The sequence below is a fragment of the Numida meleagris genome, chromosome 1, assembly GCF_002078875.1.
Source record: "Numida meleagris isolate 19003 breed g44 Domestic line chromosome 1, NumMel1.0, whole genome shotgun sequence".
NCBI classification, from domain to species: Eukaryota; Metazoa; Chordata; class Aves; order Galliformes; family Numididae; genus Numida; species Numida meleagris.
Window position 1 is genome coordinate 56,010,621 of NC_034409.1, and position 60,948 is coordinate 56,071,568.

The 60,948-nt window shown below is 35.8% G+C and overlaps 1 protein-coding gene across 2 annotated transcripts; it reads left to right on the forward strand.

The window, feature by feature from the left end:
• Positions 8,241 to 60,621, forward strand: IGF1 (insulin like growth factor 1). 2 transcript variants are annotated; one of them, XM_021387400.1, is made up of 4 exons: positions 8,241 to 8,499; positions 12,791 to 12,947; positions 48,076 to 48,257; positions 58,403 to 60,621. In XM_021387400.1, exons 1-4 carry the CDS (start codon positions 8,437 to 8,439, stop codon positions 58,460 to 58,462), a joined length of 462 nt encoding a protein of 153 aa, XP_021243075.1. In that variant the 5' UTR covers positions 8,241 to 8,436; the 3' UTR covers positions 58,463 to 60,621. The 2 variants fall into 2 exon arrangements, with proteins under 2 accessions (XP_021243075.1, XP_021243084.1); XM_021387409.1 differs by lacking the exon at positions 8,241 to 8,499 and adding an exon at positions 10,902 to 10,979.

Below are 60,948 nucleotides of genomic sequence, written 5' to 3' on the forward strand. Positions count from 1 at the left end.
CCCAGCAAAGGGTGTACCTGTCCAAGCCAAAGGCTGCCAGTTACTCCAGGAGAATTCTGTGGGAGACAGTGTCAAAGGCTTTGCTGAAGTCTAGGTAGACCACATCAACAGCCTTTCCCTCATCCACCAGACAGGTCACTCGATCATAGAAGGAGATCAGGTTGGTCAAGCAGGACCTGCCCTTCACAAACCCATGCTGGCTGGGCCTGATCCCCTGGTTGTCCTGCAAATGCCGTGTGATCTCCCTCAGGACAATCTGTTCCATAACCTTCCCCGGCACCGAGGTCAGGCTGACAGGCCTGTAGTTCCCCGGATCCTCCTTACGACCCTTCTTGTAGATGGGAGTCACACTGGCAAGTCTCCAGTCTTCTGGGACCTCTCCAGTTGACCAGGAACGCCGACAGATGATGGAAAGCGGCTTGGCTATCTCTTCCGCCAGCTCCCTCAGTACTCTCGGGTGGATCTCATCCGGCCCCATGGACTTGTGGCAGTCCAGGTGGAGTAGTAGGTCTCTGATTATTTCCTCCTGAATCATGGGGGGTTTGTTTCGCTCCCCATCCAAGACTTCCAGGTCAGAGAGTAGAGCGCTCTGAGGACAACTGGTCTGGCTTTTAAAGACAGACGTAAAAAAGGCATTGAGAACTTCAGCCATTTCATTATCCTCAGTGGCCACATTCCCAGCCACGTCCAGTAAAGAATGGATATTCTCCTCGGTCCTCCTCTTACTGTTAATATATTTGTAAAAGAGTTTCTTGTTCTCTTTAATCCCAGCAGCCAAGCTTAATTTGAGCTGGGCCTTTGCCTTTCTAATTTTCTCCCTGCATATCCTGGCAACCTCTTTGTACTCTCCCCAAGTTGCCCATCCCTTCTTCCACAGGAGGTAGACTTTCTTTTTCTCCTGGAGCCTCAGGAAAAGCTCCCTGTTCATCCACGCCGGTCTCCTTCCCCGCCGGCTCATCTTGCAGCTCAGGGGGACAGCCTGTTCCTGCGCCTTCAGGACTTCCTTCTTGAGGAGCAACCAGCATTCGTGGACCCCTTTACCCTCCAGGACCAAATCCCAAGGGACCCTCCCTACCAGCCTAGATGGAGGTTGGATCTTAAATGACACTGGTTAGCTCTTTATTACAGTGAAGCACACATCAGTAAGAATCAATCTAGCCTTTATTTGTGTAAATTTTGTTATTATGTGGGTTCTTTCTGTATAGTCATTAGAATTATGGCAATTTTAGTAGCTCAGTAGCTAAATAAATGATTCAGTAGTTTCTTAATGAATGCACAGTTGATCAAAATCTCAAAGTTATAGTTAGTTGAGGTTATTTATGGATTTCTGTTAATTTTTCATTAGCTCTTAATGATTCGATCAAAATAAACCTGAGGATTGCTGTAGCTAATAGGTCAGATTAGAGGTGACTGATGTATCTATATCTTCTATGTGAAGAAAGAAATCAAATGAAAAATGTCGATAAGGGGGCTTAGTCTTTGAAGATGCAGAACATACTGGCTTCAGTCTAAAAAGCAACGTATAAATTTTATGAGATAAGCCACTTGGGTGTAGTAAATCATGGGAATGAAGAGATCTGAACCCAGAAGAAAGAGTCCTAAGCAATGTTGTGGAAGCTGGAATTAGTAGTAAATTAAATAAACTAAAAATAGAGTAAGTGGCTGTTTCTTTTTCCTTAAAGACAACTCATTTAATCTCCAATTGATGTTTGTTTATAGAGTAGGTATAAGTATTCTTTATTGTTGCTCATGCAATTGATCTTCAGGTCAATATGAAATAAATATTTTTGCCATGTTCTGATACTGTCTGATTTGCATGGAAATATGCGACCTGCATATGACAGAATTTACAATATTCAGTTTGTTCTCTTTTACAGTCCTTCCCAAGGCAGCAAAAAAGAAAAAGAAATCATACATAGGTCTCAGAATTCATATGCATAATTAATGGAAAAGGAAAAACACTATTAACAACGTAAATCGTTCTGAAAGTAATGCCTCCTATTTATTTCCATAGAGACTACAACAAAGAGAAAATAACACTGATAGAAAAAAATTCTCAGCTACAAAACACTGTTTTTGAACACAGACACCACCATTGGCTGTGCGCTTTTGCCAGCAATGAAAAAGAGCCTGCATGTCGTGCTCATAAACATCTGCACCAATGGAAGTGACCCACTGCCACCACTGTTGAAATGCACAATTCATCGCCTCACTGTGCTCACATTCACTGTTTGGTACCCCTCTGTTGCTATCTGTTGCAGGGCAACAAAATGTAATTTTGGCAGGAAGGTTCAGCCTCTAATGCCATACCACCAACATCCAACCTCTGACGTTGTGGGCCAGCAATATAGGAGGCATTACTTTTGGAACAGTCTTCATTTATCTGGTAGACTAGATTGTACAAAAATGTATGATCAACAGATGCATCCTTAAGATAATTCAGGAAAAACAAATGTCTCCACAATTCATCGACTTGTGGAAGTAAAAGTTCAGGAAATGAGAGAAGTACCTAACGCCATGCATGTATCTCTGGGTGACACAGACATTTAAGCAGCAGTGGAAGTTACAAACACATACATATACCCCTGGCTATTGCAGTTCCCATTTGTTTTTCCTTCCTTTCTCCATAAGCAGGCATTGCACTTATGCAGTCATATTTTTCAATTTTCTTTCTTTGTTAATTCTGACTTTTTGTTTCATTTAGAAATAAGAAAAAAAAAAGGCAACTTTTTGGAGCAAAGATGATCTATTCAGATGATCTTAACATTGAGAAAGGGAGAACAAGACTACAGACGGCTGAAACCAGGAATTTCCAGTTTAATGGAAAATTCTGGTATTCTGATTATTCAGAATCAGAATAAACTATTTCAAAATTTCCCACAAAACAGAAATTGAAAAAATACCCCAAAAACTATGCTTTCAAAAAAATGTTGAAACACATTTTTGTTTGCACATTTTAGTTTTCTTAATTTTACAGAACTTTTTATATTTTGTAGTTTTTATTTTGTCAGACATAAGTACACATTATCTCATGTCACTTAATAATGATCAGTAAGTAATTTCCATAATGCATGTTATTTTTTTAATCCAATTAAGTATTTAAATTGTGAAAATAATATATATATAAATCGATGTATATTCCATTTGGATAGGAAAGTAAGATCAATATTTAGCTTTGTACTATTTTTAGCAGAAACTTTCTAAATCATAGAGATCATAACATAAGGATATTCAAAATGGTAGCCACCCTAATTTCTATGCAAAAGTAGAATTATAAAATTACTCAGTACATTCAGTTCACAAAACCATGGGTTAATTTCGACTGCTATTAATACCAGTTGTTTCTATCACTTCTACCCATAAAAGAAACTCTGAACTGAGGTCATCACACACCCATCCTCCTCTTGAAACATGTTTTTCTTGATCTGTGAACATAAAAAGTTTCAATTTCCTTGATTTTCATTTAATTGTGAAACTTGCACTTTCCCTGTTTTGCCCTAAAGAGAAACTGCTTTTCGTGGCACTGCTCTTCTCCTTTGTCTTTCTTCAATACTACCATTGTAATGACAGCTCAAATTTAACATCCTTATTCTCCCCATCAAATTTGTACCTTGTTTTTCATGTAGTGATGATACTACTTAGGTCACCATGGGAAAAAGTGGGGTAGTTCATTTTTTAGTTAGTTCATTTTTTTAAAAAAGTTGGTTAGCTCAAATGAATTATTTATTTCTTTATTTCCTATTTTCTTTTAAATTGATTAAAGGAATTTTCTACCTGACTTACTACTAACTTCAATGCAACATTCTATATTCATAAAATACTCACCTTTACCTATTTCTCCAAAGTTGTTTCCAAGAAAAGAAAGCTAAACTTCTCCAAAAGCAAACAAGTAATATTTTAGAAATAATTCACTTGAGACTGTAAGAGCTAAACAATCATTTCTGTCTTTCAGGAAATAATGCTACATTGCAAATAACATTTTATCTTATCCAAAAGCAAGCAAGTTGATTTATGAAGTAAATAAAAAGAGAATGCTCCAAACCAAAAGACCTTGAGCTGGAGGCTAATCAAAGAACAAGGAAAATATACATTCAGATTGTGCTGGAATGAAAATGTTGAGTTATCCACTTTAAAACCTTTTCAGAAATGGATTGCAAAAATAGTAAGTGACAGAAGATATAGTATCTCTATTTATGAAGAAGCCAAAGGTAATACTCAGGTCAAAGGCTGCACTTACAAGAATCCTAGATCAGCATGCCAAAATAAGGCCTTATGGTGGGGTTCAGTTACCTAAACAGAGGTGCTGAAGGCCATTTGAGATGCCCCAAACTATCTGAGAAATCTATATAGGGTCAGCAGATACGAAACAGAGACCTAGAGGAATTACGTATCTTTCAGTAGTGGAAGCTGGAAGACATACAGGATATCCCACAGCCCTAAAAATGACACTGGATGCCCAGATTTAGGCAAACACATACTGCCTTTAATGCCTAGCTTTGTGATTGCTACCTCAAAAAAAGGAAAAGAAAGGAAAGGAAAGGAGAGGGGAGGGGAGGGGAGAGGAGGAAAGAGAAAGAAAAGGAGAAAGAGAAAAAGAAAAAAGAGAAAGAGAAAAAGAAAGAGAAAGAAAGAGAAAGAGAAAAAAAAGAAAAAGAAAAAAGAAAAAAGAAAAAGAAAAAGAAAAAGAAAAAGAAAAAGAAAAAGAAAAAGAAAAAGAAAAAGAAAAAGAAAAAGAAAAAGAAAAAAAGAAAAAGAAAAAGAAAAAAGAAAAGGAAAAGGAAAAGTAAAAAGAAAAGGAAAAAGAAAGAAAAGGAAAAAGAAAAGGAAAAANAGGAAAAGGAAAAGGAAAAGGAAAAGGAAAAGGAAAAGGAAAAGGAAAAGGAAAAGGAAAAGGAAAAGGAAAAGGAAAAGGAAAAGGAAAAGGAAAAGAAGACTATAGTACGGTTTCCATTAGCCAAACGAATTCAGTAACCAGTCAATACAGCCAGTACGCTAAGTAGGCTAAGGTGTCCTATTGAAGGGCTGAGGGAAGACTGATAAGGCATTGTTCTTCTAAATGTTCTTCTGCCTTTTGGTGGGAACAGGGGACATATTACCACAACATTCAATACCATTCAATCAGCTCGTATCTCACTATATTTGTGTATGTTCTGTGCAGGATTACTGTTTGTAAAACAATATAATAGAAGACAATCTTGTCATGACTACTTTCATGTAATGAAGAACAGCTGTTTGCCAACAGTTTATTGTCCTATTTCATCTAGACTTCTACCATGCTCTCAGTCCTACAAAGGTGGTATCTATTCTACTGGTTCTATCTTGGTTCCAGAAGACTTATAATTCTAATATAAGAAAAGAAACAGCAGTTCCATATAATAAATAACTGGATATAGGTAACGGTGCTCCAGTACAGGAGAAGGCAAGAGGACAGTATACGCCTTGCCCTTCTGTAGTTAAGATCTTCTGGCATTGTCCCAGTGGCCCTACCTTTTAAGGAATAATTTTAAAAGGAATAATGTATTAACTAGGATATTTTATTAATTGTAGCTTTGCTAGCTTTTTTTGTATAAAACAGAGCTCTCACTGGGAAAGCTAACAAATAAGCATTACATCATTATAGTATTTTAATGATACAATAGGAGTGTTAAAGTGCAAAATATGAGAATCAGAACATGTAAACTCCTAAATTTCTGATTATCTCACAAATTTCATATGTCTTTGTGGATGTTACAGTGCTCCAGGTTACAGTTAAGAAGCCAAAGATATTCAAGCTATTGTCTTTTGATTTAGAGTAATTCTGCCTAGTCCAACTGATTATTTTTTTTTTGTGAGCTTATTATTGTTTGTGAGTATTTTTATGACTACCAAACATTATGTAGTTTACAGGTGCATTTTATTCAAAAGTGTATACATAACTGCAATTAGTCATTAAGAAGTAAATCATGCAGAAATTTATTCTAAATGGTTTATAAACTAAAAGCTATTGTATTTAACAGGAAGAAATGAAAAAATCTCTAATAGTAAGCAGATTGCTATACTGACTAGAATACGATGATCAGAAGAGAAGCTGTATTTTAGGAGAGTAGTGATCCCCAGAAAAATATGTCCTGAGGAATGTTTTATTTCCTAGAAAAAAAAATGGAATGGATTGTAAGAAAAGAACTGCACTGTTTAACAGTCAGTCTAAAAAATTATTACCAAAAATCTCTCTTTGTTTTCTTGCCTTTTCACAAAATCACTTGAAAACAACTAATAGACAGAAATGAAGTGCTTCAGAAAGTTAAACTGTATGGCTGGAATGAACGTACAGAGTTCAGAATGGCTCCATTCTGAACTTCTACAAAGAAGTAGGATCAATGCTATGGAGAGACACTGCAATTCTTTGGCTACCATGAAAGACAAAAGTTCCACCTTCTGCTGTGCGTTGCTGTCATGGCCAAGAGAGGCCTGGTAAAAAGCCAAGAGAGCCATGAGGAGTGAAATGAGGGTTTGAACCTTGGCAGTGGGGATGTGATAAATGTACTGATTCCTTTTGTTCTTTAGGAAGATAAAGGACCCATGCACCCATCTGTAGTACTGCTCTTCCCACATTCTCCTATTAGGCTGGTGAAATAAGTGATATATGTGCTGCGAGTATCCCTTGGGGTATCCTCAAGGCGAGTTTAGAATCATGCCACTGTTCAATGAACTCTGAAACGCAGAGGAAATAATAGAATATACCAGCATAATAAAACACAGTGCCTTCAGCATAAATGTGTATTGGTACACTTGAAATTGTAGTTGGTATTGCCTCAACTAAACAAACTTACCTATGATTCTGTCATTATGCAACATTAGAGGAAACCCCTTCCAAAGAGACAGCTTAGCTAACCATACCCAGCTTAAAATTACAGAGCAAACTATTAGCCATTTATAGAGAATACTAATAACCAAGTATGTTCTTTCTGCCTGGCTAGTAGGATATAGTTCAAGGTGGATCTGAAAACTGAGAATGGACCTGTAACAATATGATCTCAATTGCTATTTTCAATAATAGAGTACAGCCAGCACCTCAACTGCAATGTTTTGTGATACATATTTGTTTGCAGTCTTGATTAGTCCTCTACTTTTAAATGCCATCTTCCAAAATCAAAGGCTAACAAGTACAAACTGTATCCATAAAACAGCATCACAATTTTATTCTCAATAGCTAAGTACTGAAATGCAAGCATACATTATAAATAGAAAAACAGCTGGCTTGGAGCACATTGCAAGCCACTAACACAGTTGAGGGATTTGAATGACATCATAACCCGTGAGAGCATGCTGCTGGCCAGCTGGTGTTATTTATAATATACTCATAATTGAGGAAAAATAAAAAGGCAAAAGTTAGGTATTACAGAACTAACAAAGTTATATTCTCTCTTTCCCAGCATCACTTATATTATCAAGAGTAACTATGAAGATTGCCACTAAAAAGGGGAAAATCACCTTATAATTACAAGAGAGCATTTAAGATAAAAGTCTGAGAAGCCCTTCAAACTGGGCTACTTGTGTTACTGCGTTCATAGTACTGTAAATTCTAGGAAATTGTATGACTTCTGTGTGGTTGCTAAAGGATCGCAGAGCTGTTTTACCCTATCTACAAGCAGTGCTTAACAATTCTTTTAGCAAACAACAGACTGCTATTTTAGGGTTAACAGCACAGAGAGTCGGAGGTTTTAATTGTTAGTCAGCATGTAGGCGTGCCAAGTTTAATAACGTAAAGATGCATTTTAAAAAAAGTAGATAAATGCCTGCCTGTCTCTCTAGGTTAAATAAACGAAATAAATAAAATACCTGTGTCTCTATGCATGAATGAAATGTGCACAAATGTACACAAGAATACAAAGGTATACAGACTATGCCTTTACCTATAGAAGTTTTTGTCTGTTTGAACAGCAGACACATACACACAAAAATGCAAATATACACATAGCCACCCGAAAGTTAACCAGAATACATTCTCTTATTTTCCGTGGCAGCGTAAGCTTTTTTGTCTGCTAACCCCTCAGTCACTAACTCACATTCTTTTAAAGGGGAAAAAATATGCTTCTGTGCTCTAGTTTTAAAATGCAAAGGTATGATGTTATTTGTCACCATGCCCAAAAAAGTCCTTACTCGGTAACTTTGCCAGAAGAGGGAGAGAGAGAGAAGGCAAATGCTCCCCCAGCTGTTTCCTGTCTACAGTGTCTGTGTAATGTAGATAAATGTGAGGATTTTCTCTAAATCCCTCTTCTGTTTGCTAAATCTCACTGTCACTGCTAAAATCAGAGCAGATAGAGCCTGCGCAATGGAATAAAGTCCTCAATATTGAAATGTGACATTGCTCTCAACATCTCACATCTCTCTGGATTTCTTTTTTCTCATCATTACTGCTAACAAATTCATTTCCAGACTTTGCACTTTTAAGAAGCAATGGAAAAAATCAACAGTCTTTCAACACAATTAGTTAAGTGCTGCTTTTGTGATTTCTTGAAGGTAAATCTTTATTACTATTTCAAATAATTTTTTAGTTTTATTTTATTGTGTATTGTCTGCTTCTGTTTTGAAGAGTATTGTGCACTTTTCAATAACATTATTTTAGTATTGAGAATTATTTCTAAATTGCTGAACATGCAATTTTATGTGATCTGGAAAATGGCTGTATGTAATAGTTGCAATTACATAGATAAGTGTAAGGGTAAACTATTGCAGATACATGTCTTAAATATCACTTCTGTTCAGAGAGCTTCACAATATTTCAGTTATGTCATTATTAAAAGAGTCCAACTACATCATTGTCTATATTGTTAATTAATGTTTCTGTACAAGAACTTCTAGCTGTTTTCTGCAGGTGCAGATTTTTATAGGAAAATGGGCATTGTACACATGTTAAGTTTCTGTACTTTTGTTACACACAGAGATAAAATCTTCATGCTTTCACACAGAAACTTTTAAGAGATGTTGTCACTGCAGCAATTTTCTGGCAGCATTGTTGCATTTGCTTGCTTTTTTGCTTTCATATGTTAAAAGTAAATGTGAAGTTCTGTTTGTTTTCTACATTAGAACCCAGCTGCAACTCTTGCTGACCTTGCATATTTGTATAGCTCAAGCAATTGTATATAAAGAAAATGGAAATTCTCCTACATGTTCTTCTCCAAGTTTTCTCTTGAATGGAGGGCTGATTCATGAAAGTTTGCATATGAAGTTTCATGTTATGAGCCTAGAATTTCTAGTCATTAATATAAGCTGTCGTTAGGTAAATTTGGCTTCAGTACATGCACTGACCTCTGTTTCTGTCAACTGGCTCTTGTTCAACTTTCCATTACCAACAAATTTATATCCTTCAAGAACTTTTTCTCTTTAGTGGACTGAAGCACACTTATGCAGTTGACAGAATTCTCCTGTTTTAATTGTTTAGGGCCTAATTATTTTTTTAGAGAGACACTTAAGGACACTTACTCCCTTCCTTAATGTGATTCAAAAGAGCAAGTTTGTAAATTCAATGGATGAAACCATTCTCTTAATGTAAAAATGGGCATCCTTTCCAGTCTACTTGAAAGGTGAAGATGTTTGTTTGTTTTTTTTTTCAAGTGTTGAGCAAAGCATTAAGAGACATAAAAGTAATGTGCTAGTTCTTCAGCTGATGCATCCTGCCAAGCTTCCTTAGAATCAATGGAACATATTGATTTTGGTTAAGATGTAGCCCTGATTTTTTTAAAACAAAATTAGCAGTATTTAAACCTTGATCCATTCTGAAGTACATATGCTTTATATATTATAAATGCTAGGGAATAATACTATTAAATGCTAACTCTAAACTTTTACAATGACTTGGTAATTAGATCCAAAAACTATGTAGCAAAATGAATATAACTCTTGATTTTTTTCCTATAGCATATACTATCCATAAGAATTTTGCTCGCATCAATATATTTATTATTATTGTGAATGTCATTATATGTTATTGAAATGACCAAGCATGTGAAGAATTCCTATGCACAACTCATGCCAGCTGATAGCTTGTAAGAAGAAGTGGGTTTATGTAGAAGATTTAGGATGTAAAAGAGATGTAGAGTATTCATGTATGACATTCTTCTGTGGTGCCACTCTTCTGAACTATTAAAAGAGGAATGCAGCAAAAGCTGGTTATTTTACTGAAAAAAGAGGAAATTCCAGCTGTGAAAATATGGTCAGCCATTCTATGCAACCAAAAGAAGTGCTTAACCAGGCTCATCCTGAACCTGTATTCAATTTCCAAATGTAATTAGATGCTTCAATAAGCCCCACCCACATGCCAATGCATTTTCTTTTAAAGTCTCAACTTCCCAGTGAAACTGGGGACATTGTAAGGAGTCTGTTAGTTTGTAAAGGACCTGAAGCAATACTGGATTAAAACTTTGTATTTTCTTAAGACTATTCTCCTCAGACATAATGGGAGCTGTGATTTAACTATGAACATATTGAATCAACTAATGTTGTATTTAATTAAATTGATGAAGTAAAGTTAAAGTCTTAAACTATGTTTTGGAATTTGTTTTGATACAACAGCATTTATTTTAAAAAGTAATTGTTTGAGTCCTAGAAACATGTTGGTCTTTTCTCTCCCCCATAGTTTTTACTTGTTTGCAAGTATTTGAATGCTTTTAAATTTGAGGATAATGTGTAGAAATTCTCTGTGGTTTATACTGTGCAGCCTTTTTGGCCTCCACTAAAGGAAAAAGAGTAGATAATCTGTTTTGTTGTAGTTCAGTGCTGATATTTATCTTAAAAATGCAACCCAGCTGAAAAGTCTTGAAAAATACAAGATTGTTAAATGTCTAAGATTTATGTTTATTTCTGGCTCAAATATTATACAAGAACAAACTGTTAAATACATAATGTTCTTGTATTTATAATGTCTTTCAGCCTTCTGAGCCTGTGTGCTGAACAGACTTCTGCTTTACCTTCTCAGAACTAGGAAGCATCTTAAACCACAGGTGCATACCATTAATCTTTAATTTTAAAAAATATGGCGAGGGAAAAAGAAGTTCATGTTTTTAAGATATGGAATAATTACAGGAAAGAATGCCATGTGTTATCATTCATTTATAGTGTGACCTTCCTCCATCTGCCACTGAACTCATGTCCATGCATTAAAGCTTGTTGGTTTTTCCATGGCAAAGTTGGCTAAAGACTGTTGTGAATGGGAAAATAATTATTCTTTCTTTTTATGATATAACCTGGGATTTAGATTTGCTTGTTATTTTCGCAGTGGAAATATTATCAGGGAAAATAGAGGGGTACATTCTGACTTATTTATAGACTTTTTTTTCTTACTCAGCTTTGACTTAAGCTGAAATAGGGGACTCATCCAGCAAGATGCTAAGATCTCTTGCCAAGAAAAAAAGAATACTTAGAAATTATTGACTTAAACGAGAGAAGGCTCAATACCCCTCTGGATCAGCTCTCATATGACCAGACAATAGACAGTTTCATCAGTTTTTCAGAAGTTCAGTGAAAAAAGAAGAGGAACAAGTCCCTCAAAGAAACCTCAGGGAATATTAATCTTTTTTACTCCAGTTACTAATGTAAGGCAGTTTTAAGCCAAGGTTAACTGTACATTAAAGAAAGATTCATAACTTCTTACCTGACTGCAATACTAAAATTAACCTTGCAAGAGGATGAAATTAAATGCAGATTTACACTCTTTGAAGATAGCATTTTTGTCAAATGTTCTAAATCAGGTCAGAAAATGCATTAAGCACATTCTTCATTGCTCTGATACGAAATAGAAATAGATTTTCCTAGGACTCAAAAAAAAAAAAAAAAAGCTATGTTGACTAAGATCTTCTGTTGATATTAATTGATACAAAAAGGAAGTAGACACTTGAAATTCTGCAAATTTACACCCACTGAGGATCAGCCTTACTTCAATCTTAAGTCTGGAAAAAAATGCTTTGAATCCAAGTGTAAGTGAGGAAATATTCATCACCTGTATTTATACCTCATAGCCAAGCCTAAACTAAGCAGACAAAGTATACCTGCTTCTATATTTGCATCAAAAAAAATTTCCTTCATTATTTCTCCTTTTAATTTCTTGAATGTTTCCAAATGTTAACCTGCTTGTAACAGAAGACTGGAAGAGTCACTGAATGTGGTCCCCTACTACAGAAGATCCCACGCAAACTCTTCAGTAACTTTAGCAACTTCTATCTTAAAATATCTTTTGTTTTGTCCTAATGTTTTCATTTGTAAAGTGTCTGGACAACCACAGAGTTCTAATTTTTTTTTTTCCTCCTGGGCCAAATTTTCTTTCATCTGGTTAACAGCCATTTATTCTTATGCCAGCATTGGGGTTTTTTTAGTTTAAATAGCTCTTATATACCATTTCCACATACCCCAGTACATTGACAGACAGCTGTCATTTTCCTTATTAGCCTATCTGGACACAAACAAAACAACACAAGGTTGTCCAGTTTTCCTTATCCCAATTATTCTAAGCTTCTCATGTTTCTTCATCTGTCTATTGCACTATTTCATATCCTTCTCTAACAAGAGCAACTATAAATCATAATTCCTGCAAGGTTTTCTAACTACATGTGAATGTGAACCAAGAATGCTTGCTAGATTAAATCATCGGTTTACCAAACGTAAAGTCTAGAATATGTAGATTCCAGCCTATCCTGATACTGCATATATTGTCTAACAAATTACAGTGCATATGCACCATCAGTTTATATGTGTGCAGGATTCGTTTTCTTTAAGACTCTGTTGGGAAACTGACACAGTACTTCTGCTTCCTTGGCAGGTGAAGATGCACACTGTGTCCTACATTCATTTCTTCTACCTTGGCCTGTGTTTGCTTACCTTAACCAGTTCGGCTGCTGCTGGCCCAGAAACACTGTGTGGTGCTGAGCTGGTTGATGCTCTTCAGTTTGTATGCGGAGACAGAGGCTTTTACTTCAGTAAGTCAACCCTTTAATTCAACTGCTATGTTTCTCCATGACATCCATTAGAGTTTGTAACTGCTTTAAGCAAGCATAGGAATTATCTAACTAGGCTGCCAGGTACCACTAGTTTCCTCTATCTCAGAGATGCCCAAGCCTTCAATGACCACTCAATCTCAGTTAAGAATAGAGATGATCCTATATTCAGCCTCTCTGAGATTTTGATGAATTTTACTTTTCAGGCATATTATTATTTTTAACTACTTACTAGCTGCTACTATCACACCTGCTATTGCTTCTCCTGACCTGCCACTGAAAGCAAGGGAAGGACACAACAGACCCAAGATATTCACAGGGCAGAACCGCACGTACCTGTTATGTCAGACTATTTGTAAACGGTTTAATACACATTGTATCATATTAAAAACACACAAATCTTCAACATCTGGTTTGAAAAAAAAGGAAAAGCTGGAAGGCAGCAAGCAGAGACACTGCATCCAAGTATCCATGTGCTATATCAGTTAAGTACAGGTGAAGGAAAATGCATTCATGAGGAGATAATAAAGAATCATTCCAGTACAGATAATAGATAAAATTAAGTGTGTAACAGAGTGGATATATTAGTACTCAAGTAACTTTTTGGAGCAAGAGCTATACTTGTAAAGTAAACATCACAGTACTTTTCCTTTGCTGTGTTTTGATTTGTGCAAAGCTCTTAGTGCCTTCTTACAAGTGCCATCAAGATGAAGAATACACAACATGTAAATAATCAAAATCTACTGCCAATTTTCAGCTCTTCCTACTCAAATGCCATAAGGTTAAGGAAAATTTTAGCTAGAGGTATGTTCATTCTGAACCCATTAATGAATATATATATATATATATATTCAAAACAGGCGTGTAATTGTGCTCTTAGAGCCTCTGAAATTAGTGCTTAGTCCTAACAATATCATTTTCCTGACTATTCTTGTCTGAAGTTACCTGTCTTTCAGGGCCTCAGTTCCCTTTCCAAACAAGGATATAACTAAGAAAAGGAAATATGTGGTGGTTAGGCTATAAGAAGAATCTAACTAAAGGTTGTTTTTATTTTCCTACATATTTTTAATATTCTTTACAAAGCCCACAATTTTTTTAGAAACTTTTTCAATCCTTATTTTATCCCAATCCAAGATTTCACTTTCATTTTTCTGATCAGTTTCGTCCTACACCATTCCTATTCATTTCTACTCCTGGTTTTATTGTTTTCCAAATTTGTCTCCTTGCTTGGAATAAAAATAGAATTGGGGAAATGAAGACTTTTGGACCTTGAATTTACAAAAAATCTGGATTTCCTCTACATACGAATTGTTGACATTTTCATTTTCAGACATTCATTAAAGTTTACCCTTTGAATCTGGAAGCCTTAGTTTCATATATGCACAGTAATTCATTAAAGCACTCATAAAGAAATTTTCATTTTTCTACCAGTTCTTTATTTGTTCATTTAAACACCACAATCTCTTAGAATCATCAGCGGATGAGTTACTCTTAATGGACTATTTGAGTAGCATACATATGCTTTCTCTTTGTGATTTGAAGGAATTCAAAGGAAGACTTTCTTATTCTCCTCTTTTTTCTACATCAAAAAACAATGAGGCAATTTACTTTATTGCTAGAACAGCATAGCTTTTATTTCTTTTTTTTTAAATGTGTGTGGATCTTGGGCATTTTTCCAGTCATTTAACTCCTGGCAAAATGTTTGCTGCTTGTTCAGAGAACTATCACACTTGCTTACTGCAAGAATGGCTGCTACTGCCAAACAATCAGAGAACATTTCTGTGCACTTATTGTGTTGCTCAAGGTAAAAATATATGTCAAATGCTAATTATCAGCAAAAAAAAAAAGTCTTCTCTTTCAATCTCAGTTGTTTCAAACCTGTTTCCAATCTCTAAAGTCCCTGAGCTAGATGACCCTTCCTTTAAAATAACAGGATGGGTTTCTGAAGTTTTAAAGGAGTTAATAAACCCTGCAATTTTGAGTTTTGTCTGGCATCAGTAGAGGCTTCCTTTCTAGTTTTCTTTCTTGTGTGCTTACATTCTATGTTTTCACTTGAAATTAGTATAACTGTTGACACCATGAAGTTCTACTTTATCTTGTGTGAAAGACTATGGAAGATTTTATGAATGAATGACCACCGTGTTTTAGCAAAGTCCTGCACTGTTGTAATTAACAGACCAACAACAATTTTATGAAGTTAATACCTGGCCCTTGAGTGCTAAGTAATACGTGTCCCATGCCTGACTCTACTGTTGATTCATGAGGAAGCCATTTGATCTGTTTTAGTGTTCTTCCTCTTATTTATTAAAGTATAATACAAAATATAGAACTATATAAAAGTAAGTTCTGTGGTAAAGCAGCTTCAGAACCTCATATCAACTGTACTACAGAATGCAACATATTATTGGAAGTTTAAATGTTGCTCAATCTAACAGTACTTCTAAGAAGACTACATCATTTGCAGAAGTAAAAATGCAGTGAAATTTTTTCTTTTACAGTGAAGAGGATGTCAATTTAAATTGTATTTAAGCCCTCTATTCTCATCTTCTTGTTCCTGTATATAATGCATAATCAGTGATTATGTTTGTCTTTAAATTGCTCACAAAATAGCTCTGAGGAAAGGTTTTCTTCACTAGAGACTTGAAATATACCTTTTTGCTGAGGTAGAACTCCTGGTTCAGATTCAAGGTCAAAGCTTCTGACTATTCCTTGGAAGTTGTGGGTAGAAATGAAGATAGAATTAATTGTGATACTCTATGTTGAAAGACTGTGCGCCACAACCAAATGAGTATACATCTACTGCAAGGTCTGGAATAACATTTTTTTTCTTCATATACTCTGCTCATGAAGACTGACTTCCTAGCTATAAAAGGAAATTCATTACAGCTTCTAAAGAGATGCCCCAGCTGCTTACCACACACAAAAACAAGTATTGACTTCAAGAGGAAGTCAAAAGGTGTTTCTAACACTCTTGTTCTTCAAGAGGTAGACTAGCAAGGAGTATTATTTTTTGAAGTTATTTAGGGGAGAACACAGCACAAATCCTGAAATAGAGTAACTATTTTTTCCCTTGGTCATATTTAACCCCAGCCGGCGCTGTTTCTTAAACAGATTCTTCCTTACTGTGATTCACCAGTGAAGTCTGTTGCCATCTTGTGTCTAGCAATGTCTCTGTAGTTGAACTTCTGCCACTGAAGTTCCCATGCACTAGCTTATACTAGGAGAAGTCAACAAACAGGGAGCCTGGCCACAGCTTGCTATTCCTTGGAGCTGAACCTCCCAAAGAAAACAAGTGGCTAGATACAACTTAGATAATAGCTCTTTCAGTTAATGTTCCTCTGGTCTAAAACATCTATGTTTAACAGTCATGAAGTAAAATGGGATGCCTGTTGTGTTTATTTGAACATTAATGCCTAGAAAGGTCTACTGTGCCATTACAACATAATGCTGTAGTTAAATATATAGTAAAAACTGAAAGTAAAAATTAGGGGAAATGTACAGAAAAGATAACCCAGGAGGGGGAAAATTCTGTTTGAACTAGTCTAGTGTTATCACAAGAATTTATTCTTACGCTAGTCCAAACAAACAAAAAAATGATAATAAAAGATTCTTTGTTTTCATACAAGTTGAATTCAATTCAAATTGATGGACAAATATTCATTATAGCTCATGTTGTTTCCTGAGGAGAAAAAAAACAAAACAAAACAAAACAGCAAGTGCACTTTGCTCTAAGAAGAAAATGCTATATTCTTTTTTCATCCAGTTTCTTCTCCTTTGAAAATATGCATTTTACTTTCCCATTGAATGGATACTAGTTTGGCTAATGGTGTATGTGAATGCCAGTAAAGAAATAGCTTGCTTATTTCTTTGGATACTTTTGATCATTCCAATCTCTAAAGCCCAGGTTAAATGATAATAGTAATTTGGAGCTATAGCACAGAGTATCAACTTCAGGAATTAAAATCAATCTTCTGAATCTTCTAAAGCATCATTTGCACAGAAAAGGAGGAGCTGAATTTAGAAACCTGACAGCATATAGTTCCCCTTATACTCTTCAGAGAATGGAGAATGACCTAGCACAGGCTTCTATATTACAAGTGTGAATCTCATAGAAGGCACGTAGGCTTTTCTGGTTTCTAGAGCAAGGCTCCTTGTGACAGCTGCTTTATGGAGAACCAGGACAGGTTTTCACTACTTATCTTTTCTACTAAGGCAGTCATAACTGTAGTGTCCTTGGGAACATGCCCAACTCTGAACAGCATAAAAATATTGGGTTATAATCATCAGAAATTAGGAAAAAAACAACATAACTTCAGGTAATCAGAGTTGTTTAGGGATCTCATTGCTTTGCATACATTGAGGAACCGTCGCCTTCAGAGGTGGAAATATGGGACATAGCAACAGGCAACCTTCTTGTTTCTTCAATTTCTCTTTAGCTAACAGCTTCTTGTTTACCTTGGGAACTCTGCTTTTAAGATGATAAAGTACCTAGACCTGTCAAACCTATCAACATAATTAGAAAAGATGGCATGGCACTCAGTTCTTTAACTACTCCATATCTGCAGGAGCTATGAGTCATTAGCTCTTCCAGGTGTCCCTGATTGAAAGGAGCTATAATGTTACCAGAACTGGAATGGAGTGCTGAAAAGTTGTGGTGGACATAGAGCTCACAGTGTCAGTGACAGTCTTAGACTAGCGCAAAGAAATATTAGTTGTCTTGGCTATGTCCACACAGCAAGATGTGAGAATGTTTTTAATTTAAGTTCCTTGGTTTGGCTACATGCCCCATCCATGTCCACATCCTGCATCCATGGAATATTTCAGTCTATTCCTCACTCTTTATCCTCAGGCTCCTTACACCTTACAAGGAAGTTGTAGCCCGGAAAGCAGCTAAGGTGTAATTCAGCCAAGCCCAGAGTGTAAGTGCTCAGGGAACCAGAACTAAAGGTACAGTTACTGACACACCTTTGTAAAACAGAAGACAGCTGGGGCTTCCAGAGTGGTATTACTGTACAGTCAAATAACTGATTGATGTTTGGAGTATGCTATGTTGCCCATTGTAGTAATCATTGAGTAAATTCTCTGAAAATAAGCCAGTCTTTAAAATAATTTAGTTCTTATTTACCATGCTAAGAATGACTAGAAGATGTTCAAAAAAGCTAGCCTTAGTTTAGTGAGGATGATATTCTTAAGCTACCTCTTTAATAACAGAAATAGAGATTTGTCCTTCTCTATCCATAGATCAGAGAGAAAGTCTAGGAGGATTTAGCTTTTAATACAGACTAAAATTACACTCTATGTACAAGTCTCCTTTACAAGTAGTTCTTCTCCTGTCCCCAAGGATTTCATTACCTTTCAGCCTTTTCACCATGAAGGACTGCAGTAGTAATTATAATTTTGAGTGGAGTGGAAGCAAGCCATTAATCAAAAGTTCATGCTGAAACATCTCTGAAATAACTCCTTGTTACTAAAGCCAAATAAGTATAGTTTCTCCAGAAGTTCAATTTATATATGTCCTTATTAGGTGTTAGACATGGGAGATGCTAGTGCATTTTATGTTTGCCCTTATCTATGCACTAGACAAAGTTTGAAATTTGGTCTCAAATAGCAGAAAGCTGTTATTTGACATTTAATTCCTTAACTGCAGTTAGCTATATGTATATTTAATACAGTGTTTAGTCTCATGTTGGATAAAATCACTCAAAGAAGCACTTGGCAAGACCAGCATTTATTCTTGGCATAGCTGCCCCTCTTACTTTTCCACTGAATCTTAAATACCAAGAAAAAACCCTTCACTGACTTCAGTTCTGGCATATATTTTATGCCAAAAGTTTGCATGTGGACATCTTCATTTGTCCTGGTATTAATAATGAATTTTCAATATTTGATCAACAGCAGGAACTGTCACAAAGCAAATTATTCACTTTACAGGAACCACGGTCTCTTAATTAAAACCTCTTCCATTAACTACTTGAGCATCTAGGGTGATGCTCATCCAAAGAAGGAAGTTCATACAGCCATTTCTCTAAAGCTTATTCGGCACTTCAGCTCTTAAACATTTGTTCATAGCTCTCTCACATCACTGAAAATCAAGTAGATACTTAAAGCTATTTTCATGTCAGAGCCTTTCTGAAAAAGAATACCTCTGCAATTATTTATAAAATTATACCCAAATGTCAACATTTGCCTATGATACAAGTTTAACTGATCAAAAATATGACGACAAATGAAAGGGATACCAACAGTTAATTCATTTCACATTCTAAAAGTTAATACAAAATAAAAGGGACACCACAACTGAATATTTTATGTTCATTTTATCCCTGTAATAACTGCAGGATCTTCCATGTCAAAAACAAGAAAAGGCCTTCAATTCATAATTTTTTTTTATGGTATGTTCAATCCAAAGTTACTATTCAAGGTACAGCACAAGTTTGGGGTCTAATTGTTAAGTGACAAGCACATTTCATCTTTGTGTTAGTAAATGAGGTTCTGAAAACAAGAACTTTAAGAGTTGTAGCCTTTCAAGGGGCTCAGCTTATGCTGACCAGTGTATAATTCCAACTGATGGAAAATTTTACATTCTCACTGTAAGTAAAAGTTGCCTATTTCAACCAAAATACTGTACGTTAGACAGTATTTAACCCACAACTCTAAGAATAATAGAATATATCAATTTTCTTACTTTACTAAAATGAGAAATATGAAATACTATCTTCTTTTCAGAATCTTTTAAGTAATAGACAAATTACACAGGTGATCTTATCTTGCCAAATTTACCTGAACAATTTATAGTTTAAACTGCTGATTGCGTCTCCTATGCCAATTCCTGGAAAATTGTTTTGGAATTCCTTGGAAAATTGTTTTGAGTTCCTTATGTTTTGAATTCCTTAAATAAGCTTGAATTTCTTCAAGACACAAGTTTTAGACACTTGTGTTTTCTAACTTAATCCAATGCACTGTCAAATTTAATGTGTTTTCAGGACTCTTAAAACACAGAGTATAATGCGTCCACTTACCTCCTACCAAAGATTTTATTAGTGAAAACTAGAACAGCTCTATATCAAAGAAACAGTATCAAGTTATACCTGATAGGGCTCATCTTTCTCTTTTCTGACTCTACTGGGTATGTATCTATTTTCCATCTTACTTTGAAATTCAGCTGTGATCTCATTTTCTCATCTATGAAATGTAACTGCTACAGAATAAGAGAATGACTGCCAAAGACGACCCTTTCACTTTCTTATGTGCCCATGTAAGCGTAGGAGTAGAGAAAGCATTCTGTTAAAGCACTTCCCTTAGAAAACTATGGCCTACTCCCAAACCTGAAAGTGTATGATTTTTTTTTATATATAGAATTATTTGTTTATAGTGTTGGCACAGTTTCATGATGAGCAGAAATTTACACAAGGCTGTGAGTAAGCAGAAAAAAGAATGGGTTGGCTCAGACCATTCTGACTCAGTCCAGCTCTGTGAACAAAATGGTTTTCTTTCAGAAAATGAATATTCTAACAATACTTAGTAATTATTTTGATCTCCAAACTAATACCCACAGCCACTATAAACAGCAGCTTCTAAGGAAAGTAGATACTACTGAAAATTGTTTTGACTTCAACAGAATGTTCATTAACAGCCATCTATTACTAATGAAATGGACAAAATATTAAATTCCATCCACAAACTCTGTATTTCACACCTTAGTATTTTAAAGAATATTTTTAAATGATAGAAGAAGTGTTGTGGTGAAAATAGTAAAGAGAAGAAGTTGTAACCTGAAAAGATGAGAACATTCCTAATTAGCTCTGATGGTTTTATGGTACTATATAAATGCACCTGAATTACAGTAGAGATTTTTTTTCAGACTTACATTAAATATACCGAAGTTTTCTTTTAACTCAGACCCATCAAAATGACTGGATAAAAGCTTCTGCCATTACAATGAATTTTTAATAGCTTTCTTTTGGTAACTCTTTATTGATTACTTCAGGTTACATGAAAGCTAATAAGGACATCTATTTTGAGGTTAACATAGCAAATTTTAAATGAATGTACTTCATACCTTGAAACTGCTGTAGTCAAGTAAGATGTAATAATTTGTTTCTACTACCCCGAATTCCTGAATTACTAGTCAACAGGTCTTCCATGAAAAAACTTTCCTACGTATTTCAAGTTTTATGTTTCTTTCCATTAAAGTTTCCAGCCTTTCATAGACATATTTAGTTTGGCAGGAAGAATCTGGTGACTCATAGACTGAAGAGATGAGAGCAAGCTACTGAAAATGTATCTAATTTCTTCTTGTGTAATTTGGGAGCAAGCTACTGATAGTATGTCTAATTTTCCTAGCTTAATCAGATGTATTATTGGTAAATACACATTCTGAATAAAAGCCATGTTTATTCCTGAAATATATAGCTAATATTAAACTCAAAAACACCATCCATATTTGCTTTTAGAACACTTATGTTTTTTTCCTAATTGTTTCTGGCATTATACTCTAAATCAATGGGCACTGAATGAAAACAGATCTATTACTAAAATCATTTGCATTATGGCCCTATTTACATTTTCAAAATTCAGAAATGTTTTTTTCTTACTGATTTTTTTCCTATTCTTTAAGGGAGAATAGAGGTGTAGGAAGAATAGATGATGTTATTCCTCTGTGATTCATACAAAGAAGAATAGATGTATTAGAAAGGTTCTCAAATTTATTTTATGTTGATGATTCTATTGATGCTTATTCCTCTTTTCAGTCAAAAGTCTCTGTTAAATTAAGTTCTTTCTAGACAGACAATCTGTGGCAAATTTATCATTTTCATTTATCCACATACAGACTGAACCTTTCTGAAGGATCACAATTTAAAAAAGCACGATCCAATACACAAGGAGATTCTTCTTCACATTCACTCCATCTACTGTCAGTCTCTTAAACGAGATATTGTAGTTAGGAGCTTACTAAGCTCATTTTACAATCATTGAAAGGAGTGAGAAGCTTTCAGAGCTCCCTGTAAGTTATGGGTATGCCATAGCACAAACCTTTTCTTCTTCTCTAAATTAAGTAAGGAAGCTATGGCAACTGCATGCTTAAGTTAGTTAAGTTAGATGAATAAGGACTCTCCATTAAGACCTAAATTTCGATGGAGTTAATCTATTTAAAAATACATGTATAAGTAAACTCCAAAATGGAGATAAAGGTGCACTCATAAGGACCATATAGGGATGCTGTGTCAGGCTTGGGTGGCCTCTTTCCTTTCTCTGCCTCAAGTTTACCCATAAAAGATATGTTTAATACATTCTTCACAGGACAGGTGTCAGGCTTCTACTTAGGAAGCACTCTGGGTACTCTGTAAGAGGTAAATAAGAGTGGTGTTGATAATGAAAATATGCTATTAATACATTTCCTATTAAAAAATAAAACCCTATAAGCAGCATTGTATCTGCAGTCTTTTAGCGGTAATTTTATTGCTGCAGTTATTGAGGTCTAATTAAAAAGCATTTTCCCTTTATTGGGTAAGTGCCAAAACTTTTATCCTTCATGCTCTTTCCATTAACTTTTATTCCATAGCCATTAGCTTTGTTGTGTGTGTAATTATTGAGTAACACTCAAGTAGGAATTTGTATTCAATTTAATCTATTATTTACTGTGAAACTCAAAGAGAATAGCTTCTTATGTCTCTGTTATTTATCCATATCAAATATAATTGTTAACTGCTGATAACCACTTATGTAGGAATTGGATTTTTCTTTCTGTGAGCGATTTTCTGGAAAATGAGTACAACTGTAGTATTCTATGAAAAATAAGTAATACTCCGTATTTTTTTCCTTGTGTAACGAGACAGGCTGCACTTATCCATGCAACAAATAATGAAGCAATTTTTTATACTGCTGTTCACAGTGATTCATTACTAGTCCCATGAATGTGCATGGCCCAATGGTTTTCTAAGACAAAGAAACAATAACAATATTTGAAATCTAAACACAAAAATCAGACCTCATTAAAGAAGGAATTTCTCCATTGAAATATATGAAGTACCATAATGGAGGATGATACCAGAATGATGCTCAAGTACAGTTTTGAGATACTCAGTGATAAATAAGGTAGTTTGTAGATTTAATTTATAACTATTCATGATGTTTTAAGATCAGCTATAAAAGCAAATACACAACTGAAATAAATAAGAACCCTTCCTGAAGTAGTTAGTCATTCACCAAGTTGAATCAACAGCCCAATGTCCCTCTACCTTCCTCACTTCAGTTTCTCCCTTCATTCAAGATGATACAGAAACTGTGTAAGACTACTCCAAAGATAGTTGTATTCCATGACCTTTAAAGTGATGACTTTACTGGAAACAGATAAAATTTCCAAACCAGCTAGTAGAGTAAGAATTAGATTTCAGATTGTTTGGATTTTGAAAGACTGTTATGATTAATTATTTTAAAGCAGTCAGAGAACCACATAAAAAAAAATAGACAAAAAACAGTGAGGTTATACATTGTACCATTTCCAGTTAGATTACTTGAGGGCAAATGGGTAGAAATGAGGGCCATGTTTGTTTCTGTATGTTCTCTCACTTCAAAATTGTATATTGACTTCCACATTTAAAAGTCACGCGGGGTGTTCTTGTATGATATATTCACATGAATGATTTTCAAACACTTGTAAAATTCTGTCTCTGTTTAAGGAATTAGATACAGTAGATAATATAGCTATCAAAAGATAAAAATTATTTCAAAAAGTGGTCTAAATAATGTGCTCATTCAAAAAATAAGAAGATATTTTTGTTTTGCAAACAATGGAACAAAATTCTATAACAGCACCTCTAATGGCTTTAAGTGAACTACTATAATTAGTGCTACAAATTCATGTTTTAGTTTTTGAAAGCAGTAGGACAACTATTTCCTGTTATCGTTAAGAAGAAGACTAACAAAATGAGCAGAAATTATAAGTGGTGATATTCTTATTGTCTGCTGCTCTTTTTAAACATAAATTTATATTCTAATATGAAACAGATGAACCTCAGATCTATGAAATGACCTAAATTTTTTTAATAAATCAGACATTAAGCCCCTATCAAGAATCAAATAACCAAATGAGTTATCTTTAAATTATGAAACAGGTGGGAAGGCCCTAGTTTTTATTTTTGTAGGGATATAATATCAAAAAAAGCATGTATATGCAGTTTCATGTGGCAGAAAAAAGAGAAAGGTTGTCAAGGAAAAGCCGTTATGTAGTATAATAAAGAATGAAGAAATATGTTACCAAAGAGGAGAAAGATGATGAAACAATACTCATGTATTTTTTTCTAAAATTCTGATGCTCAAGTCCAGATGTTGGTTTGGGGAAGCTGATCTTCAAAATAGGAAGAAAAAAAAAAAAAGCTTAAGAAACAAACAAACAACTTTTTTGTTTCATTTTGTATTGTTTTAGTATGTGATGCTAAATAATCCAGGCTGGCCTTGTCCAGGAGTTTCTTCACTTTACAATCCACTATTAGGAATCAATGGATGCTAACTCAAGATTATCTGCTAACTTCAGTTGGCTTTGGCTCAATGCAGTTAGGATAGAGTTAATTTCAGGAATTATCCATGGTCAAGGAACGTTTAGATGTTGTGTTGAGGGACATGGTTTAGTGAGAACTATTGGTGATAGGCAGATGGTTGGACTGGATGACCTTGTAGGTCTTTTCCAACCTTGGTGAGTCTATGATTCTGTGTTCACTAAAGAAAACACTAGTCATTGATTTTCCTAGGCCTTTTGACCATAAGCATCATTGGACCACAGAATTTACCCTTGACTGTATTCCCACTGGTTTCTAACCTGTCATCTCTTTTTTCTAAGAACTACCAGCTGAAATGTTGATATTTTCCCCCTTTATCATAAAAATAGTAAATAGGATTTGTCTTTTGCAATCAATAGCTACTACTTGTGCTTGATTAGAAAAGGGAAAATACAGATCAGGAAACTGCTCATTTTAACATTCAGCAATTACACTACAAGCCAACCTGAGAGATTTGTAGTGTAATTTTGAAGTTCATCTACCACTCATGCATGACATAAACTACTAAGAATACCAATTTTTTCAGGTGTTTGTTGAAATGTCTGAGCTGTTCTAGGTTTTGTGGCATCTAAATGCCTACATCTAAAAGACTGAGACCTAACTTTTTAGAAGCACCGATCTATTTTCAAAATAGGGTATAACTCTCTTGAAAAGTCAGTGAGAATTTGGAAGGCTCCTAAAGGTGTATCTAGCAGATATACAAAGTTTAATAGGCACTGAAGAGGCAGATGGATACTCAAGAGATTTTCAGAAGAAAGCACGCATCTAATTTCCACTGAAATAAGTGATGGTCCTAGACAATTTTTTAGGCAAATACCTGTGGTTTTAGTCACTTCAGTGATTTTGGAAACAGGAGCCAGGTTCCTTAGCTACTTGTCTTAGTTCAGCTATGGAACTTATTGAATGCTGGTGAAAAAGCTATTACTATCAAAAGCCCTTTAAAATATGAGTTGGCATAGTGACTTAGCTTCCACTCTGACGTGAAACATACTAATACGCTTAGGATGAAATCTTCTTATTTCTAGCATAAGTATGTGAGGCATTGGATGAAAGCTAATAATTTCCCAAGTGAGCTAAAAATAATGAAGGCTGAATTTGAATAAGTATTCAAAAGAGGCATTCTGGAAAAGATAGTGTTTAACAAGGACTATAAATGTTACCTTTCTACTAACCTTATTTGCAAGACGCCAAGGCCTGAATGTGGATCACAAACATTATCATAGGATGAAGACTGAACATGAGAAAAGTAATTATCTTTGCAGGAAGTTTGAGACAATTCGTATTTCATTGTTTGGCTTATCTCATGAACTGAAAACAGTAATTAAAAATCTCTCTAAATTCTTTAGGAGCTATGTTCACATGAGGTCTTGTTTTGAAATTCCATGCACTTGTCATTTTCCAGTGAAATGAGAGAATCTGACAGCATCTATATTTATTATAATAATTTTAAATACTCTGTAGTATAAGAAGTAAGATAATCCACAGGGTTTATTTTAAGTATTAGTTTGTGCAACCACAAATAATGTAAGAGCATATCAATTGAATGTATTTTTTAAAATGTGTGGTAACTAAAACAGAAGAGCTTAATGAAAAAACTAGTGACTGAAACTGTGGTTCTTAAATCCCTTAAAATCAGGAAATGTTAGCTTTAATTTTGTCACTTTACATGATCACAGGTCAATCAGTTTTACATTATGTTACAGTTTTTTTAATAAAAATTGTGTTTGTAGTTACATGGGGATGCATGCTTCTTTGGAGAAGGAATAAACCAGACAAATATTTACATTTTCTTCATTATTTAATAGGTGGTCTCATCCCCTATTGATTTCCAAGATCCAAATGCTACAGATAAAAATAATTAATGTTTTTCTGATAAACTCTTCTAGAGTGCTTGTCACAGAAGTATTTGATTGTTCTGCTCAGACAAATGCATTGCACCCTACAACTTCTCAGAAAATTATTTGTTTCTGTGAGGATCTGTAAGGCTTTTTGACCTATTAATTGCATCCCCAAATGGAGATGACAAAGATACATTCTGTAAAGTGATTTTAAAATTGTATATTCAAAAGAGAATACAGACGTCATTGAAATTAACCTAGAGACACAGTCAATTAGTATTGTTCCTTTTTACAGGGGAAATGTGCCCTATTCTACTTGAACTAACAAAGCACTTTTGACAAGAAATTTAGAATCAAAAGCAACCTAAGCTTCCTCTCCCTTTCTTCAAAACTAAGCATCTTTCCAAAGCATCATTACCCCCTTCTGTTGCCATTGCGGCAACAGAAATTACCTCATTCCTGTGAGCTGCACGAATTCCAGAGCAGCTGCTGTGCATCAGCAAAACACTGACCAGGAATAGTTTTCATTGCCAAGTGGCTGGTGATAAACAGAATTCAGTGCAGAATCATCTAAAATTGTAATTGATTGAAATCTCTTGGTCCAGAGATCTCATTTTAGATGAATATATTAAAAATAAAACAGAATATAAAACCTTTGCAGTAAATGTAGAAGCTGAAGCAAGTTGGTACAGAAAAGCACTATGGTTGTTTGCAAAAATTCATAGCGTCCTGTGGTTGTGGAAATACCTCTCAGAGTTACATGCTAAGCCTTTAGCTGGAATAAGTAACTTCCTGTCTCCAGTAATGACAACATAAATTAGGCTTATCCATTCATGGCTAGTATTCTGAAACTAAAAAGCAGGGTGGGAATTCATTCAAGTAATTTTACAGTGTGAATGTCAGCAGAGACCACCATTGCAGTTCTCACCAGCTACTGTGTGAATCAAATGTTTTTCACATATCAAACTTTGGTGCCAATGGACAGTAATCTGGTTTAAAAAAATCCACATTATGTGACTATTTGTTTTTTCTTCCTGCTTCCCACATCACCAGTACTGTAAACAACACTAGGAAAACTGTTCTGAGCAACATATATAGGTAAATATGATTTTGTTGGTTAAGTTCTAACTGTTTTTGACTGAACTTTTTCAGACAAAGGAACTGAGAGTGTGTCATTTCTATATTGCCAATTTTGCTGGTTTCCTATAGTATCAAAATATAGATAGATGGCTAGGAAAACTTAGACATAATTCTGTACCAACAGCAGACTGTTTACTTACTGAAACAACTGCAATCACAGAAAAATTCTGGGTGAAATAGGCAGTTGAAATCTGAAAGTCCCATTGCTCTTATTTTAAGTCAGCACAGAAAATCCACCTTTTCTTTGAACCACTTCTCTCTTCAGTTTCCATTACATATGCATGCCATCTTGGAAGTGGAGTCATAATGCTCTTTTCAACTACTACTTTGAATTCATTTTAGATGCATTTAAACTGTTGTAATTTAGCTGCTAGCCACTTGATTTCAGTGCAGCCAGTGAGAAAGCAAGCAATTCAATGACCCCAAGTTCACTGAGATTACTGGAAAACCAAAACAAGGGTTTAGAAGTCCAGCGCTTTAACACATAAAGAAATACATTAAATACTTCAAAAGATATAAAATTCTTAGAACTGTTGGACAGGATCCTGTGTGTGAACTTTCCTGTCCAAGCAACATTGCTAAATACCGTGACTCCAATCAGAAGGCTGACATCATGTTGTTGTGTAATTCATAACCTCATAACTCAGTGTCACGCTTTAAAATGCTTTATATGTGCATTCAGCAGCTTAAAACCTCAACTGTCAGATGTTAAATAATAGACAGTTCAGGAGGTTTATTTTGAAATATGAGTTCTTCATATTTTTTAGAAGGGAGAAAAAATGCAAAGCTTGTTTAGTTAGTGTTAACACTGGAAGCCGGGAGTAAGACAACAGACAGGAATCACCAACTGGAAGGAGAGCTAATCCCAATCATTTTGATGGACAACAATAAACTTGGACTTTTACAATACAACTGGAGCAAAGTGCACCTAAATGCACATAGCAACAAACACCATTGATATTCTACAGTGCTGAGTAAATGGTATGAGTAAATAGACAAGTTAACATCGTGTAGGTTAGGCCCAACAACAACAAGCAGTGGAGAACAGATGCTTAGAATGTAATATTCATCTCCTTTTCTTCAAAACTAAGCACCTTTCCAAAGCATCATTAGGCTCCTGCTGCCATTGCAGAAATTACCTCATTCCTGAGAGCTGCACAAATTCCAGAGCTGCTGCTGTGCATCAGCAAAGCACTGACCAGGAATAGCTTTCATTGCCAAATGACTGGTGATAAACAGAATTCAGTGCTGCCAGGTATTTGTAAAGGAAGAGAAGTGTATTCTTTGCTTCAAATGACATATGGCAGGACTATCTGGTGTTACCCATAACCCATCCTTCTAGAGTATCGGTATAGCACTTCAGAGGCACTGCGTTGATCTGATTGTACCTGTGAGATCACAGTCATCTGTAAAGGTGTTATGTAGCCATTGATGATCCAGTGAGGAGACCACTAACAATGTCTTTCTCTGTTATACATAAAAATACAAAATAATATAAAATAAAGGCTTACTAAACCCCTTATGCTGCATATTATTCAGTTTGATTTCAGGCTCTGCTTTCACAAGGTAAGGAAAACAAAACCATCATCTGGGACAGATTGAATGATAGATTCTTTGGTATGAACAAAAGCACCTGGATATGTATGGTAACGAAAAAAAAATACCATCTGGTCTTTCAGCACTTAGCAATAACTACTGTTTAAAGGACATAAGATTTCTGGGCACAGATTACTTTCAGCATCAAACCCACATTCACTTGATTTATTTGTATGCTACAAAAGATGATCTTGTTGCTCTCCAGTTTCTCATAAGTACAGTGAATTTATCACCCATAAAAATTTTGCACCCATAAAAAGAAGCAGTGAGATGTTGAAATGCATGAGTCCAGTAGTACACAATTATGGTTTAACACAGTCTCTTTCTGTGTAATCCATGAATGGAATTTTGAATACTAGAAGTCTAGTGTTGGTGTAAACTCTCACCTTCTATATTTCAAAGTACAGATCAAACACCCTTCAGATAGACAGAATAAAGCAACTGGGAGGGCTATGGCTATTTCTAGCTCTAACACTAGCTAACTTAAATCACCTTGACCAAGCCATTTTATCTGTATTTGTCTTACTTTCACCATGTGTGAAAATGAGGCAATGATGTTTATTCACCTTTTAAATGTTTTTAAAATCCACTGATTAAGGTCACCATTCAGATCCATACAAACATTACTTTTTAGAAACTCACCCATACGTAGCTCAACTACTGGAAAAGTTAAAATTTTAAGCGAACTTACACATTGCAGTAGAGATAATAAATTACAAGTAACAGTTTCTCAGATGTACAAGAATAGTTCAGTAAATACAGTAAAAATATATTTGTTTTCATAGGGATAAAAACTGGCTACTACTTTCAAGCTGGAAGTTAATATATGCCATATTACTGCAGAGAATTCCTGCAACCTTTTTTAAGCAATACTTTTACAGTTATATAAAATTTAACGGCAAGTAGATCACCCAAGCAGGCCCCACAGCCTACTGCAACTATATGGCACAGGGTTCAGAGGTTACATGAGACCAACTTTCCTAGCCAAACAAGTAAAACCATAACACTTCCAGGCAGTGAAACACTTTTCCTTCAGAAGAAGCAGATGTGGGGCTGACTACACACTGAACAAAAAGCATATATAGGAAAAAAAAACGGCAGTAAAAAAAGTAAGCTCTGTTTGCAATGTATCTGTTATCATCCTTTCACCTGAACACTGGCTTTCTAGTATTACCCTCAGCACAAATCTTCAGATAATCGGGAGCTCATTTCTTCATGTGTGCTTCAGATTGCTCTGCTAAGCAAACTGGTGCAGTGTTTCAATCCTCATTTTACTTTGGGGTGTAAGTTCTGAGTCATCGTCATTTATTTTTTCTCCAAGACTTCAGCCTGTGTTTTCTGTTTTTCTTCCTGGATGTGTCATAACAACTGCATTGTACCACCCCAGTAAAATGGTAAAGCCCAGCAGACATCTGCCAGTGACAAAATAATGTGTTCTCACTCTAATTCCCCACACATTCCACTCTTCACACAACTTTTCTCGCATCCTCTCGGTAAAGTGGTACAGCCTAGTAAGCAATTTCTTTTCATTCTCTGCAACATTCTGCCAACACTAACACAGAGATGAAGCAATAAATCAAGAGTTGCCTCAGAGAAGAGCCCACTTGCCTTGCATGTTCTTTTTCTAGCCCAGTTTTTATCAACATTCCCAACAGGTTAACCTCCCTGAAGTCAGTGACTTCCCTGTAGGTAGGCTATCTGTTAGTTCTGGGTCAACACTGTGTTAATTAACTTTGTAGGTATTATCTTTTTTCAGAATTGCATAGTAATTTCGATTTGGGAAAATCATTTGAGAGACGTTTTACTCTTTTCAGTTTAATAGAAACTGTTCAAAAGTTTCCAACAGAAAGTCTTCTTTCGTGAAGACAAGATTGATGGAAAAAAATCCCTTAGTCTGAGTTTTGAAATCTCCATTTTTCATTTGTAAGAGTCACTACTGTGGTATATTTATTTTAAAAACAACCATAATACATCAGAATTGCGTGCAGGAGGAATGGAGGTGAGAATTAGTAGTTACAGAAAAGCATTAAAAGCGAGGCAGAAAAAATTTCATCTCATAAGAGGTAAAAATGATGGACCAGAAGAAAATGTAATTTAAGATAGAGGGGACTTTAAAAGTTACTATTAAAGTTCTGTATTGGCAGCTACATTACCTGAACTAGGACTTTGATTCCTTTGAGGGTGAATCATGTTTGAACCAGGTTTCAAGGACAGTTCTCCTCTCACAAACGCACAGCACTTGCAATTGCATCCAATTTTTCTTACGAGATCGGGGTTGGGCAGTGATTGCACCGTGTGTTAGCAATTGCATGTGGGTGGATAGCTATACAAGTATCAGTCCTGCAGCCCTGGCTAGTGCAGACTGTGAAGCACGCTGCAAAGGATCTCTTTAGAAGTATTCACACCAGTCCACCTAACCACAAAGTAGCCACATCTTGCTTAACTTCAATCTCAGCAAAGACCAAGAATGAATGTTTTTAAGAGAAACCTCCCCTCAACAACTAGATGGGGAAAAGCCAGTATCAGAAGGCTGCTTCAGTTACAGCAGCAGTGAAAAATGACATCAGCCATTCCAAGAAACAGAAGAGTTGCCAGATGACAGCTTCTTATCATATGGAAGGTATAAAAGCAAAAAATCGTGGCAGCCTAACTTTGGAAAATTGAACTGATAGATACTTATACTGGATTAATAACTACTTACACCTGTTTCTACTGATAAGGTTCAGAACCTTGGAAGCCTGAAATTTTCACTTCATGGAAGCAGAAGGGTTACACAATAAGACAGCCATACATATAAGAAGGGGTTAGTTTTTCATAGAGAAATTCTTCTACTCTTCCTGTCAGAAGTTACCCAACTGTTTTATCTGCACCTTTCTTTCTCCCATCCTTTAAAAGAAGAAAATCAAAAACCCGTTGAAGATGTACAATGCAGAACACCTGGAACACAGGCACTTAGATTTGGTTAAATTACAATAAATTTAAGACAGAGATTAATATTAGAAAGTGTCAAGAAATCTAAAGTTTAGGTGTTAGTGCCTGCTCCGACTAATAGTGTCACTGTCAATATTATGGTGCCAAACAGTCGTAATTTATATGTGTGATTAACAGACTTTTTGTTTTGCGGCTCAGTTGTTTATAGTGCTGTGGGATATTTAGTTTGCTTTTGTAGAAGTATTTAATTTTCAAACACTTACATACACTGCGTGCAATAAGGCAGTATGAATTGTTCTTTAGGGATTGGGCTGCCCCTCACTGATTCAAGCTTGAGCTTTACCAGATGCCATATCCAGAAGAGCTAATCCTTGTTTTCACTTCTTCTACATTCACTAAGTATGATTTTTATATAATTGTACCAGAGCACTGAGACAACAATGAACGAATGGTCCATGTAGAACTCTGGAAAAATTTCAGCAATGAGTCTGAGCAAGATATGGGACATGGTGCAACAATGGTTTCTTTGGAACATAAGGAAGGAGCAAGTATTCTATCAGAGATGTTTTATTCATTTTTTCATTCATTCAGCCAGTATGGTGTCATATGTGAAAATTTACAATGTGAAATTATAAATTAAAAACATCTGTTCTATTAGGAAACAAAAGTATTACTCAATAATTACTACCAGTTTCAACACTGAAATGTTAACAGTATGTATGATTTTTTAAAGACTTCACTTCTTCACAATTTTACAGGGTATTGGTTTGAAACACTGTAGCTACTTGCCAGATGTGATACAGTGGTAGAGTAACACTATTAACAGGGAGCGTATTTATCCTTAGATCACCCCTCTCCTGCTCTCTCAAACCAAGGAGAAATGATTTCTGAGTTTCCTAATGATCTTGCAAGATAAACATTGAAAGTTATTAGATCTAGAAATAATTACATTAAAAAGAGCATTATATTTTTTAATTCTAGTGCTAAGAACATAAACCTTTCCTAAGTCCTACTTATCAGTACAATGACGTCATCCTGGAGTAGGGAATAGGATAATCTTCCTTGTTGCTGCGTTACTGAAGAATGGCAAGGAGTTCTGATAAATACACTGCTCACTGTGCGTATACGTTTCATTACAGCCAGTCCTTGCTTTTACGCTGGATGGAACAAACTGTAGATTTTAAAAACCATATATTGTTTTCAGTATTTCTGGTATCTTTTTTCCCTACAGTATAGCAACATGTTCCAAGCATTTTTCAGTGCTTCCTCTCTGCTCTTTGCCTTCACTCCACCAGCTGTCACTCCAGTGACATTTCCAAAGCATGAAGCTAACAAAGAGCAGGGTAGAGCTTAAGTGCTTAAGCTGTGGTGATCAGTAGCGGCATTTTAAAATATCAACAGAACTCTGTGTTTTGGGAGCAATTTCTGATATCATTACTTGAATAGACAACAGTGTTTATTTACCACACAAGCAGTTGCACAGAGTATGTTTTGGTTGTTTTAGAAACTCTTAAAAGGTTACTGAGCTATACTATACAAACATTTGATGATTCTCTACCATAATGCTCAATTTAAACTAGAAATTAAGAAAGTCTAGCCTGGCTAATACTAAGAAATTTCTGCACAGACAATTAAGAAGCAATGAATAATGTAGAAAGGAGGCCAAAGAACAGAGTACAGGAGAGATATTTGAGAGGTGTTACTTCCTGATTTGCACATATTCTCTACCAATGTAGTTTTCAAATTGCAGAATCTATATTTGCAGATTGTGACCTGAAATTCCTCTCTAAAATGGAGTTATCACATGGGGGTGCCTTCCTATAACAATTAAGCTTTCTTCTCACGTCTTGTTTTTCAATTGAGCCACTGCAGTCCAAGATCCAAGTACTGACAGGAAACCTATTGCAATGTGCAGGGGGAACAGTATTTCCTTCAATCTGTAAAATATGGGTCCCACTACTGTGTCACAGCACACAGAAGCAATGATTAGGTGCAGGTGGTGGCTGCCGAAGTGCTTGGGGCTCCCTGGAGTAACGAGGACATCATGCCCACTGCTGGGCCCTGCCCACCCACAACACAATACTGCACCGACTGCTGCTGGCTGCCAGCACTCCCGCAAAGCGCCTTGACCTGAAGCAGCAATGAGCGTGATAGTTCCAGGCTAGCAATGCTGAAGTAACAAAGGGGTTGTTTCAATTTTTCAGTAGATCTTCACATCAGGAAGAATTGCTAAAATGCATTTAAAAGACAGACAGCCTTCTTGGAGACCCTCGGTACTAGAGTAAATTTCAGCTCTTTTGTGTTGATCACAAGTCTTCTAGAGGTCTAATCAGTTTGCTCTATAACGTAAGTAATATTCAGGACATTCCAGTGCTCAGATCAATTGGCTAGAGACCCTTAGAGGGAGCTTATAAGCAGGAGGGAAATCAACCTTTTACAGGGGTAGATAGAGATAGGACAAGGGGGAACAGTTTTAAACTAAAAGAGATAAGATTTAAATTAGATGTCAGGGGAAAATATTTCACTCAGAGGGCAGTGAGGCAGTGGCACAGGCTGCCCAGAGAAGCTGTGGATATCCTATCCCTGGAGGCATTCTAGGCCAGGTTGGATGGGGCCCTGGGCAGACTAAGCTCTGGTAGGTAGCAGCCCTGCCCACGGCAGGTCGTTTGGAAATGGGTGGGCTTTAAGGTTCCTTCCAACCCAAGCCATTCTATGATTCTATGACACCTCCTCATTACAACAGTTTGTTCTCTCTATCTTGTATTATACAGAAATAATTTCTACAGATGTCACCACAGAGGGTAATTCATACAATATTCCCATATTATATACAACTGAAAGCACAAAAAGTTATTAGGGGCAGCACCTGTCACCTGGGGTATTCTCCTTTATGTAAGAAAGGAGAGAAGGTTAGCACTCTGCAGATGCTGCATAGCTGCTAGTCATGCACACAGAGAAAGGCAGACAAGCAAAGAGTCTCATTCAGGTCAATACTATGCAGCTATTTCCCACATCAAACTTTGGTTTATGCTTTGCATCACTAAGATTAGGGGGAAAAAAACAGCAAACATGATGTTTATGTTGATTGTTTTTCATCATCACTAATTCTAAATGAGATATATGTTAAATGTATCTGGTCTACAAAAAATGTTGCTCTTAAGTTCTAGAGAGAAAACTTTATGCAGTAGTTTATTTTTGTGGTTTTAATCTTGTGATCACAGTTGACTGTATAACAGTTTTATGATACTGGATGGAAAGTAAAAACAATTATGAAGATTAAATTGATAACAACTTATTTAATGACATGCTGTCTAACTGCTAGAGGCATAAACAAAGGATACCTAGAATGCTGGAATGAATTTAGGAAATTCATTAGAAAAGTTATTAAGTGACATTACAAAGAAGACAAGTGTTGTATGAGAAGCATATGCAAATGACAGATGAGAAAAGATTGCAAATAATTAAGCAAAATCACAAGAGATGTAGTTTAGACAATCATTTAGAAGCTGAGAAAACAGTCTCATTTTAGGCAAATTGACTTCATTTCACTTCCTATTATGACTTTATCCTGGATACTAACCTTAAACTTTTCAAAATTTCACAAAGGAGGAGATTAAGACCTGCAGAATTAGTGTCATCCTGGCTAAGGCCCTTCAGTTGGAAACCTCACAGGATCAGCCACTCTCAGTAAACTTGCTGAAATTCTCTAGCCAGGCTGCACAGCCTCCTTGGTTTATTTCGGCATCTCCTTTTTTGGCTAGCAAAAAGGAGTTCAGAGGAATGCAAAATGAAAAACAAGGGGAAAAAATTAATCCAACTTTCCCAAACCACAGAAAACGTTCATTTGGTATACATTTTGACCAAAGTTTCAGTGAGAGCAATGGTCATACTTCATCCAAAAATTACTCTGAATGGAAAGAACTCTGAGCAGTTTTGATACACAAAGACTGAGAGAGAAACACTATGCAGTCGGCATGTGCATTCACACTCTTAAGTGTATAAATGCTAAAAGTGCAGAAGATTGCATGTATAATCACAAAATTGAATTTGATTATTCCACTTCATTATGAAATTTGGGTACCTAAGGATAAAGTTATTTTGAATATGTTATAAAAAATTCTAACTCTACATCTGTGATAGTTGAAAATGACTTACTATCTCCTGGAAATCAGCCCATTCCTTTTGTTGTATGAAATTCTACAGAAGAAGGAAATGAATCCAGTGCAAGGATGGAGTTTTGGTGTGGAACTATTGTTTTCTAGGTATTCAATTTGGTTTATGTATATCAATATCAGATTTAATTGTAGGATTATCTACAATTCACTACAGAAGAACAGTTATATGAAACTAGCAGTGATCTTATTAAGACAAATTCTGGGTACCTACAGGGTATGCCCAAAGACAACTTTCCTATCTACAGCTTGGCTCTTAATGTCAAATTTGAATACAAATTATTAATTTCAAATACAACTAATAACTTGCAACTGTGGAATCAAATTGGTAGACTTGCAACAAAAATATTTGAAAAGACCTTAACACTTATGCCTGTGTCCAAGAAATTTCTTCAGACGCAACTCAAAATCTACACTCATTAAAAAAATCTTTCTGTTTTGAGATTAATTATGGTTTTAAGGAACTATAGGTGTGGAAGGCATGAGAATTAAAAATAGTTGTGATTTATAATGACCAATACAGAGACTAGAGGAATTCTTTAGAAATATACTTCAGAAGAAATACTTGTTTTTTTTTATTTTCTGCGATACCACTGTATGAGCCCTCCAATGGCCGAGTATGTTTAAGACAAGTTAATGGGTTTTTTTCATTTTTCCAGAATATCTTTTTTTTTTTTCATAAACACCATAGCTCCTGAGCAGAAATATGTTCAGCCTGATAAAGAGGATCTCATGATGTACAAAGTCACTGGCCATGCTGGGAAGAATGATCTTGGAGACTTTAGCATACCTAACAGAGTTAACATTTACAGCTTATTAAGCTTACACATTAGTCTACCAGTAAGATAAATTAAGAAGTCTGCAACACTGTAAGCATACTTACTCATCGGACTTCTTCTCTACTGAAGTTGATTCCTCTGCTTAAATGCTTGTGGATGCAAAAAGTTGTGGCTCAGAAAAAGTCAGTGAGCTTTTAAAAACACCATGTGGAATTTAGAAGCTAGATTAGTTCCAGAAGGAATTAGGGTCAAAAATTGAGTCTTTTCGGATAAAAACTTCAGCATTACCACAGCCTTTTTATACTGATAATATTCCTATTTAACCCCAAGAACAAGCAGGGAAACAAAAGCACAGCAAGACTGCCAAATAAGAGAAGCCACCAAGAAACATCTTTAACTGATGCTGAGGTTTCAATCATTAATCAAGTTTAAACTAGTTGGAAAAGAAATGGTAAAAGAATTCTTGTTACTTAAAAAAAAAAAATTCTCTTAAAATGGAAACGAACTTTTAAAAACTTTGATCTTTCCTGACAAGGCCATAGAAACTTAGCAAATGAAAACTTTAAAACATTTTCTTAGAAAACTACAATCTCTTTTAAAAATTGTGATTGGAGAGGGCATTGTCAGCTTTGTGTAAGCACCATTACTGCATATTTGCTTCATGTATGTCTTTATTGCCTATAAACACTGCCATCTTCAATGGTCCCACAGAAAATGTGGTCTTGGTGTATTTCTCCCTTCACTATATTAGTGTTACTTTGTGTACACTCTGCAAGTCTTCTTTGATAAGAAGGTGGGCCAGGTGGTCAACGTGAGTAAGAGTAGTTTCACTTACTGTTCAGTACTAGCTTCTTGTCCCTGTCACTGGAACTTATCTTCCCACCTCATGTCACAGTATTAAATCGCTAAGGAATGGAGATACTACTGGTAGAAAACCAGTGCAAGTGTAAGGTGAATCAAGCATAGCACTATATTTTAGCTAGATTTAACTATATTTGGTTTCCAGACACAGTTCACTGTCCCTTTCACTCCAGTGGCTACATCCTCACTCCCTAATTGCTATGTAATTAGCTGGAAAGTTTTCACTTTTATCTCGTTAGACAAACTTAACAGGAGCATCATGACCTCAAAGGAATGTTTGCTTTCAAGATTAGATTTTTATATGCCCCACTGACTTATATGTTAAGTTAATGGAATGCAGGTATATGGTTAAGATATTGGCTGAATGTGCTTATGCTGATGTAAGTTCAATTCCTACCACTGTCGCTGCCTTCTGCTCTGCAAATAATTGATAGCTGAATCACATAAATATTACTGAAACTAAGTAGCATCTTTCTCTGCAAAGAGCTCACTTAATTTAGGATAAAGTACTGTTTAACATCGGTGACGATAACAAATTTTTCTGTCTTAATTCCCCTTCAGAATGCAGGTGTTAATTTGTCCTGGTCATCAGAAATTTTATAAGTCAATCTCAACAAATAAAAGTGCACCAATAGCCCAAAAGTACCAGACAATAAAAAATAATTATTTTCTGGAATATACGCTAGACTAGATATACGCTGGACTTTAATTGAAAGCATTAACATATTTTACTATTGTTTTATTTTTAAAATAATGTGTGTCTAACTTCTATAGAAAGGTTAAATAACTGAAACTCTAAACGAAATTACTGCACAGGTGCAAGGCTGAATCTTGTTCATTTCTTATTCTCGGTTACTGCTTAGAACAGTATACAAGGTTGGATGCTTGCTGACAAAGCCTTTGTCAATATCTTATTAATCAGAGCCTGTAGCTCTGTAACACATTGCATAATAGAGAAAAGGCACTGAAGTCAACTGTATTAGACAAATACAAACCTAGTGTGAATGAGAAGTGAGTCGTGCCCTTGCTTATATCTTCTTTCTCCCTCATTTCTATTGTCACATTTGTTTCTAATGAGAGAAGGAAACCTGCAGATGTCTTTCTCTATAATAGATTGGATGACAGTGGCCTGCTCCTAATTGCTTACATCCTGTAAGGACTGGTGCCAACAGGTAGCATATGGCAATAGTTGCACACATGGATAGTGTGAAAGATATGAGATAGGAGATGTTTAGTCTCATTGTTATGCAACAGCCACTCAAACTTTCTGACTCTAACTAGGTAATGCAGCAATAAGAGTACCTTGATTGTCATTTGTTATTTGCTTTAACTTCTCAGAATACACCTGAGAAAGAGTACTTTGATAAAATCCTGATTACACACTGCAAGACATTGTATTTCTTGTTGTGCAATCAGAGGCATTAACTCTGAGAAGCAGTCAATCTGTACATCAGGATTGTTTTGTTCTTACCTCCTTTAAGGAATCACATCACATCCACTGCCTGCAAATCTTTCCAGATGCCACTAAGATAGTATTTACCCACTAAACTGCAAGGTTGGAAGACAAATCAAATGATTGTTCATTATTAGCCTGATGCTGAGCCCACTGAGGGCAACAGAAGTCTTTTAATTGATTTTAATAGATTTTGCATTAGGTTCTATGTAAGTAGCTTCTGGCACCTGACTCATAAGCCCAGAGATAGTAAAAGATTTCCCAGTGATATCAGTGATGCTAGGATTTCACCCAATTATGCTTTTTGCATTTTTATTCATTTGGAAATTCCAAATAAATCAGAGTTTTACATTGGCTATGGGGTAAGAAGGGTAGGGAAGGTCATAACATGATTGATCATCCTCCCACTAGACACAAGGGTAAGCAGTTGTTAACTACTGTGAGAACATATACAAGAAAAGGAAAAAACGCATTCTCATTACAGATGGATGACTGTATTACCATTGTACTCCTGGCTGCACTACAGTGGGAAATATCCAAATGTAACAATGACCTACTGGTTTCTAATTATCTTGTCCTAAACCTTGATAAACCTGCCCATTCTTGCAAGAGTGAATTTCTGTCCGGCAAAGCATTTCCCTTGCCAGAGTATATATTTGGCAGTATCTTGCACTTTCCAGCCCTGGAATCTGATGTAAGTTTGTAAATTGTGCTTGGCTGGCAACATTTTCACCCTCTAGAGCACTGAATTGGTGTAAAATAATACATTATATTTTTTTCCCACTCTCTCTCCTCATTTTTTTTCCTCAAAAGAATTCTAAATTCTAAAATTTCTGCTTCATATTCCGGTGCAATTTTCACAAAAATGTAAGTCTTTCTTGTTACACATTGCAGCTGGCTTAGGAACTACTGTGTGAAGCAAAATGGCTTTACGGCTCTATCACATGCTTAGTGCACTTAATGGTCTCTGAAGCAGCAGTTCTATAAAGAAGACGGAGTGTAGTTACTGAATATATGTGAATGTAAATTGCTACAATTGCTGTACTTGGGAAATAAGCTTAGGGGAGTATATGTATATATATATACATAATTTAATGTACACTGAAGAACAAACTTGCTCCTGAAGGCATATTTCTAGAGGGAAAGAAAAACATTCTTCAACTGTGTGGCAGAATATCTGATAAACTAGACAGATAAATTAAAAATTAAGGTAACTATTTGGATAAATCTACATTTGTTGGCTAACCAATTTCACTGAATTGAAAGAGGTCTTTCATTTTCCACTTGAAATGTTGAAGAGTTCTCATTTTTTTTCCTAACGTGAGCTTCTAAATGTTAATTACTCAGGGAAAATTCTCCAAGAAGTCAAGATCTAATAGATTTCTCTTATAGAACAGCGTTAATTGAGTGCCTATGCTTTCGCTGTTCTAATCACCTAGTATTTTAAAGTGCAAGATTGTTAGCAACAAGCAAAGACCTTCTTGCCTTAGACTGAGTAATTAAGACAATCCAGTATTCCACAAAGCAGTAACACTCATGGAATATCTCAATATTAACAAATGCACATGCTTTCATAAAGTTTCATTTGTGCATACTGATAAAGCTTATCCTCTATTCTCATGCATATTAAATTAGACTTCAGAGCTAGATCATCCATTCATTCAGCATTTATAAATGCTAATATATGCTCATTTTGATGAACACAAACAAAAATCAGCCTAAGCATAATTATTTTTTGGCACTAACAAAACACTGAAGGAAAGTGGAAGCTAAATATTAAACACTGTAGCTTCAAAATGCATGCAAATTATTTACATGAAAATCAGAATGCCTACTTTGCAAAATTTTAATCATAAGGTACTTCTGCTAAGGAAAGGTCACAACATTTGTTTTTTGCTTTTTTATTCGTTTGTATATTTGTTTCATTAGTTCACAGAAATATCAAAATACAGGCATTTCCTGCTGATTGAACATTGACTCATAATTTTCCAAAAACTGATTAAAAATTCCAGAGTACTCCCAGGAAGTATTACTGGTATAATGCAAAACCATTTGTCTAAGATCTTAAAATGAAAAGCAATATCAACAATCTCTTACTTTGCATATGCATTTATTTATAATACATAAAAACAGAGAGGTCAGGAGGTGCGGAGATGCATAACTAAACAGCAGACTGGGTGGTATGCTTTTTAGAACAAATATGGGTCACCGTATTTGATTGTTAAAATGGAAATAAATGAGAATGGCTTTGTAGTCCACCAGCAGTACATGTTTTGTGATTTAGGACAATCCACTTGCAATGCAAATCATCTTGCTTTACTTCAATTATCTAGAAATTGCATGTGTACCCATGGAGTAGGTCAGGTAGCTTTATCTGTAGTCAAAGAAAGAGAACAATTTGTTTTGAATAACGCACTCAAAACAGACTAAGTCACCCTCCTGACACACCTGCCTGTTGACTATCTTAAACTTGACCTCTAATTTTCTGATAGGTAAGCTAAGTAAGGCGCATCTCAGATTTACCTGATTTGCCACCTGAAGGCAGAGAGTGAATAGAACTCAAGAATACTTCAACACAAGCTCCCAGCCTAGATCTAGCACAAAGGACGTTCTTGTTCTGTTACTACATTGCAATATAGCAGTACAGACTCCCATCCTTGTTTTTCAGGCTCAGAAAAATTCTCTGTGGCTGAACTACTGCTCCACAATGTGCTTACATACATCCAGATAAACACTGGTAAATGAGAAAAAGGGTTTTCTATCCTACCACTTTAAAGAATTACTCAAACAAAACAAACAAACAAAAAAACTGCCATCAAAGTTTCAAAATTGTACAAAACTTGTTACTCTGATATTTTATAAGAAACATTTCAAGCTTCTCAGATCAAAAATACAACACTCACAAGATTGTAGTCCACTAATATGTCAATAGCCTTTCATGTTACTTTAAATGCTGCAGTTATAGCTGAAAGTTGACTATTAGTAAGTTAGGAACATAGTTCACTGCTTTTCAGAGTTACATTTTTTCTGAATTACAGTCTAAAAAGCATTCCTGAGTTCTATAGTAGGGCCTGAAAAGACACTGAAAAAGTACAGCAAATAAAAAGTCACACAAAACCTCAAGGATGCATTACCCCAGTTCTTTCTCAAGTCCTCAAAAACTGTTTTTTTTGTGTGTTTATTCTGGGCTGTTTCTCATGTAATTTCCTCCTCTTAATGTTACAACAGTGGATTTTGATTCTCTAAAGAATGTCTAGTTAGTTTGACAATTGAAATTTTTACAATCCACCTACACCAGCGATTCTAACATTGAAACTGTCAGTAGAGCAGAAGCATCAGTGAAATATTTGGGGGTTGGGAAACAAACAAACAAATAAAGCATAAACAAGACCTACTGGATTACTATAGAGGCTTTGCATTATTTTAAGGGAAGTGCTGTTAGTACAGAAGCCAGCTGTTTAACTATTGGAATTCTGTAACTTGGCCTGCTTTCAGTGAACTTCAGAATAGTGTGACTAAACTTTGTATCTGCTTGTAGCACATGGAAAGAAACATTCACATTTTTGGTACAGTAGATTAAATGAGAGCCAAAAATTCTATTAAGTAAACTTTGACCTACACGATATGAAACCTCTTTTGAGCCTGCAACTGACAAAAAAAGGAAAGAAACCTCCAAGGAAATCAGTGTACATCAGCAAAAAGGAATGCCCAGGACTGTTATATGTCCACAGGCAGCACTTTGAAGGTTGAGTAAATATAAGGAACTTTTTTTGATAACAGCTGGAGGGCAGCACTGAAATTGAGTCAGAAATATGTGAAAAAAAAAAAGACGGGTGCCCAGTATACTGACGCAGCAGGGTCAGTCAGTGTTAAAAGACAATATCATCAAAAATTAAGGAACAGAATACTGATATAAAATGTGCAGAATTGCCAGCCGTTTACTTAATCATATGGATTTTAGTTTAAAGCTTAACTTAAGTTCTCAGTTAAATCAGTCATTATGCAGAAGAGCACTCAGGCATGTGCTCAGCGTTGAATAAGACTTAGATCTAAGAGCATCTTTTGATAATCTTTTAAGAAAAAGATATCATTATCAAAAGATATCTTTTGATAATGATCATCAAATTCTGCAGTCTTTTCAGAAAAATCACAGAATTATAGAATCATAAAGGTTGTAAAAGACCTCTAAGTTCATCTAGTCACCATCAGCCCATCCCCACCATGCCCACTGACCATGTCCCTCAGTGCCACATCCACACGATTCTTGAACACCTCCAGGGATGGTGACTCCACCACCTCCCTGGGCAGCCTGTGCCAGGGCATCAACACTCTTTCAGAGAAGACACTTTTCCTGATATCCAACTTGAACCTTCCCTGATGCAATTCAAGGTGATTGCCTCCCATTCTATCACTATGACTTGGGAGAATAAGCCAGTCCCCACCTCACCACAACCTCCTTTCAGGTCGTTGTACAGAGCTATAAGGTCACCTGTGAGCCTCCTCTTCTCCAGACTGAACAATCCCAGTTTCCTCAGCCGCTCCCCGTAAGACTTGTGCTCCAGACCCTTCACAGATCTTTTGCCCTCCTCTGAACACACTCCAGGGCCTCAATGTCTTATCTTGTCGTGAAGGGCCCAAAACTGGACACAGTACTTGAGGTTCAGCCTCACCAGGGCTGAGTACAGAGGGACAATCTCCTCCCTGGTCCTGCTGACAACAGCATGGGCCAAGTACTGATAAGACCTGCAGAAGTGATCGCAACTCCTCGCAGTTCTTCCTCTCATCTTTATCTGTAGTAACTTTATGTACTGCAGCACTTAAGAGGACAACAGCAATTTCAAGTTTGTTGATTTTAAATTAATGTAAGCATTAGGTATTTCTCAAAAGTAGAGCCTAGAATTACAATTATGAAAAATAATCAATTTTTCCTATTCTTATCTATTATTTTGCCTAATCTTCTGAACAGCACTGTGGGTAATATCAGTTTCTATTTCATACAAAGTTTAAGTATGTTTGATGGGGTAGGTCATTCAAAAACCTTGAGAAAACAGTTTTAAAAGGAAAGTTAAATAATATCTTTTGACTTCACAATAATAATGTATTCCTTTAATGATGGACGAGCATTTAATATGCCACGTAATACATTAATATTTCAGTTTGTATATAAAAGTTGTTTCATTTCTGATGACATCACTGACGTGTTAGTGATTTCATTCTGAACATACTAGATTTTTTACAGAGATTATTAAAACTGTACTAGACTTTATGTCTTCCTTGAAAAAGTTATCATTCTGTCACAAAGAAATATAACTTGTACATTTCTTTGGTCTGGCTACAGTAAAAATGATTTTGAATTACACTGAATTTCCACCTGAACAACTCCAGAATTCAAGATTTGTATTAACTGCTTACGCATACAGTAATACAGGAGGAGTGTTGCTACTGACTGCTAAATAGCATATAATGTTTCACAGGTTATTCAGTGTATTTCATCAACTCCATAAAATTTAAATTTAGATGCTGAAGGGTAAAATGAATTGCATATGATCACACAACAAGATAGGTGAGAATAAAACTTAGATCTTTTTCAAGTTTGAGAAGACAAATAAATGAGTGATGCTATTAGAGTATGTGGCTGTAGTTCCTCTGCCTCATGTACAGCCAAGGAAAAAATCAATTGTATTCCTATAGAAATGACCATATTTACCAGAACGTTGTAGATTTCGCAGTCAAAATAATACTGATACATTGTCAGAATGCTATATATCCCATTTCAGTAAAAGATAATTGAGGAAAGAATGCATTGAATTATATAGTTGAACTAAATTTAAAATGTCAAAGCATAAGCTATGTTGTATAAGTACAGGCTCAACATGGACAAATTGGAAAGAACTATGGATTGATAAAAAGGATAAAAGACTTTCAAAAAAAAATCACCTCCATCAAACAGTTCATCTTTGGCTTGTTTAATCACTACAAACTTAAATATTAACAATGTTAAACGATAAAAGATTTTGTAAATTTCTGAGAACTTTATTTCCTTTATAACATTTTCATATAGACATGGATCCCATAAAAAGGCCACTATTAGCCATCAGTCATTATTGGAAGAACATTCTGATCAAAATATTCCACTAGTAAAAGTACCCTAGTAAGTACTCTACAGAGTAAATAATTGGCTTCAGCAAAGAAAAAGGAAATTTGTTTTGCTGAACAACTTTACAAGTTCAAGATATTTGTAGTCTGGCTTCTCATAGCCGGAAGATTTCCGACTATGAGCACATAATTTTTGGAAGTTCCTGGCAGAGAGATTTCATCTTATTGGCCTTAAATTGTGTCACCTGTATATAATGATGTCTATCTAGTATGAATATCATGAGGATCTTGCATCAGTACACTTCCTGGAAGAGGAAAATATAACTAATCCTAAAATCTCCCATTGGCTGGACGGATTTTTTAATGTATAACTTATTTTCTAGATAGAAAGCTCATGATAAGCCATCTGAAACCAACAAATGAATGGTCCCTCCTTATTTCTACCATTATCAGTAGCATGCCAAGGGTGCAGTAGCAAACTTAAGTGCCTGTCAGCTCCTATGAAGTACCATTCAAAGTAAAAATCGCGGATGAAAGTTTTTAGAGTGTGCTTGCTTATGAGAAATTGATAGACTGAGAAAAGAAAGTTTAACTAATCAACAGTTTGTACCTGCAGTTGAGCTGGATCTATTAGGAAAAGGAACAGAATTTGCCCTTCATGTTTTAAATTGGTGCAAGACAAAATATGGGAGAGCTCTGGGTATTCAACACAGTAATGACACCCCAGATGCTATCATGACAGCTAAATTTTAAAAGTATTAAGCTTAGAGAGTCTGATTAATAGACTTCAGAAAAAAAAATCCAGGGAAAAGCTTGTAACTTATAACTCAGTGAGTGAAAATAGTCTGGAAATAAAAATCCAACAACAAATCTTTATCTTCCTATTCATAATACTTTTCAGTGATACACAGAAAACAATGCACACTCACAAATCAAAATACTACCATAACATACTCCTGGCATGCTATTCTGTTTAGTCTTATGAAACAAATAATTTAGCAGACAATGCACAGTATAGGGGCCCTCAGTGAATTGCAATATACCAAGTAAGCATGTTTTTCTTTTTCTTTAATTTATAGTCCCTGGGAGAAAAAAAAGAAAACAGTTAAAAACCTATTGTCTGGGTTTACAAAGCTCATGAGGATAGTTAGTTCTTAGCTGATTGTACTGCTGGCTAAAATGTTAGACATGCTTTACCACTAGAGGTCTTCTCATTTACGGATGTACTGAGGCCTCAAGGGCTCTTCAGCAGTGGACATATGTTTTAATCACAGGGAACTGCAAAATGCAGTGTTGTCTTCAAATTGACAACTGCAGACCAGGTATGTGGATATTAACCTAGAATTTCTGTATAGAAGGCAAGATAAATTGAATTTTCATCTTTGTTGATATGCCCTTTCCCTTTATTTAGCTTGAGTAATTTCTAAAAACTGAATTCCCTGCCAAACTCTGTGAATAACAGAGTTTTGGTCTCAGCGATAAAATTGAAGAGGAAAAAAAATTAAAAAAATGTGTTGAGCTGACTGAATTGAGTTACTTCATTTTTTGGCTCTTTGTGCAATTTTCTTTCCTTTTTTTCCATATTTTGGGTTTTTATCCAATGTGGATTGCCTCTACGTGGAAACATTTAAAGCTGAAAATGTCAAAACAAAACATTTAATCTTTTCAGAATTTTACTGTCTGAAACCAAATTCTACCAGAATTTAAAAATAGATGTAGTAAGACAGGAATTATTTTGTTTCTTTTGTGAATTTACTGTTCATTCATGTCTTGTGTCATAAAAGGGCAACTACACATCTAACTGGGCTTTATACAAAGAAGTCCAGGAAATAATGGGTCTGTAATCTTCGCACAGTACAGCAGTGAAAACTCTAGTTACTAAAGAAATCAGAAATCCTTGAGAGTGTGAGAGTTCTGTGAATGAAAATGTGACTCTTTACTGGAGCTGAGTGAAAAATGTAGTAAAATGTATTTTCTATAGATGCCCAGTATAAACACAAAACTCAGGAAAGACCACATTATGTTAGTCCAGTTTTCCATCTTGTGCAAAGCTTACAATAAAAAATATTCTGTCTTTACCTGCTACATCAGCCACGATCCTATTTTTGCTGCATTTCATTAGTTAGCGTGTTAGCTTATTTCCTTCTTCTCACTAGTTTTTGAACTTGTAGATCTTACAGCCTATGTAGGTGTATACAGTCTTAATTTCCCTTTTGAACATACTCTAACTTCACATCATGGCTTAATGTGGTCTCTCTCGTTTGAAAATACTTGCCTACTACACGGGTATGATCTTTAATCATCAGCTACCTTAATCAATACAACAATCAGCTTTCATCTAAATGCTAAAGGGTAAATTTCTTTTGAAAGTCTTCTAAAAGCCAGCTTGTGGCTTTCTTCCTCTCTATTTTCAATGCCAAGATAGTTCAAGAAAATCTTTTCATAATAATTTTCTAATAAGATATATGTTTGCTCAAATGCTTAAACTGCAACCACTCATAGGCAGAGACCAAAGCTGGCCGTTTCCAGGAGTATCTTTGAAAGCTGTATCTAAGGACACAGTTGTAGGTATAGCATCTACCACTGTCATAGGTAATTCAGTTAAAAATAATGCAACTTAATATGATTGCTGCTGAGATCTTTGCATTTTCTTTCTAACATGAAAACTTTCCATTTGTGTTTTGAATAGGTAAGCCTACAGGGTATGGATCCAGCAGTAGACGCTTACATCACAAGGGAATAGTGGACGAATGCTGCTTCCAGAGTTGTGACCTGAGGAGGCTGGAGATGTACTGTGCTCCAATAAAGCCACCTAAATCTGCACGCTCTGTACGTGCTCAGCGCCACACTGATATGCCAAAAGCACAAAAGGTAGGCCAGGCCAAAACACAAAAAGCTCTATTTTAGGGAAAGAAATTTATGTCAGGGCTGGTAACTTAGCAAACAACTGATGTGTTCTGCCTACTGGAGACACTGAGATTTAGTTGGTTTAGGAAAAACAGCGTCCATGGTAGAAAATAAGGAGAAGTTGTAGTGTTGTAACTCATCTCTTAGAATGTTGAATAAAAACCTGCAATTGCTAAGCTAGTAGCTGTGAGGCTTTATCCTGCTTCTGGGTATTAACTGACAAGTACTTACGTCATCTGATCATAAATAGCACCTAAAACCTCTTTCAAAAGAGACATCAAACACAGTGTTTAAATAGTCATTTGTCCAGAAAATACTCATTCATCCTTCTTTGAAAGGAAAAGGTAGATCGAGTGACCGAGAGCTCTTCTACTATTCTTTTTATTGTGTAAATGAACAAATCATTTTCTTCTTTCATCACTGTTTTGGCTTTTTATTTTTTTTGTTTACCAGAACTAAATTGAAAGGATAGCCACTTTGACTTCATTTTAACTATTTAATGTTTAATATTTATGTTCTCCAAGAACTGTAAATATTCATTGGTATTATTTGTATAGTTACAGAATTCAGAGTATTCAGACATTTACTTGTTTTGTAGTAGATACCATACATGTATCTCTAGTCTGTATGTGTATTTCTTTTATCCTCAACAGAGCTTATAGTCCAGCTAACGCATCTTTGACTAGGCTGCCATTAAGCTCTCTTCCAACCACCTCTCCTGTTTGAGTTCTAAACATCTGTTTTACATGTTATCTGTCATCTTCTGTAAGCCTACAGTGATATATTTTATTGCTGTTGACCTTGTGTCTCCTACACAAATGTTGATCCCATTCCTGCAGTTTTCTGAAAACTTTTCAATATAAGGAATTAAACTACATGAAATACTAAGGTTTCATAGGAAGCTAGGAAACCAATCCTATATACTTATTTCCCTAACATTATCTTCATTAAATAACAACTGTAATTGTTCTAGCATCACTTCTCTTCCATAAAATAACCAAAGAAGTAGAATCCTTTCCATCTCTTCCTTAAGGGTTTTCAACCTTTTAAAGTAATGACTGAATGATTATTCCTGAGATGCATCACCTTAGCCATGAACACCTCAGAAGATCCAGACAATGGGTGTAGAACACGTGTAGAACACAACTATGGACAGAAAAACCCTGTAGATTATTAATATCAAGGCACACATATATCTAATGCTTGGGGAAAAAGAAGAAAACAGGCTTGGCCTGTAGACTCTGCACTTCTTCCCCAACTTATTGCTAAGGTGATGGGTAAAATGTTCAGTAACACCAAATGAAAGTCAACAAGACACTTGATAGATCTCCATGCCACTTTCCCTAGAGGATCAAGGAATTTTGTCATTCTTTAAACAGATATATTTTTCCCAATAAGAATACATACAGGAAGACATCTTCACTGTGTGGACAAGTCAGAATAAAGGCCTTACACCCTTATGCATTAGATGAGAAGGAGGTGTTTGAGAAAGGACACTGTGTGCCAGGGCCCAGCTCCCCTCCTTTAGAGAAGAGACGAGTTATCAAACTTTAAGGCTTCAAGAAGCATTTGGACAGTGCTTTTAGATATTGCTCCTAGGATGCCCTGCATGGAGTCAGGAGTTGGACTCGATGATCCTTATAGGTCCCTTCCAATTCAGGACATGGTATTTTAAGAGGAAAAAAAAAATAGAGCGAGTGTGTAGTAATTGAGATGACCTAGCTGCAGACGAAAGCATCCAGGAAATGAAAAGGAGAAACAGCAAGAGATGGAAAGGACAGTAAAAAGACAACGAGGAAGAGAGGAAAAAAATAATGACGGGAATTAAATCAAAGAGGCTCAGAAGACGAAAAATACTGAACTGAACGAACTATAAAATACAGAGTTTCGAGAAAATGTGAAAGAAAACAAAACTAGAGGGAAAAAAATCGTATTAAAGAAAAGAACACCAGTAAAGAAAATGAATAGGAGAAGGAGGAAAGAGATGATCAGAAGCAAAAAAATCATAAATGCTTATTGATAAGAAACTGGCAATAAAAAAATAGAAATTTGATGGGGAGAAAAAAACTGAACTTTTCCTTAATCTCTGTTCATGGATAAAATTAGATTGAGGAAAGAAAAATACAGAAAGAGTAGGAAAAACTATAATTCTGATTTATGCTAGATAAGAGGAATATATGGTTAAAAGAAATAGAATGCAATAAGAAAACAATATACATAAAAAAGCTCTAATACATATTTTCATATAATCATTTAAGCTTTCTGCAACAGTACAATGAAAAAGAAAATGCTATGCTGATACCTTTTATTTTGGATAGGTTCTTTCAAGATGAATATGTTTAGTTAATTCTGTGTTGATACATTACTGATTTTAACAAAAAAAAATATTTTTCCAAGTTGAATTTTTTTCTGCTTCAGCATATTTTTCTCTTTGAATATTATGCCATATCTAAGATATACGTCTTAAACATACAGAGAGAATATGTAAGATAATGAATATGACCCCTATAATTTCTTATTTAGATCCAGGATCTAAGGGAAGATTAACTGCAGCATTGGATGTTCTCATTCTTAGATTTTGCACACCGTTTCTCAGGTCATTCATGCTTTCAATGAAGTTTTTATTTCCAGGAATAACAGAACCTCAATAAACTTACTTCAGTGGAGGAGGTTGCTCTGATTATAGGTTATACTGATGCAGATCTTTAGTCATCACATTACAAACAACAGGTGCTACACTACACACAGTAATCTGAATCATAGAATCATAGAATCACCAAGGTTGGAAAAGACCTCCAAGATCATCCTTTCCAACCATTCACCTACCACCAATATTTCCCCACTATACCGTGTCCCTTAGCACCACATATATACATTTCTCGAACACCTCCAGGGATGGTGACTCCACCACCTCCCTGGGCAGCCTGTGCCAGGGCATCAACACTCTTTCAGAGAAGACACTTTTCCTGATATCCAACTTGAACCTTCCCTGATGCAATTCAAGGTGATTGCCTCCCATTCTATCACTATGACTTGGGAGAATAAGCCAGTCCCCACCTCACCACAACCTCCTTTCAGGTCGTTGTACAGAGCTATAAGGTCACCTGTGAGCCTCCTCTTCTCCAGACTGAACAATCCCAGTTTCCTCAGCCGCTCCCCGTAAGACTTGTGCTCCAGACCCTTCACAGATCTTTTGCCCTCCTCTGAACACACTCCAGGGCCTCAATGTCTATCTTGTTGTTAGGAGCCCAGGTCCTAGCTCAGGTGGCCTCACCTGAGCTAAGAACAGGGGAACAATCTCCTCCCTGCTCCTGCTGGCTACACTATTTCTTATACAAGCCAGAATGCCGTTGGCCTTCTTGGCTATCTAGGCCCACTGCTGGCTTATGTTCAGCTGAGCACTGACCAGCACCCCCAGGTCCATTTCTTTGATACAGTCTTCCAGCCACTCCGCTCCAAGCCTGTAGTATTTCCAGAGGTTGTTGTGGCCAAAGCGCCGGACTCAGCACTTGGTCTTGTTGAACTTCATCCCATTGGCCCAGCAATCCCCAGGGAGATAAACAATTCCTCCCAACTTGATGTCATCTGCAAACTTGTTGAGGGCGCACTCAATCCCCTCATCAAGACCAATAAAGATATTAAACAGGAGAGGACCCAATAACCCCAGGGGAACACCAAGCATGGCTGGTCACCAGCTAGATTTATTTCCATTCACCGCCACTCTCAGGGCCCGGCCCAGCCCTCCAGCCAGTTCTCTACCCAGCAAAGAGTGTATCTGTCCAAGCCATGGGCTGCCAGTTTCCCCAAGTAAATACTGTGGTAGATGGCATCAAAGACTGCTGAAGTCTTGGTAGACTACATCAACAGCCTTTTCCTCATAGAAAGAGATCAGGTTGGCCAAGCAGGGCCCGCCTTTCATGAACCCATCTGACTGGGCCTGATTCCCTGATTGTCCTGCCCATGTCGTGTGATCTCGCTCAATAAACAGGGGCAGGCACTGAATGATTGATGTGACCTGGGAACCTCAAAATGTCTGTGCTGATAGAAGGCTAGCACCAAGGACCAGTTTTAATCCAATTACAGAGACTGTATTAGTAGAGTTTTCTGGTTTTTGTGTAGCTAAAAAACAAGATTTTTTTTCTCCAGGATTGTTATTGGTTCTATTTTAAGACCTTTATTCATAATCAAATATAAAAGTTTATTGAAAGCTAAGCAATAAACACTTCAATAACATATAAAGTGATACACACAGCATACTTCACAGATTCAAAAAGAAGAAAGAAAAGTAAGAGGGCAGTTAGAATAACTTTGTTATTGCCACAGTTGCTGTATACGGTGGAACACATACTCAACCTTAACTCTAAGTTAAATATCCAGCTTTCAGCACCTCTTCAATTGCTCTTTCACAGTCAGCCTGCAAAAAATTACCTTAAACTGGGCCACCCAATGAAAGTACGAGACATGCATATTTTCTTGCACAGAGAAATAAGTGTGCATCAGAGCACAATGCTATAGCTGCAGGCTAACCACTCCAAAATCTCTCGTGAGCCAGATGGGCTAACTCAGAGTATGGATTTCAACATTATCTGTTGACACAGAAGAAAGTAACTTTCTAATACTTATGACAACTGGACAAGGGTTGTTCAATGAGAAAATATAGAAATAGTTTTTTCAGTAGCCATCATGTGTAGATGTAACAATCAGCAGAATTTATACAAGACCAACGTATCTGTCTAAAATTTAGTAAGCTGTTTATTTTTTATGTGCTCGTTCTCTTCCCCTGAATACAATCTACAAAGGTAGTTTACCTTCAAAGTTGAACTGAAATAAAATAGGATCTATCCATATGATCTTTATTCAATTAATATGTCTTCTAAAGTTTGTTGCTATGACCATTCAGATTCCTCAGTATAACAGCTGTTCACCAGAAAAACAGAAATGTCAAAAAATAAGGAAGAACTACAGGTAATGCAATTGATTTTCTCCATTAGGTTAACTGAGGAAAGCTAGGTGATTAAACTTGAGTTTCAGTTTAATGTTTAGTCTGAAAAAAAAAAAAGATGTTTGGGCCAACTGTTCTTGACAGTTTAGGCAAGAGAAACAGAATAACTTTACATCCCATTGCAACACTAAGGCCAATACTATACAGACTGCTTTCCTGTCTTCAATTTATTTAATTTTATGTACATATATATTTATATTACTAATATTCTTTAGTTTTATGTTTCTAATTACTACACTGAATGAAAAAAAAAAGATGTCTTGAAAAGGGAAGACGTCCCTGAACTTTTAGCAAAGAGAATGGATGTGAAACAAAAGCACATTACAGATCAAGAATTTTTCTTTTTCCTAACACTATGAGAATAAGTACTGACCTTGTTTTCAGATTTGAAACTCACTTAATGAGCAAGTACATCAACGAGAAAGGTGGGAACAAGGAACAGGGAGAAAAACTTTGAAAAACAACAGTTCTCTGTTCAAGCAAAGGAAACTGAACTGTTTCCAAAACAATTATGTATATACACAAGGGAAGACTGCAACCTTTTTAAATGAAGCAATGCCATAAAATCCATGACACAAAGCTGTTATCAATTTAAGCCTACAAGATACCTTGAGAATTATAACATGAATTTGACATCGATAAGGCTGATTATAAAATTCACTAGACAAAGAACAAGAAAAATAAACAAAAGAAAAAGGTAATTTAGTGCCATTGCCTCACATCCTAAGCAAGAAGACGAAAGAGGTGTGCAATCTGATATAATTTTACTCTTCCTCAGATTTTTATCTCTTATTCTTCTTCAGGATTTATACGCGGAAAATACACAAATGTATTTACAGCAAATTAGTAGTAGTAGGAAGTGGGTTCTCTCAAAAGATCAAATGCTAGCCAACATCCTTTCAGATTTTATCTAAACTTCAGAATTTAAATAAATACTAAACGGGACTGAGAAACAGTGAAAATAAGATGTTTTTACTTTAAGAAAATCTCACTGAGAAAACAGAAAGCATATTGCATTATTTCTCATTAATCTAAGACTGGCTTTATCTGTTGTAATTGGCTCTTTATCAACTCACAGATACGTTTACAGACCAAAATATGCTTAATGGCATTAATCCTAATTTCCATTGTATCCATACTGCATTATCAAAGCCAGTGAGGGAACTTTTACATGTAAGAGATAGAAGGACTTGGCCTCTTCACTTCAGAAAATTTTCTCCCATTGCTTACTTTCCAGTCTTGTTATTTTGTTACCAACCACACTGCCCACAGAACTAAAAAAACTTTCAAATAGACCTTAGAGAGTCGGTAGCTAAGATATCATGTGTGTTACTACAAACATTAGACTTTCCATTTATTACCAATAAAGCAAGAGTCTTTTAATGCCAATACGAGTTTTGAAAGTCCATCCTAATAGCATAAGAATGCTGTTGCATGCTTCCCAGTACTTTTCATCTTAGCTAAATGACCTTTACTGTCACTGAGGATGTTGTTTGTTATCCTTAAGTCTCCAAATATCCATGCTTAAGGTGGTAGTTTTAAAATCTGAACTTCTCTCTTCACAAAGTGACTTATGCAAAGTTGACATTTTGCACTGGCATCTTAAAATGCTTATTGTATCTATATCTAAATATTAGCTTAAAATATCAGACAAACAAACATCATATACACACACACAAAAATTTTAATTACTTAATTTCAAAGTCTATAGAAATAAGGCAAGATTTTCTATACTAGAGTAAATACAGGTCTGAGATCCTGATTCAGGCATTCGTATTTTGTTTTCAATAGTCTCAACATTGCATACTTGGAAAAAAATGTGTTATATGTGTTCAAAGGACTTTCTGGCATGCATGTTAATCTATTTATGGATCAAAATACTGATTCCAGAACAGAAACTGTTCTAAAAGTCATCTGCCATCTTCCCTCAATTTCAAAGCTAGCCTGTGTATTATGACAGCTCTTTCTCCATAAACATGCAAGCCTTAACAGCTACAACTGAAGCCTTGCTACATCATGGTATTTGCTTTATTTCAGTGATTAAGCAATTTTGAAGTCAGACAACAACATTAGTTGAGAGAATTTTATTACTGAAGTGCAAAATGGCTGTTGTTTCATAATATGGTTCTTACCTTTCTTTTAGATTACGAGTGTGCAGCCTTTAGGAATATATTACTTTTTTGCAAATAGAATGCAGTGTATAATTCTTTTCTTATACACTGGTAAACTCTCCTCAAAAAAGAGATTCTAGAGGCAGCAGTAACAAGGCTATTTTGTTTTGTTGCCATGTGGGAAAAACAAGGCAGATGAGTCCAGGAATTCCCGTCTTCTTAGTGCATTGTTACAATATAAGCAGTTCATAGAATCATAGAATCATCTACGTTGGAAAAGACCTTAAAGGTCACAAAGCACAACCATCAACCCGATCTACTGAGACCCATCTCTAAAATATGTCCCTCAGTGCCATGTCCACACATCCCTTAAACACCTCTAGGGACAAGACTCCAACACTTCCCTAGACAGCCTGTTCCAATGCCCAACCAATTTTTCCATGAAGAAGTTCTTCTTGATATCTCAGTTAAATCTCCCCTATCTCAACTGCTGGCCATTTCCCCTCTCACTTGTCACTTGAGAAAAGAGACCAACACTCTCCTCACTGCAACCTCCTTTTAGGTAGCTGTAGAGAGCCATGAATGCTCCCTTCAGCTACCTTTTCTCCAGACTAAACAGTCCCAGTTCCCTCAGCCACTCCTCATAACTCTTGTTTTCTAGTCCCTTCACCAGCTTAATTGCTCTTCTCTGCGTACATTCAAGCAATTCAAAATCCTTCTTGGAGGGAGGGGCCCAGAAGTGAACACAGTATTTGAGATTCAATAATGTAAAACGTGGTAATCACTTCGCAAGTCCTACTTGCCACACTATTTCTGATGCAGGCCAGGATACCACTGGCTTTCATGGCCACTTGGACTTACAGCTGGCCCCTGATCTGGCTGCTAACCAGCTTCCCAGGTTCTTTTCTGCTGGACACATTTCCAGCCACACTTCCCCAGCTCCATTCTGCTGCATGGGTTTGTTACAACTCAAGTGCAGCAGCCAGCATTCAGACTCATTGAATGTCACGCAACTGGACCATCCAGGTACCCCTGCAGAGCCTCCTGCCCTTGTGCAGATCAACACTCCCACTCAACTTGCTCACGTCTGCAAGCTTACTGAGGATGCACTGATCCAGATCACTGATAATGGCATTAAACAAAACATTTGTAGCATGAAGCATGATCCTTAACTCATGTGAAGTGCTGCAATGATAATTTAACTGAAAATCATTAAAAAAATCCAGAATGAGTACGTAGGGTGAAAACTAAAGTGCAAGTGAGAGAAAACTAGAGAAAGAAAAGGTAGCTTTAGAAAAACTGGAGAGAAACAAACAACCAAAGAGCAATAGGATAATGGTAATAATTTTTGGAAAAGCAGAATTCTGTTGAAGTTTTTGATTCTGTATTCAATCCATTCTAAGAAAAATATTTTATAACCCTATTAGTAAAATTTTATGAAGACAAGCCCATATTCTACTGAATTGATAGAACTAGATGATTAATCTCTTCCTCATTCAGTATTGTATTTTAGGTTAAGAACATCTGTAAAGGCTGATTTCTAACAAAGAAATTTCTTCGTCATGAATACTTTACTGTTAACAAATTTGTCTTGTCAGTGATGAAAATTTTAAGTTTAGCTCAATGTTATTACTTAGTGGTATAATTAATTTGACACTTGTTGGTTTCGTTGGATTTGGTATTTTTATATATTCTAAAAAACATAATTCAGCACGTATCTATCAGAACCCAATCCAAAACCAATGGCAATCAATAAGATGTACATGAGCTAAAGTTTTGTAATCTTTCATCAGTTTCTGATTTTATGTTTAATAGATACCAGAAGCAAAGTGAAAAGTCGTATATAGAATAGTACTTTATATAAGAAATCATTTTTAAAAATCTACTGTAATGCACCAAATTAGCTTCTATTTTCCTTCTCTCCATCAGGAAAGCAGATGTTTTCATTACTTTTTAAGTTTTAGAGAAGACTACATTTCTTTTTCTTGTACTAAAATAGAAGACAATGCGGTGGCACATCTCCATATGCCTCACCTTTCTCAGTGAGATTTTATATTTTGGGGTTTTCTTAGGACAGCCGCCATAATTTCTGTTAACAAAGAATTTTACTTCTGATGAGGACTATAAAAACGGGTAGTCACTTGTCAATTCTGCCTCTAGTCTGGTAGAGAATTGGAAGTTTTGAGTCCAGCTAGTATTTACCAGCGTAGTAAATGAGGAAATCAAACCAAAAAAACGTATATAGCATCTTCTAGTGCTTCCAGAAACTGGCCTGTGTATGGAAAGACAGTGAACTGAGGGCATTATTCATTCCAAAGCCCTCTTGATTTGCCTTTCACATCACTCTGATTTTGGAAATGCCAATGATTTGGTTGCTGCTCCTGCAGCGTACCCACATATTTTAAAATTCTGCTAAAAGCCTTATCCAACAAAAACCTTACCTACACACCTAATATGCAGCTTATGCAACATGTCTGAAGCAGAATTCTACCTGGTAATTTTGAAAATCTCTGCTCACTGGGTACCAAAGCCCAGAAGGCTCCACAAAGCCTACAGACACAGCTTTAAAGTTCCCCTGGCCCCTTCGCATCCTGCTTTTGCAAATGGCATTGTTCTGAAAGAAAGACAATTTATGGTACCTAAATGTATGTCTAAGTGCATCTAGGTTCATATACAGAGGTTCCCTCTCCCGAGATGCTCCAAAGTAACAGCTTCTGTTTGGTTGACTTTCTCCAAATACCATTAACATGCAAAATGCAGTTACGTTGCAACTACTCAGATCAACAAGGACAGCAATCAAGATGTTTATACCTAGAAGAACAGGAAAATTAGAGTACTTTTACAGACTCAAGTTCTCAGTAATCTGGCAGAAGGGCTCTAATAATTCTAGCATTTAGGATAACTTTTTCCCTACTAATCTAAGATGTGTGGTCATTCAGAACATTAAAATCGATCTAGAATAACTTTTTTTTTTTTTTTTTTTTTTACATCTTCAGGAAGTGCATTTGAAGAATACAAGTAGAGGGAACACAGGAAACAGAAACTACAGAATGTAAGATCATGCCATCCACAAGAATGAAGAATGAATGTGCCATCTGCAGGATACTTTGCTGTAAATAAATTATTTGTTAAACATTGGAAGACTAAAAAAAACTATGGTTTAATAAGCTTGATGCAATCTCAACCAATGGGCATTCTCCCAGTGAACAATGCAACTAAACATTCCAATATTAAGTCTTTTAGAGAACAGAACATTTTAACCAGCCCAGAGCTAAAAATTTCTGTGGTTGATGTATTACTGTGTGTTAACCTCTTTTAGATGTCCTGCACAAAATCTTTTAAAGTCCTGTGCCCCTCAAAAGCCTGCAAATTTATGGGCCTTTGATGGATCCAATTGCACTAAATTAACCTATGAACACTGGCTGCTGGAGTCATTCATCAGCCTTGTCTAAGTGGTGTTTTTTTATTTGCACTTCTATACAAGCAAGAGGCTGTTTGTTCTACAGTGTCTGATCACATTGTTTGTCTACCCCTTCATATTTGCACAGTCTGACATTCCCAGTAACAGCAGCAGTAAGGTAACATATACAGTTTTAAACATCCACTAATTCCATCTGTGACATTTTGACAGTATATGGGTTACAGATACATTTATTTTAAGTCAGTTTTATTTTTCCTTCTCTTGCAAAGATGCAGCTTATTGCAACTTGTGAGACAAAAGATTTTTAAAAGCAGTTACAGCATACATAGGTTCTCAAACCATTAATGATTCTTCCAGGTAATTGTTTGCAACAGTATAGGTAACTTCTTTCTTCCTCCATATAATGCAGTATGTAAAATTTAGCATATCAATAATACGCATATATCAAACAGTATGTAAAAATCTCTGTTTTATAGTACAACGGTGCTATTTTATAGTTTGTTATATGAAAGGGTCTGGCCAAAACAGTAACAGGTAAAAGCAAATATGGAAATAATTTTATGAATATTTGGTTTAAATGACTAAAAGGGTTATGAATTTCAATATGGATAAAAATTTTCCCATCTTCACAAAAAAAAATCAGTTATTTTACTTTTTTTCTTTTAGCTGTTTGAATGATGGTGTTTTCACCTAGTTACATGAAACACAGATTTATAGATGACCAGGTTCAGAAAAGACAACTAGTAAAAGAGTTCTCAAATAACTTTAAAAGGTAGCACATCAGGACCTAAATTTTTCAGAAATACCAGAATTCTATTCTAATAGAACTGAGGGTTAATCATGTCCTCTGCTATTTTAATTCTTCCCAAAATCTGATGTGACTGAATTGGCTGTTAACCAGCACACTGCATCTCTCTGTAAATCAGAAAAGCTAAGCTAATCATCAAATTACAGAATAGAAAGTCTTCAAGACGAGATAAACCACAATGTCCTTCAAACTGCTACTTAAAACAGCTTTTCATACACTCGTGTAGGAGACATTTAAGGTATTTCCAGATAATATCTGACATATAACCTTGATACGTAATGCATTGATTCTAACCTCAATAACACTTTCTTCTGCTCCATTTTGTAAATCAATTCAATGCTAGATTAACCATGCAATAAAGGTGGATAGATAGCTAACAGTGTCCTAGAGTGAACAATAAAATAACGTGAGAGAAGGAAAGAGAATGCTGGGGAGAATGCACTGTTCCATCCCACGCAGAACTGCAGCATGGTTCCATATGACTTATTTCACCTTACCACCCTGCATGCAGCAAGCTCAGACAAAGAAAAGGGTATCCCTTGGTCAGCCCCAAAGAGGGCATCAGGAATACTGCGTGAAGGGAGCAATCAGGAAAATGTTAGATCAGATTTGTGAAGGCAATATTTCTCTTCAAAGACTCAAACCTGTCTCACCTTCTACTACATACATGGGGGTGGACTGAATTGATTAAAACACAAAAGAGAAAAATCTCTGTAGATTCTATATTTTACAGTTTATCAATAGCTTGTTGTGAACCAGACAGAAAAGGTAGGTCTTAAAAGTGTATCAAATTGCTTGCTTGTTCCCATTTTATTTCTCCTCAGGAAATTTGAGTTTCATATTTCTTTCAAGAAAAGTGCAATATTTTCTTGTGTAATTCTTTAAATCCTTTCCATTCCATGAAAAGCATGCTTATATGCACAATACGTTACCATCACATTGTAAAACCAGAACAGTGAATAAATAAAAAAATCTGCCACAGCTGTCACTGACTGTGATAGGTATGTTGAAAAAAGGAGGTACAGAGAAGTAGATGGGGAAGCTAACCTAAATTAATTACCACCAATTTCATACAAAGAGGTAGCAAATCTGTTATCAGTCAAGGTTTTAATAGGCTTTTTTTTGGTGGGAGGGTTGGAGAGGGAAGTGGTTTTAATTTCAATGGTTGCTAAGAATTCTTAAATGCATTCTAAGAATAAGACATTATTTTGAAGTTATAAACATAACATGTTTCTATTTGGCATATCTTATCTCCTTCCATCTCCACTGCTCTGAAGTTGTAAGAGAGAAGGCAGAAAAGATATGAGCACAAA

What these genes read in the sequence shown, in the direction of transcription:
- IGF1 (XM_021387400.1), top strand. Translation starts at nt 8,437, where the DNA reads ATGGAAAAAATCAACAGTCTTTCAACACAATTAGTTAAGTGCTGCTTT. An exon ending in GCTTTTGTGATTTCTTGAAG is followed by an intron (nt 8,500 to 12,790) that starts GTAAATCTTTAT and finishes CTTCCTTGGCAG; the next exon opens with GTGAAGATGCACACTGTGTC. An exon ending in ATATGCCAAAAGCACAAAAG is followed by an intron (nt 48,258 to 58,402) that starts GTAGGCCAGGCC and finishes TTACATCTTCAG; the next exon opens with GAAGTGCATTTGAAGAATAC.